Raw genomic sequence first — 72,089 nt, 5'->3', positions numbered from 1 at the left:
TGTCTCTGAATTTTAATGACAGCTTCAGGGTTTTCATGACCTGCCAGCTCTGGAAATAATACTACTGGTTTGTAAAAACTTTCAGTAAAAATCCTATGACAGTAATAATAGCGGGGTATCTGTAGAAAGAGAAAATTGATTAAAGACTTAGGAAATGTTAAGTGCTAACCTTGGTAAAACCAAGATCAAGATATTTGCAGTGATTCAAAGCAATAGCTGCTGGACAAATATAGTGTATTTTACAGCTGTAATTTGAAAACAGCATGTGGCAGATTGGTATAATTTATGCCAAAGTGTATTTTTATTGCATAACTCATTACTCTTTCCAGAGGAAGCCAAGAACATAACCTGCCATATGTACTACTGAAAATCTGAGTAGTTTCCTATCAATTATCTTACTTACATAAGTAGCTTTGAAACTCCAACTCATTAGATGTTTTTATCTTGTAATTTTTCTCTCTTGGAAGGTGAGTGTGTACGTGTATGTTAATGTCAAAAATGAAGGAGAAGGTTGGAGATTCTCATAGGAGATCGTTTCCAGACAGAAAAGTTCATGGCAGGGATTCGGGTGATTTCTGAGTGGTGTGTGGTTTTCCTGGTCATTGGTGGGTTTTGGTTTTGTTTTGTTTTTCTTTTTTTCCTTTTTTTTCTTTTTTATAAAGGACCAACAAAAAAAACTGGCCATTTTGAAAGATTTGACATGGCAGACAATGATTTTTGTGTATTTACTGTTAGGAAGGTGCTTGTCTTCAGGGAAATAACTGATGCCAAGAGTATTTTTTTAAGTCAGTCATAGATTCCTACTGGCTTTAGGTAAAAGTGCTCTGAAGCAACTAAAGTTGGTCAAGAATTGAGCTGAATAATGAATACGTTTTCTTTCCCAGTCACTGAAGTTCTTATATAGTAGACTAAATAAAACCACTCAAGGGTAAATATGTAACATTTCTTAGTAATCAAAAGGTATGAAAAAAGGACTTTGCTAATCAAAGACTTAACAGATAACCTTGTTGGATACTGTGTCAACAAGGAGCTGCAGCTCATTACATTGGTGTATTTGTTAATGCTCTGCAGCATGTTTTCAAAGTAATACCAGTAAATTACTGTAGGTAGATTTAGCATGAATATGTGAAGTATCCGGCAAAATTTTGTTTTGTCCAATGGATGAACAGACTTTAATTGAGACAAAAATCTGCCTTTTTGTCAGCAGAAAGGAATTTTTGTGGTACATTCCCTATGAAACATTATCTATTTAATTTCTTTTTTTTAGTAATTATAGAGTGGTTTTGTGAGCATAGTGATTTAAAAATTATGTTTGAGGTATTCAATGGGAACAAAATACAACCCTGATTTTATTACAGCAGTCATTTCTAGAAGCGTAATTTAGTGTTTCCAAAAATTGAACTTAATATGGTACTTTTAAAAGGACTAGGATCTACACAGGAACTGTCTCAGTGTGAATGAGCAGTGTGCTGCAGTAAAGAAGGCCAGCAGGTTGCATAAGCTTCAGGGCATCACCAGTAGAGCAACCTTGTCAGTGTTCAGTTTTGGTCCCTGCTCTACAAAAGATGATCAAAGGACTGCATGAGGAAAGGCAGAGAGAATTGGGTCTTCATCATAAAGAAGGCTCCGGGGAGACCTGATCACCATGTTCCAATATTTAAAGGGTGGCTACAAAGAAGATGGAGACTCCCTTTTTACAAGGAGTTGCATAGAAAAGACAAGGGGTAATGGGTACAAGTTACTTCTGGGGAGATTCCATTTGGGCAGTAGAAGAAAATTTTATACAATGAGAACAATCAGCTACTGGAATATTCTCCAGGGAAGTGATGGATTCACAACATTGGATACTTTTAAAATTTGGCTGGACAGGCCACTGGACTACCTTGTCTAGTTCATACTTTGCCAAGAAATGTTTGACCAGATGATCATTTTCCCTTCCAGCTGGTATTCTGGTATTCTATGATATGACTGATGTATAGTGGAAATCCACCTATGTGTATTTCTCTCTAGAGTAAGTGACGTAATTCACTCAGTCAAGAAAATAGGGGAACTTAATGGCACAGTTTAGAAATTAACCTAGATTCAGGCCAGTGTATTATTTAGTGACCCATTGGTTTCTCGAGTAAGTGACTAAGTCTCATTCTGTTCTAAGTATTCCAAGCTTTTAATGCTTGTTCCATGTCATTAATCGGTTAGCTTCCTCAAACTTGTCATAGAATCATAGAATGATTAGGGCTGGAAAGGACCTTAAGATCCTGAATTTCAGGATACAAGAGGTTTGATAATCATTCACAGGAAGTCAGTTTTTTCTCCTTTTACCAGGAGTACCGTTTAACACGTTTTAATAAGTGGAGTCTTCTACTTTGAAAATTAGTTGATTAGTGCAGTCTTATAGGTGTTTGCAAACCTGAAGAAGACAGGGAGAAAGGAACAGAAGACATATTTTATAGTTATATGGAATCAAAATAGAAGTGGGCTAGTCAAAGATGATTAAGGTTATGCTCCAGGCAGCATTTACTTGTTAAACTCATTCTTCTGACACATTATAAAATGCAGTGAAGGCAACAGAGAATTGGAGAGTTTAAGTAAATCTGAAGTTGAAGTTTATTGAAGCCTTAGAAATACCAATTTGTGTACATAAAGAATTTGAAACACAAATACAAACTTTCTTATTCCAGTACTGTGTTAACTTAAATAGGAATAATAAAATCGTAAACTAATTGAACTGTTGTTAATCAAACAAAGCCATTTTGGTTGTTTATATTCAAATTTGTATAATTCTTTCTTGTGTTTGGAGTTCATAATGTTCAAAATCTGCCTCAGATTTAAATAAATATATATGAACTCTCCTGTATTCCTGAAAAGTGAAATAAATAATTTATTGTCAAATGCTGGTGAAAAGAGTGGCATTTATATGGTGGCATTTTGCTGGTAGATCTGTTCCCATCATCCTTAGAGTTGGGCAAGCATCTTCTACTACACTATAGCAACTCTTCTCTCTGAAGCTCTAATAACAGTAGATTACTTAGTGATGGAAGAAATAGGTTGCTTATCAACAGAATGGGTAGTGTTGAAAAAAATGTGGTAAACATATTCATCAGAGAAGACATGGATGCCAGAGATAATATTAGATATTGGATAATAATACATACGTTATCTCATGTGTACTAAATGAATGAGTAATCCTAGGGCAAGGCTGAAAGATAACATTTTGGGAATTACCAGTCATTCAACATACCCCTATAGAAAAACTGCGTCATAACAATACAGATTTTCATGCTTTCTCTTTGTGATGTATTGTCTATGTTCTTTAGTTATTTGCCTTTCTTTCCAGAATTTTGCGTGTTTTTCTAAAAAAATAAAAAAATAAATACTTAATTATATCCTTCAAATATTCTTTTTTTCCTGGTTCTCACTTTGCTCTCTAGAATCTATGGAATTGTTCAGAGCAGTTAAGACTTAGTTTTCTGATTTTCTTTCTAATATTATTCATCTTTACAAGGCAGAGAGCTCTCATGCTGTGGTCTTAAGCTAAGTCTTATGTATACTGCATGTGAAAATCTATTGTAAGAACATTTTTAAGAACCTGACAGAATAAATGGGGAATCCATTGATCCCTTGATTTTGAGCCACTGTGTAGTATATCTTGTTTCCTACCACCAGTTAAAAAAACCCAGTTCTGTGGCGCCTGAGACTTGAGGAATGTTTATTCATTTTAGTTCTTCCCCACTTGGGGCTTCTCATTCCAAGCAGCTCTTCAGTATAGCAGCAACTTAATTGGACAAAACTGAAGCACAGTTTACGTGAAGTTGAGCATTCTTAGTGTTAAAGTTGTGTGAGCCTTTTTCTCTTCAGGTGCAGCAAAATCAATTAAGTATCACCATGTACAATTCACTGGTCAGCTTCGATATACTCCTGAAAGTGTATTTTCTCAGTCTCATTGCTGTGGGACCTGTCTAGCTGTAGGCATTTTTTATATTTTTTTCAATGGAATTGCATTAATCAATGATGCAAGATCAAGAAATCAATATATCAGTGCACAGCTGAGCTAAATAAGTTATCCATGAAGTTGTACCAATATCCATTTTAACAAAGACAAAAAGACATATTTGGACAAAAAATTAATTTTGTTTTTTTACCCAGTGTGCAACTGCATCTTCAGTGGAAAATCAGGCCAGAACAAAAACTGGAAAACTCTTCTTCCCCAGATATTAGGAGAAGTAATACTTTTCTCAGTCTACTTCAATTTGTTTGCTAATAGCCAACAGTGCAAATGGTTTGAACATTTTATTAATGGTCTCATGGTTTGAGAAATCTGTACCTGCCCTTTAATGTTTTTATAGTGTGTGACAAAATGTATCTACAGAATTTTTTTATATTTATGTATTAAGTATGGATGGATCTGATGCTCTATATTCCATTGAGTTGGGAAAAGGGATCTTGGGATATTCGTAACTTTCACTGGAAAGAGACACTATTTTCGTGGATTTTACTAGGAGTTTAGTAAAAATATTAGGCTTACTGTACTTTTAAATGTAGCTGTCCTGACATTTTTATTTCTGGGAGGTTAGCTATTCCTCAAGTGACCTATTTATTGTTAAAAAATTTATGAAAAGGTGCCTGCTTTCTAAGTGATTATCTAAAGTGATCTATCTCTGAGAAATTTGCTATACAAGGATTTTTATAGCTGTATCTGCAGTTGCAAGAATTAGGCTATCACAAACTCATCAGCTGATCAAGCTTATAGTGAATTTCTTAACTAGGAATTAAACCCTCATGCTAACTATACAAGTAAATAATAATCAGATCATTATCATGCAGAGCATGGACAAGGCAGGGCAAGCTGATAACCAAAACTGATCTCAGACTAAGTGCTTTGCAAGTTGTTTTTTAATAACTTTTGTGGTAGAGATATGGAGGATTTTGATGTAAAAATTCAGGTAAAATATTAAAATACTTCTGTGCACCATTGTTGGGGGTTTTCTGTTTGGGTTTTTTGTTTTGTTTTGTTGTATTTTTTGGAGGGGTGGGGGGGTTTGTGTTTGGTATTATTGTTTTGGTTTTGTTTTGTTTGGGGTTTTTGGGAGGGGTTGGTGAATGGGGTTTTTTTGTTGGGTTTTTTTGGGGGGTACGGGGGATGTTTCTTCAAAGAAAGCTTTAATAAAGACATTTCAAAAAATATTTTGACTTATTTTAGTAAGATTTCTTAATGTAAGATAATACCCTTGATTCCTATATGGGTTTTTTTCCCCTTTTTTGGTTTGTTTTTGTTTGGGTTTTTTTTTTGTTTATTTAGGGGTTAATTTATGCTTTTCATATAGACATTGCAGTCTTTTTCACATAATTCCTAATAAAATGGACTGCTACTTTAATGGAATTACTTTGATGAAAAAACACAGTATTGCCAGGAATTAAAAAAAAAAAAAAGAAAGCCAAAACGCCACCAACAACCCATTTGTTGATTGTTTGTTTTTGTTTTGAGGTTTTTTTTGAAGAGGAACTTAATTAACAAGTACCTAAACTAAGTGAAGGTTTACTCTTTTTTGTTAGAAACTGCTGACAACAGCAGTTGTCTGTAATATCAGTCTGTAATATCTTTGCTCTCAGCTGCCTGCCAGAGCTCTAGGTAAATAAGAACCCTAATTCCTTCTATGAAAAAAAGAATACTTAAGAGAGTATTTTACTTAGTAATTTCTTTAATTTGTCATTTAAAGTAACTTCTTGCTTGCTTTATATAGCTGTCCTATTTCAGATTCCAGGTATGTGTCTTCGCTTATTTCACAGCTCAAAATTTTGTTGCTAGTTTTCAAGGCCTTTTTTTTTGCTATGGAAATGAACAGGATGACATTTTTGTGAAGTACTCAATGCCATTAATTCATTAGGCTCATTTATTCAGGAAGTTTATTTGATACCACTAATCTGAAAGGAAAATGGCATACAGAATCCATCAAGCTTTAGAGACAACAGGAGAGAAAGATATTATTTATAATTATGCATACTTCCTCATACAACTAAGAATGAGTAAAATTTATGAGGAAGCATTTTATGGAGCTGAAAACAAAGGAATTTAAGTCTTTCAAGTAGCTTCTAAGAAAAGTGGCAAAATAATAAGATCAAGGATCACTTTAAAGGAAGATTGGCTAGGAAATTAGAGAAAAGAAAATCTCTATTTAGAACACAGTTTCAAGAAAGAGAGATAAAATTCTGGGGCTGAAGTTTCTGAAGTTTTAGCTGAAACCAAAAATACATTTCAGTAACTTTAATATATAAAATTGTATCTGGAAAATACATATTTTAATAGCCTATAAAAATACCAGTGATTATAGTATCATAGGTGTCCCAGGATTTTCACATGCCCTCAGGCAGTTTCAGAAAGCAGAATAAACATGAAGTAGCCTTGTTTCGGAGTCAGGAACTAGCCCCTGGTAAATTATATGTACATCAGCAAAAATACTCCAGATATTCAGGACGTTGAAATCTCATTAGAGAGATGTACATCCATTTCTTTTCATGAGATTTCAAGTCTCCTGTCGAAGAAAAGTCAACTTAGTGTGATGATCTTTTTGAGTAAATTTCTAGAAACTGTTCATGTGAATCATAGAATCATAGAATAGTTAGGGTTGGAAAGAACCTTAAGATCATCTAGTTCCAACCCCCCTTCCATGGGCAGGGAAACCTCACACTAAACCATGCTACCCAAGGCTTTGCCCAACCTGGCCTTGAACCCCACCAGGGATGGAGCAGAGATTTGCCACAAGATCTCTTTCTCAAGCAGTTTCTGATCAATGCAGAGCTTTTTTAACTGCATTTTTAGAGTAACCTACCCATCTGATTAGGAGGGTTCTTGAAAGGCACTAGTTTTGGCTGAGTGAGCAAAAGAAAGCCTTCTGAAAATAAATTATCAGGGTTTTAAAAGCTCAGTGAAATAGCAAAACTGAATAGAGTTCTTTAAGTGTTAAATAATACATAGAAATTATCTGTGTTCTAAGGTCTCAGCGTTTTCCGGTGTGATAATATATGCATCCGGAAGATCAGCAATTATGTGAAAAGAAATACCAGAATAATATTTGTTATTCCTTTGATGCCAGAGGATGCCAGCAGTGAAAGATATTGTCAAAGTAACTGAAGAAAACAAATGGAATTTATTAAAATTTCTAAGTATCAGTGACTGAAATATGTTTATCTTTCATTGCTTTCTAGGTAGTAAGAATGTAAAAATTTACACGGATTTCATGCAGAAATAATAGCTTGTATGTCATATTTACAAGACAAAATTACATGATAATGACAAAATGACAGAAATTCTGCAAAATCCAAGACCATCTGGCAGTAACTTAGGTTAGATTCTCAAACCAGTGAAAACAACAGACTGAAAACAACTGCAGGGGACAAAAATTGTCAAGCCACTAAATTCAGTTCCGTATAACTCAGCTACCTTCAGTCACACTGTTAACAGAATATTTCAGGTCATAGGGTAGATATATGGTAGAAATAATCAGGAAAAAGTGGTTTATTTTTTCTTTTTGTTTACCTTACCTCTGTAATTTAATCTTTCAAGTCACTGCAAAGATCAAGAAATGGGTTTTCGAATAGATGCATAATGATTAATGGGTGTCCAAAATATGGTGCAGTCAGAAAGTTAAGTTTTTCCTGTATGAAGGCTTCTTTCTGACTCATAGAATCATAGAATACCAGGTTGGAAGGGACCTCTAGAATCATTTGGTCAAAACTTTCTTGTCAAGTCATGAACTAGACAAGGTGGTCCAGAACCCTGTCCAGCTGAATCTTAAATATATCCAGTGTTGGGGAATCCACCACTTGCCTGCGGAGATTATTCTAATGGTTGATTGTTCTCATTGCATAAAATTTTCTTCTACCGTCTAATTGGAATCTCCCCAATAGTAGCTTGTATCCATTGCCCCTTACCTTTTCTATGTGACCCCTTGTAAAAAGGGAGTCTTCACCTTCTGATGTTTACTTTGTCTATTTAAAAAACTGCTGCGTCACATACTTGCCATCATCACTAGTAGCTACCCTTGCAAGCTGACTTGCAGCTTGCACCTTATTCCTCTACTGATGTCCATGGGTCCAGTTCTGCAGCGGAGGTGCACCATGCAGCTTTTGAAATAACATGACTCTTTGCAGAGCTCCTTAATAACTGCCAGGATTGTTGGCTTTTTCCTTTCCAGATTCTGTTTTTTGTTGTCTGAAAGCTGCTGTGCCATTGCTGTTTCCCGATCTTTTGTAAAATTAGTATCAACCTCCTGCCTCCATCTCTGTGTGGTTGGAGGATTAATTAACGTTCATTATTGGAGCACCGTGGCACTGCCTCTGCCAGCCCAACACTGTCCTCTAGTGAATAAAGTCTTACGTTGCAAGTTCAACATGAATCTCAAGACTTGGGGATAAGAGGTTGGCAGAAGAGGAAAAAAAGGGAAAGCTGCTAATAGTGTATCAGGTACCCAGTTCTGCCATCAGACTCTTGGAAACCTTTGCATTTGAATGTATAGGCTGTTCACCTTAAATTCATCAAGTGGATATAGTTTAGCTTTCTTTGTTGTTGCCCTTGACAGTTTCTGTATTTGCTCTTACCAACTTAATGGTTATAATAGAAACACAAAACTTTTTTTTCAGTTAATTAGTATCTTTTTTGCGAGCATATTAGTGCATTACCATACTTTCACTGCCTGTCTTTGAAAGTTTATGAACAGCAGGATGTTGAAGGAGTGTTTAAGATGCTTGTTCAGGGTCACATTAGAGCAGCGATTGCTCAGTTCTTGCTCCTTAATGTCAGTCTGTTCTTGTTCCTTTCTGAAAACATGGTAATGTTTGAGTAGTTGAAACTATAATGCAGACTTCTGTCCAAGGGGGCATGTACAGAGAACTTGAAATCAAATTCACATAAACTGATTAATATTATTAAGAATCTTAGCTAATAAATTTTACTTAACATTGAATATTAGCCCTAAAATTAGGTTTACTTACTGAGAGATTTTGTTAGAACCAAAAATCTATCCATTAAGGACCCAAATTTACATTAAATTAAAAGCAGTACTGCCGGCCACTTGCAATAACTCTATATTGCATTTTCTCCAAGAAGTGAGCTAGTAAAAACATGCATATTAGAATTGCAGCACTTTGTTTTAATCTGTCTACATTGTAAATTATGAAGAAATATATGTAGATAAAGAGGGTGCACAGATGCATTTCCTTCAGCAGATGCATGCCTCACTGTAAAGCATTTTTTCTGAATTTTTAAATATCCCTAGACCATAAAACAAAAGCAAAACTAAGAGATGCCCATTATGCATCAGATTTTCCTATCAAAGAACAAAGCCTGAGAACCTATCAACAGCTGTTCTGAGAGGGCTTTATTGTAACATTCCATCACTTTGATGGAATACATTTTTACAGGCTAAAATACTTTCCTTCTTATTATTGGGAAATGTATTTTGATTGGTAAACTTTGTTTAGAAAATCCTTTGTATATATAATGCTTTATGTTGTCATTGCTGTGGCTTTGGATATCTATTCCTTTTTTTTTTCTGATCTGTGCAAAATGAATAAAAGCCGAAGAGATTACAAATGCTTCCATTAAATGAATTTATTTTTCCTCTTACCGTGTGAATGCCAGCTGGTCACTGTATTTCTAAACAGACTGTTAAAGTCAGCAGAAAAGGAAGACAAACTGTCCTAGAGCTGACAATATCCAGACCATCAAAACAAATGAAGTATTTGTCCTGTTCTGATTAATATTGTATTCAGAACAGAACATTACTATTGGTGTTAAAATCACATCAGTGGCCTAATTCAGTCATCTCAGTCTTTGTAAATAACACATGTTCATAACATTAATTGGAATTTGAAGTCATTAACTGAAGGAGCAAATGCCTTCAGTCCCTACATCAGGCTTCACCTCCACCCACATTTCAGATTTAGCCTGGTTTCACCTGACTTACAGTCATTTTTCATGTGTCTTGTCTGTCAAAGTACAGTGGTCATAGATTGAAATGGGGAAAAATGTCCTCAAGGAAGATGGTGGTTCTAAGGTTTTGGGTTTGGTTTTTTTTTTTGTTTTTTTTTTTTTGTTTGTTTGTTTTTTTGTTGTTTTTTTTTTTTTTGTTTTGTTTTTTCTTTGTTTTGTTTTGTTTTGTCTTGAATTCAGCCTCCAGTGTAATTTCTGTCTGGTCCTAACCAACTGCTGTGAAAGTGAACATTTGGGTGTGAGCTTCATGAGTCATTCTAGCACCTACATTAATCAGCATTCATATCTCCAGTAGCTGGAAACTATATAAACCTATTCAGAAGGAGCATAATGAAATGCAGCTTAGTGGTCAAAGTTTTAAGGTACAATGTATTCGATTGACCAGGTCTTTTAGGTCTTCCACTGAAATATGCTTCACTTACCAACTCTTTAGATGTCAGATATCTTGAAAAATTTTGAAATCGCAAGCAAGAAGGTGTTTCAGTGGCAGGTGTTGAGGCATTTCTTCCAGCAATATCTAATCCCGTATAAATCTCTTAATGATTTCAGAGTGAGCTCTTACCTACTGGTTGAGAGAATAAGAACTGAGAGGCCAAACTCTGCCATAAACATTTCTAGTGTATCATAATGAGTGGACACTCCAATTTGTAGGCATCTAATTTCCTCTCATTGACCTGAGCATAGGTACACAACAAGGGACCATGGACAGCAACAGACAGCACGAGCACATATGCCCTTCCAAAGTCATAATTCCAGTAACCTTATTCTATTTTTTATATAGCTCTTTAGTGCCAAAACCTGTTTTCAAATGTAATGAAGACATTTAGGCACGTTGGCACTCAGTAGAATTTAGGTTAAGTAGCCGTGCAATTTTTAAAGTGCGCTTTGTCTTCTAATTTGCCAGGACGCTTGGTAGTATTACCTATTAACCTCTGCTATTTTGAAAATACCTTGCTTTTGAAAATATGTGCTATTTTGAAAATACCTTGCCTTGGTATCTCTAAGCTGTCTTGGATTTTGTGTTTGTGTCAGCTGAACTTTCTAATAACATATTAGTGATTATTTTATTTACTTTGTTTCAGGTATATGATAGGGTCAATTTAAACTAAGTTAAAAATGTCAATATAGTAGGTCAAGTCCTAGCTGTTGTGGCATACCTACATGAGAATCAGTGGCACTTTGCCAGCTTACATTTTTGGGGGGGCATCTGGGCAAGGTTGGTGAATTGATCTTCTTGATTGTCCCCTTAATCTTCTTATATTTTCATTTACAGATTTTATTTGCTACACAAGTACTTGTGTTTTCAGTGCTTACATAATAGTTTTTCTCAAACCCCTCCTCTCCCCTCTTATATAGTCTAGCTACTTTTAGCATCTTTGTTTCCGACATAAACCCTAATTCAGTCTTTGAAGAACTACCTTCTAGAAATGTAAGTTTATGGAAGCATGTAAATACAAATCTTGGCAAGTGCTTTTATTTTGTACTTCTGGCAGGCAGTAAGGTAACAGAAGGAAATGTGGTCACCTAGTTAGAAAAAGCTTTTCTTAGACCACCACCACAATGTAATAATATACGATTGCATTCTAAAAGTGACCTCAGTTGTGTTTTTTATGTAACACTCATTTTGGTGGGACAATCAAGCACTTTGATCACGTTTACTGTTCCTCATTCCTAAATGTACATGGAAAGTTTTTCATTAATGTGAAACATGCGGAAACACTGAAGTCTTTCCTCATGAGATGACTACAGGTTTGCAGTTCTGTCTGTGTACAAGGTCAGTATAAGTATTGGATATCTTTACTGGACAGGATCTTGCTTTAAAAAAGAGCCATTACAGAGAGGAAAATTAAAAAAAGTTTGACATTTTTAATTTTAATAGACTATTTTCAGAAAAGTTAAAATAATTATGGGTAAAGAGCAGCATTGTATAGTTTAAATCCTCCTAAAAGTGAAGGTCAACATGGAATTCTGAGATAAAAAGCCACCAGATTAAATATTTTGAGCAAAAAATGCACTTAATAATGAAATCTATATAATGGAAACCTCTTCTATGTTGTCTAATGCTAACACATGACATTTTGTTGTCCGTATAACCTTTAGCTTTTCTGTCAATATTATTGTGCTGCACCAATTTCAGAAAAGGCGTTAAATGCTGTCAGAATGAAAAGCATGATTTAATATTAAAGGAATTATTATCCTCTTATGATGCAGGAATATAATAGGCTTTTAATGTATTGAATCAAACACTTTCTGCTTCAGTAATTGTGTTGCTAAAACACAGTCTTTTCATAGATCTATAATTTAATGAGAATGAAAGAAAATTTTATCTCAGGAATAAACTAAGTGGTACAAATAAACATTTGTTGCAGAGAGGTGCAGATCTTCAGCAAGTTATGACTGAAGGGTCCCAGTATTGGCATCAACCCAAGGTCTGTTGTTTATTTTATTTTTGAGATGAAAGCAAGCGGAGCTTGTAGATTTATAAAAAATAAGGGGTCAAACAGCAGCAGCAGAAGCCTCATACTGGTGATTGCATAAGCATTATATAAGCGACATAGGATCATAGAAAGGTTAGGGTTGGAAAGGACCGTAAGTTCATCTACTTCCAACCCCCCTGCCATAAGCAGGGACACCTCACACTAGGCCATGTCACCTAAGGCTCTGCCTAACCTGGCCTTGAACATTGCCAGAGATGGAGCACCCTGACAGTAAAGAACTTCCTTATATCTAACCTGAACTTCCCCTGTTTAATTTTAAAACCATTACCCCTTGTCCTATTGCTACAGTCCCTGATGAGGAGTCCCTCTCCAGCATTCTTGTAGGCCCCCTTCAGATACTGGAAGGCTGCTACGAGTTCTCCACGCAGCCTTCTCTTCTCCAGGCTCAACAGTCTGGCTTCCTTAGTCTGTCTTTTTATGGGAGGTTCTTCAGCCCCTGATCATCCTCGTGGACTTCTTCTGGGCTCGCTCCAAATACCTCCATGTCGTTTTTATGTTGAGGACACCAGAACTGCACACAATACTCCAAGTGAGGTCTCACGAGAGCAGAGCAGAGGAGCAGGATCACCTCCTTCGACCTGCTGGTCATGCTCCTTTTGATGCAGCCCAGGATACGGTTGGCTTTCTGGACTGCAAGCGCACACTGAAGCCGGCTCATGTTCATTTTCTCATTGACCAGCACCCCCAAGTCTTTTTCCATAGGGCTGCTCAGAATCTCTTCTTGGCCCAACATGTAGCTCTGCCTGGGATTGTTTAGGATCTTGTACTTGGCTTCCCTGGGCTTCATGAGGTTGGCATTGGCCACCTCTCAAGCTTGTCAAGGTCCCTTTGGATGGTATTCCTTCCCTCCAGTGTAACAGCCAAACCACACAGCTTGGTGTAATCGGCAAACTTGCTGAGGGAGCACTTGATCCCATATTCCATGTCACTGACAAAGATGCTGAACATAATTGGTCCCAACACCTATCCCTGAGGGACACCACTCATTACTGGTCTCCAGCCGTACACTGAGCCATTACCCACAACTCTTTGTGTGCGGCCAGCCAGCCAGGTCTTTATCCACCGAGTGGTCCATCCATCAAATTGATGTCTCTCCAGTTTAGAGACAAGGATGTCATGCGGCACAGTGTCAAATGCTTTGCGCAAGCCCAGGTCAGCTGCTTTGCCCCTGTTCATCAGTTCCGTAGCCCCATCATAGAAGGCCACCAAACTGGTCAGGCAGGATTTCCCCTTAGTGAAGTCATGTTAGCTGTCACCAACCACCTTGTTTTTCACTTACAAAAGAACTTGTAGTATAATTTCCAATTACGAGGCATGATCTCTGTGTAATCAAACAAATTTTTCTCCAGATTCAGTCCTTCTGTCTCGTAGCTTTCCTTCTTTTTTTTTCTTTAATCTTTATCTTCACTTCCAATGTGTAATTTGTATGCCAATTTGTAGATGGAATACAGAATCATTTTTAAGCTGTAGGCTCAACTTTACCTAAACAAATGTTTGTAACAACAGTTTTTAATATTCAGAAGTACATGGCTGCTTATGCTTGTAACTGTGTATTGTGCTGCTTGTCTGATCTGTTTTTAAAGTTTTCTTTAAAACGGGATTTACAGCAACAGCAGCAAGAAAACTTTCTCTTCCAGTTTTAGATGCCTTTTAAATCTTGCTCTCCTCCTCTCTTTTGCTGGGTTTTCTGGTATCAGTGAGAATTTTGTAAAAAGTAGTGGAAGGAAATAGCTTCAAGGGTTTGCTCTCACTTTCAATGAGGGATGCTTTATTATACTGCAGTATAAAGCTACTGTGACCATTGTTAACTTCACCTCATATTCCTCCTGTTTATTTGAATGGAGTGGATAGCAAACAGAGTTTATGAAGACATGAGAATAAGTCCTGGTTTTGTCATCTATGCTGTGTAGATACAAGAATCTGCCAGAGCAGATCGTTTTGCAAAATGAACATATAAGCTATAACATCCCAGGTTATGTCTGCACTGTAATGTACTGGAGGAAAAAAAAACACAACAGCTAGTGTTAAATGAGTTTCTAACGAGCTATAGTCTGGCTGTGGCAGGATGGTAAATTATCCTCTCACAGAGCTGGGCTATTAGAAATAGGCTTTTACTATCAAAACCAAAAGTTGATTATCTCTACTGTGCAGATGGGCAGGAGACCTCAGTGCTACATCTGAGACAGGATGGCAACAGTAGATCTTGCACTGCCACCTGCCTCAGGGCAACCAGAAGGTCCAGAATTTTTGAGCCAGAGATTTAGATTTATCTAAAACATCCTGTACTTGGTCACTAAAGTAAACATCTTGCTGAAAGCTTAGTTCCTTCTGAGTTTATTTTACCTAGGTTTGGAAAGTGTCATTGTTTTGATTCAGCTATTTATAAAACTGATGCAACTAGCTGACTTGTGAAGCAGTTTGGAAGATTACTAAAGTACTTGAGAGGTTTTTCAGTGCTCATTAGGTCCCTAGGTCCCAGTTATTCACCCTTGTCATTAACTACCTTTTTGAAGAAACTGACCTTCCCTGCTTCTGAGACTTGGTTCTGAGAGCATTCTGATCCCACTAGCCATGAAGTAAATCATGTAACAATTCAAATGTGTGAAATTAATTTTCAAATGAAACTGGCAGCTACGGTTCAAATCCTCAAAAAGAGATACTGCAAGGGCAAAAAAAAATTAAAAGAAATTTTCTAGGATCATGTACCACAGGATTGGTTAAAACCTGTTTATTATCACTGAGTTGATTTCAGAAAGTCTATACTTTTTACTTCATCATGAAAGCTGTTTTGGGAATTTTAGTTTAATTAAGCATGTCAGAATTGACTGAACACAGAATATGCCTCAGACTGAAATAAGAAAACAAATCTATATACAAATACTAAACAGGAACATTTCAGAAGATGCACAAGTAATTTTCATAAACCTGTTAGTTACAATGTAAGTGGAATCAAAACCTATGTTAAAAATTGGTTATACTTATTTATTTTGCTGTTTCTAGGGGCACTTACTTTTTTAAATTGGGTAAGAGCATTTCCATTAAATTCCATTTTTGAAAGTTGCTGTGATAGCATCTGCAACAACACAGTATGTGCTGGCCTCATAGTAGCCATGAAATGTACTTGTCTTGTGCATGTACTGTCTTCAGTGCAGCAGACAGAGCTTCCTCTTAACCTGGACAAACACTGTTGCCTCTACTCTGCAAAGACGGCTTTGCTATGAATAATCTACAATAGCCAATTCAACTTTATGAACAATTTTTGTAATTGCCCTTGATTAATTTATATGCATCCTGATAAAAGGTTTCCCTAATCCCTGCAATAAGCCTTTAAAAACTCTGAGCATCATCTCGTCTAAAAAGGCTACCTAGGTCTCTTTGTCTTCTAATTGACTTTGTCTCTGGAACATCCCCTCTGGAAATTATAATGCCCTGAAAGTTCCCCTTCCTTGATAAAACACTGAAATGCAAAATGCTAGAAAGTGTAGCCTGAAATACCATGCTCTTCAGAGGAGGAAGGATTTACAGCCTCCTTATGAAGAGGCAGACAGCAGAGTTTCTAGCACCACAAAGTCCAAGGATTCACAGTAAAACCCTTCATAAACATGAATAGAGAAGATTCACATTCATATGATTAAATCATTAGAGGTGAGAAAAATGTTCCATAGGAAGGGGATTTAAAAGGTTGAAAGTGCTTACTTTTGAGAAAAAGTGTGGAGGATTAAAAAAAATAGTAATTGTTTACATTATATATGTATAGTAATGCTGTAAAGGTGATAATTATTTTTGTTCTGTCCCAGTGGTCTGTGTTTCCAGAACAGAAGAAGGATGTAATGAATTTTAGAAAGGGACAAGTTTAAAATGTAAATACTTGTCATTTAAAAAAAAAAATGTTTAAGAACTTAGAATAAGGTTTTAGGATTTAGGACTTCCTGAGTCCTAGGCATAATTTGGTGTCAAAAAGCACGGAGGGATGAACTCTGTCATTCAAAACCGATTCCATTTTTTTTGGTTTTGTTTTAATCTGGGATTGTTACCCTTAGATTTATAGTCAACCATTTGCTGGCACAGTTATTTGGGTTGAGTTTTTTTCTACTTAACTATTGGAGGCAAAGTCACAGCACATTGTTTTCTTCTGGAAAAATAACTGTTGTGTTCCATAGATATCCCTGTGGCATCTCTGCCAAGAAATTATTTCTCTGTGAGTATGCAGCTTGATTTTTTAGCACATAAAGGGAAAGATGCAAAGGGCATATCACAGCCACTTTTTCATCTTAAAATTTTCACTTGCTCATGTCCTTATGATCCAGGCAGCCTGACTGATTTTTCTCTCTTTATTGCTATTTACTGTGCACCTCTGATCAAAGCACGTGCACAATAAATCACTGGAGATGCTTGATGGAACATCAACTGAAGGTATCAGAGTGGGCTCTAACTGCACAATGTATGAGTTTTGGAGATAGCACATTCATATCTGTAATGCAGTCAAATTAAAAGCAGTATCTGTCAGAAGAAAAGCAAAGAAACTATTTCCAGGTTACAACTATTGCCATGATAAACTTGAACTTTAAACCGTTTACTGTTTCAGTTACAGTGTTGTTAAAAAAAAACCCCAAACCCACAAAAAAAAACAAACACAACCCAAACCAAAAAAACCCAAAACAACTAACCCCCACAAAACCCCCAGAAATAGAATATTATACTGTTATACAGAAGATGTGTATTTTCCCCAACTCTTAAGATGCTTTTATTTTTGATCAAGCTAGTAAGGTATTTGCCTTCAAGCTCAGACTTATCACAGAAAATATCATGCCTATTATTGGAAAGTTGAAGGAAAAGAAAATAAAAATAGTTCTGTAAACTTAACTGTAGTGCTTGCTGTTGCTCCCTTTTATCGTAAAATGCAGACCTTTGTCAGAAACACAGGAATCTGGTTGACAAAAAGAAGTCATATCAGTAAGAACAGAAGTGATGCAGGCTTTAAAGTAAGTGGATGTATTCAAATAAGAGATGAAATTTAATTAAAGCTGATGTTATTACTAGCTGCTATAATTCCATTTGTTAGCAGGAAAACATTAAGGAACTATATTTAGCCAGATTGAGCAAATGTTTTATATAATTACTCTACATGCACAGTTAGAGGGTATAATCAGAATCACACATTAGACATTGGACTGTTGTATTCTACTGCTGGAGACAAGTGTTTTGGGAGCACATGCTGCCTTCACCAGTGCTTGTGGGTGAATAACTAAGACTTCTTTAACAGGTGTCCGTTTCCCCTTGTGGGCAAATCTCTGTCTAATAAATCATTTTTTCCTCTGTCATTAGTGCAGTTGTGGTTAAAAAGAAAAACTTTAGACTTGAAATACCTCTGGTGTGCCTGCTAGGATCCAGTAGTGAATGGTCATTATACTAAGAAATACATTCCTTCCCTAATTTTAGGCTTTCTGCAGCCTAAGACAGACAAAAATCAGTCACTACACGTGTTTCATGGAAGACTGACATTTTGAATAAAGCGGTTGCTTTTCAGAACAAAATTATTTTTTTCCACAGAAAAAAAATAATTTTTGAAGGAAATAAATTTAAAATTGTTTTGAAAGTCTTTAAAGTAAGTGAATATAGGAATCCAAATTGCAAAGTTCCTGGTTTAGCCTAATGACCAGCTATCAGATCTAGAAAACTGATAAAATCAGCAAGATCTTGTAGTCATGGCTGAACATAAAGATTAATAGCTTGGGAAGATTCTCAGATGTGATACTGTAAAGCTGAGAACAAATCTTGTGAATCCTTGGTATGGCTGAGACCATGGGAGTTAATGAGTTCAACATCAGCTCAGCAGGGCTAGTGAATGTTAGGAATTCTCTCAGCTTTCCTTCTCTAAATCCATAAATGAAGTTTCTAGGGCTTCCAGGCAGCATGAAAAGTTTTGAAGCCTTGTAGTCCATCATCTGAAGGTTGGAACAGAAAGGGGAGTTATTTCATGCCATGGATCTTTGAAGAAGTGGTATCCCCAACTCAAATTCTGTCTTTTTGTCAGGAACACACAAGATCTCAGGTTTGTACCCAAATGCATCCCTGCCCCTAATGTAGGAGCATGAGAGACCAAACCACTGATCAGTCTTGCAAGCAGAATGCATGGTGGCAATGTTCAGTCACTTCTGCCTACTATTAATTGCTCTTTCATTACTGTGTCTGTCTTGCAAAAATGCTTCTTCTGGTGTTTGTTTTAGGTTTTAATCAATGTACATGAAAATAAGTTTTGAAATAGAAATTTCAAAGGTTACCAGCATGCTTCCAAGACTAACAGGCTAGAGACAGCCCATTTGAAACATATATAAAACTTGTTTTATTTTTGTCTTAGAAGTTTAAATGCCAGGCTTTGTAGGTTGCTAGAGAAGGCATTTAGGCTCTCAAGCTTCGAGGCAACATGAACTGAAAACGCTCTGCAGGGCTTAAAATGAATATTATTTCTGAAATCAATTATGGTACAATAACTGTAACAGGTTTTATTTTAGTATCTTTGAAGCCAGTAAGATTTGTATATAGATCTGTACTCTCAATGTGGGAACTGATTTTAGAACTAAAATCTTACTATGTGATAAAACCTTGTTGAAGTGTCTTCCGTATGTTGTGGGGATACTGTGAAAAATCTGAATCTAAACTTAGATCCATCAGTATCAAATGAAGCAAATACAATAAAAGTATCAATACATTATTGGCCCATATTTGGTACAGGTTTTATCTTTGAGGATGAAAGGTTTTTTCTTTCTTTCACATGTTGGGGCTTTTTTTTTTTTTAGAATCAGTGGAGTCAAATATTTCATTCTCAGTATCTGCTTTATACCCTAAGTTTTCACTCCTGAATTTACCAATCATGTCACCAAACGTTCTATCTCTGAGCTAAAGGGTAGCTACTATATTTGAAAGGTATTCCTGTCCACACAATCCACTTAATCCCCACCATAAATAGAGCTAGAGGCACTCCCTGGGCCTGTAATTACCTCAGGGGTGTGAAAGAGAGTCTAAGATCAATATAAAAATGTTCTAAGCTTCTAAGTAACAGTCCCAAACACCACAATTTAGTATTGCAAATGGGTTTATTCTGGGACATTACTTTCTCCCAGAAGGCATTGAACATGACAGAATTAAATGGGGATGGGAGCGCCAGCTAGAGTGGCTTTCTTCAAAGTATATCTGCAGTCATCTCATCAGCAGACTTTCTCAGTTGCTCCTTGTCTAAGTGGTGCAGGTGACTTTTCTGGAGCCACATATTTATCTGCAAATAAACCTTTGCTGTGTAGAGTCTGCAGCACCCAAAAAATAATATATGTTTTCTGCTCAATGTGGCTTCTTAATAAGTATTTGTTAATACTGTATTAAGTTGTATTTTCTTCAGATGCCAATTTTAAACATTCTCTGTTATGTCACTTTGCTATGTATTTTAGATCTTCACTGTAGCTTTCTATTTATAGATTAATTCCCTCAAGCTGTTAACTGTTTCAAAAGACCTTTTCATTCTAACACCATTCATACATTTAACAGAAATACATTTTAATTTGTATTTCTATTTGAAGAGTTCTGTGCAAAAATATAGAACAACCAAGAATATTAAAAAGCATCCATTCTGATGAATGATTTTCTAAATTGAAAAACAAGATGATACAAGATTTTGTATTATCTGCTTTCTGGTTTTGAATCATGTTCTTTTAGATGCATATTAAAAAAGTCCCCAAGGGCTCCTCAGTAGCCCTTTACCTGTTTTGCTGCCATTTTTAACTCTTGCTTGCTGGCAGCTCTTGCTTAAGAAGTTATCGCTAACATTCACTGTCATCAGTAAGGGACAACTTTAAACTGATTGGAATAATTATCAAATAGTATGCTAGCACTCTCAGCTGAACAATAAATCATCCTGACTTACACTTTGTCACCCTCTGAAGCCTGACCCTTACTTTATCAATCCACAGGAGAAAATATATTAGAGAGAAGTGGATAAAAAGAAAAATAATTAGCTGAATGGTCTTTAATAGACATAGCTCTCTTCAGAGAACAGGATCAATTTGAATAATAAAAAGTCAGAGAAGTTTTGTATATGGAAGCTAAGGAAGTCAATCTTTGAAATTATAATATGTTGTATCTTAAATTTTATTCCTTAATTTACATCATTATGTAGAGTAATGCGGGTTGTCCCCACCCAGTAATTGATCTGCTCATATTCCAAAATATACAAATTGTTTTTTTGCTGTTAGTTGTTCTATTGCAGGTAGGAAGATAGTTTTACATTCTTTCCCTGAGTCTGTGCTGCTGCTTAAAATAATATCCCTCATAACTATTGTACTGCTTGTCACATACACAAAAAAGCAAAACACCTAGACAAGCTTATTGGCAGAAATGTCTGATCTCAGAGAACTAATGAGTATAATTCAGTTTTAAAATGTAACAGCCTTTCTTGCTGTTTGTATTTTAAGACACCTGTCCTAATCCTCAATTCCTAAAACATAAAGGAAAGCTGGGTAGCTGTAATTAAAAGTCCAAGAAAAATTCCAGAGGCTCCTGGACTAACAACAGAAAGAACATCTACAAACAAACTGTCCAGCTTGCTATTTTCAGAGTCATTCATGGAAACAAATGGACATTGAAATGCAGGGAATTTAGGTTTTATCTTCCTAATGCTGTTAGTATCTTCCTGTGAAATAACTTATAAAACCAACTGTACAGCAACATTAAGGGTCGAAAGCAGACATTTCAGTGTATGCATGTATGTAACCAAAACCCCCCAGTCTGTTTTGAATATATGTACAAGAAAATACGTCATTTTATTAGCTGCAGAATTTTAACTGTTAATGGAGTAATTAAAAAAAAAGGCAAATAAACAAAAAAATACAGCCAAATAAACCGAAAACCCTAAAAATATTTTTCAGGATTGTTCTTATAAGTCAGATGTGTCAGGCTGTGAAGTATGCAGCAATTATTCTGAATTAAGCATATTTTGATGGACATACATTCACACAAATGCACAGGCTTCTTGGTTAAGAAGACACGGCTTGTCAATGACTACAACTAAGGCTCCCTATTGCCCAGCAGACATGAGGTCAACATGTATGTCACTTAGCTCATTGACTAGGGAATGGGAGAGGGATGAATTTGTAAATGTGCCTGCTGGTAGTTGGGAGAAAGGGAGTGTGAATACAAGCTGGAGATTTAAACTTGTTCCTTGCAATTAAGTTACTTGGTTCCTTTCAATTAAGTTAGAAACACATACAATCTGTTAGAACATCTCTGGTGAGAGCATAATGTCATAAAGTGCAGTAATTTGATCATTTGTGGTCCTCTGAACATACCTAAATTTATCCCTCAGGCAACTCATTGACTTCCCTGAAACTATTTCAGGGAGGAAGCCCTGTGCTCAAAGATATAATGAGCACCTTATATGTAGATTTGTTCAAATTGTCCTGATATCAGAGCATCTTAACTGTTGAAAAATCAAATTCTGAATTTTTCATCCAGGTTAAATTGGCAGCTATTTACTTATCTGATTTTTGGCCAGATATTGGAACAGAATAGTGCTGTCAACACTAGGCTTTGGTTTTAGTGTCCAATATCATGGGTTTTTTCTGTCCACAGTTTACATTGGAGAATCTGCTTCTTTCAGTGCTTAAATGGTCCTGTCTCATACTGGTTTCTGAAAAAGCTGTGTTTGTGCAAGCTCCTGCCCCTGCACAGGACGGAACTGAGACTCCATTGCAGGTTTTTTGCCCCATCTCCTTTTTTCCCCATGAAGAACAGGAACACTTACAATGCTTGGAGAGGAATGGCTCTCACCTCTTGGCTTATTCACATTCTTACTCTTAATCTGTGAGAGTTGTCCAGCAGTCATTTCTGTGAGTGATGTTGAACTGTGGAACATTTTTTATTCTTTTTGGTACAAAGTATGTCCAAGTTATTTTTCATGTAGCTGGAGAAAACTTGTACATTAAAATACTACACATATGTATATATACAATGGTTCCTCTTACCTAGAAACTGAAGATGTGGTGTAATTACAACAGCAAATGAGCACATGCAGAAGGACCATAGTTATTTGCCAGAAGTCATGTAATGAATCAGTTGCAGAGTTATAGAGCTACATTTGACTGCTGATGCTTCTTTTTTGCAGCCACAATAATCCTCTTGAGACTCTACAACCTGATGCATACTAAAATTGTGATTGTGAGTGATGATATACCATTGACCTCAAGTGTCACACATGATTACTCTCACTTTCTGAGATTCTTAATGGTCAATTTGTATTTATTCATATAAAAGATATATTTTCCACATTCCATTTTCATATTCTTTAATACTTTCCCAAGTTTCTAGAAACAACTTTTTATCATAGAAAATACAATTTCTGCGTTACTTTTAAAAGGAAAATTGGCTTTTCAAATAGATATTTATTTGGACTTCCATGGCAGGGGGGTGGCAACTAGGTGATCTTCAAGGGCTCTTCCAACCTTAAGCTTAATAAGTAGAATCATAGAGTCATTAAATGGTTATATGCACAATATTATTTCATTTTGTTAGTAATAAGTCTAAAAAAAAAGGACAAAGCTGAATTAAATTACTGTCCTTTACCCCTCTCCAGAATTTGTTTTTTGTTATCTTTTCCAGGATAACAAAAAGCACAGAAACAGTTTTTTCTGGTAAATCTTACAGTTTTGTTGACTTTATACCTTTTTTGTGAGCATCATAAAGAGAAATGAATTAGAAGGATGTTTTCCCTGTTGAAGAGATACAGTATAGTGCTTTTCACAGGTGCATTATTGTATGATACTATTCAAAATGTATTATTTTGTTTTATTCAGATTTATTGAGAACAATACACCATGTAATACAGAAGGTTTTACTAGATTGACACTACCATGTTAGATAAAAATCTGTATCTTGCTAGGATACAGATGTCTAGATTTCCTTGTATGTCAACACAATAAATAATATTATTCTGTTAGCTGTTTGAAATTAGTTTGATGTTCCTCCCTGAGTGAAAATGGGCAGTAAGATTGCGATCTTAGTCATGATATCTAGGTTTTTGTAGTGAAAACAGATTAATATTGAATTAGCAGAAAAAATGGTCAGTGAGTTCAATGTGTTGTACTCACCAGTGTTTTGCTTAAATTCACATGTCCCAAACCACTCGGGAACTTCAGGAAAGATTGCTTCTTTTGGAACATTTGGGCCACTCAGAAATCCTTATTCAGCTAACTGGAAAATTAGCCTCCTGTTGGCACAGGGAGCAGTTGCAAATTCAGCTATGAATGTGAAGCATTTTGCTTTGGAAATTACACTTCATAGCGTGTAAGTTGCCTTGAAAAAAATGGAGTTAACTGTAGTAATTTTTAAGATTAAAATAAGGTCATCTTAACCTTCTCTTACTGGAGAAGTCTAAATGATATGAGTTATCTTCTGCTTAGTTTCCAGATTCTGACAAGGAATCCACAGGATTGCTTTTTTGACCAGTCATCTGCTTTCTCTTGCTCACACAACTGGGTTGGAAAGTTGTAGAAAGCTACTAAAAAAAAAAAAACATAAAGATCCATCCAGTGAAGCGAACGGGTGAGGTCATTGTTTTATTACTTGTTCATGCTGTAAGCTTGAGTCAGGCTAACATTATTTACAGTGTTCACAGAAAACAGGCAGCTGGAGAAAAGGAGTGACACTGAGTAAGAAGTTGTAATGGCGAGAAGAGCAGGGAAGTAGGATATGTACACATTAGAAGCATTATGGAGATTGGAGACCATCAGAGGAAATTACAAAGTGGTATACTCAAAAGTAAACACTACTCTATTTTTTCAAGTAACTTTCTAAATAAGTTTTATCAACTAGTGTTGATAATCTCTTAACAGATTGTGACAGAGTATGAATAAATTACTTTTCTGTAGTACACGTATTCTAGCCTGTCCCATCCTGTTATGTGTTGACTGAGATAAGCAAGAGTCTCTTCAGGCTTCTGAAAGGCTACTAAATTAAGAATGAAAAGGTTGTTATATAATAATAATGTTTATAATAGGAATTAGGCAGCAAGGGTGAGCTTCTTAAAATATAGCTACACCAAAGCCTATGAAACTCTGATCATATAGCTGAGGTTTTAATTAAAACAAAAATAGTAAAACTGTCACGATGGCACAAAGTGCAGTGAGAGTAGGAAAGTAGTCGGTTGAATGGTTAAACTAAGCCTTTCAACCACCTGAATAAAATACTTTGGGTAAATACGCCAGCAGCCAGTGCAGCGTTTCCAGGGGGCAGCTTTGGGAATCTGCTGCATTAGGTCTAATTTAACAGATGGAACATGTGATGTGAAAACAGTGGGAATATTTACATTCTTTTAAAAGGAATGACATTTCAGTTTGGGAAATATAGTATAAATACTTCATAGATTGTATTCAGTTTAGTTTGTGCCCAAAACACTGGTTAGTGTAAACTTGGTGAGATGCTGGGCTGCAACTTAATTTCAATTATTCAATTCCTACCTTAACAAAAAAAAAAAATCCTGTTAAAAAGTGTCTCTTCCAAATAGACTTTGTAGGTAATGATAGTGGCTGAAACAATAGCCTCACTGCTTCAGGAAGGTGTTAATGCATCTTACAAAAATTCATCAGCCAGCCTTTGAGTAGACTGTGTAAATGCGAATTTTATTCAACTTATTAAAAATAATTCATAGAATCAAACAATAGTTAAGTTTCCCTTATGATTCCAAGGCACATTCAAAACAGCAGTATACCTACATGAATACTGGCTATGATTAAACATAAAATCAGGTTTTGAAAAACAAAGTCAATGTGCAGCATGCCTGTCAATGCTACAAGCAATGCAATAGTCCTGTTTCTCTGTCTCTTGGATTTCTATTCACTTAAATGGGACAGTTGTAGCTCACGCAGCAGGAAAACCAGATTGTAGTATAAATGGGACCAGATTTTTCTAAGAAGCTGACTGTAATAATCAGTCAAGCAAAGTTCCCATGGCACACTGAGAAAAAGGGAACCTGTGACTACAACTTGTTCAGTCCAGAACTTGGTTCTCGTATGTCCAACTAAAACCATGTTACTGTGGAAAGGAAATATATTTTGGAACTGATGAAGGTAATTCCAGTTCCTGGTTACTATATGGCAGGAATGATTCTGCCACTGACATTTGAAAGGCAAGGTGCTAATGGATGCATATGCAGTTGCAACCTCTAAGTGTGTGCTAAAGACCTGTTCTGTATTCATGAGAACAATGAATTCTTAAGAAGAGCAAAAGCAAGTACTGGTGTATATATTGAGATCAACTTCCAAAGCTGATTCTGCTAGGAGAGAAAAGAGCACGGTTTATCCATGGCAAAGGTGAAAATTGAGCAGTTAAATGTACTTATTATGCCTAAAAAAGAATTTTATTTTTTTTTTCCTAAAGGGGGCCAAGCATACTTGGATACATGGATATAACGAATACAGCAAAGAGGTCAGTAAATATGAAGATTAGTAATAGAGTAATTGCAGTCTACCTCAACAATTAAAAACGATTTGCAGAATGAAGTCTAGTACTTATATATACTGTACACTTATAAACAGCACTACAGCTACAAGTAAGTAGTGTGCAATTAGCTGTTGTATTAGGTATCAAAACTACTCTAACAGCTACTTGATGAAGTAAAATCAAACTGATTCCTGGTTCTGTATTGTAAGGAGTTGCCCTTGCAATTGTGAGTAGATGTGAGACAAAGTAGATCTGGATTGATGTGCTATATGGATCTACAAGGCAAACCTAGCATTTCCCAAAGAGATCCCTCCAAACAAGCAAATTGTATGGGCTCCTACAGGGTCAGCTCTAAAAAAATCATAACCCAGCAGTTGTGAAGTGATAAAGCAACATCATTTCTCTGCACAGTTCACTACCACTGTCTTCTCTGTAAGGTATGCTCTTAGAATTTATAATGCACCAGGCATAGTACTAAGTGATGGAATTTTTACTTGATATATTGATAAGCAGCAACATATTCAGCATCACATTATGGGGGAGCTGAGCAGGTATTTAATTCTGGTCCCTTTGGCAGTTGTAGTCACTGATGGACTGAATGCAAAACCTTTGGGTTTTTTAATTTGCATTTCTTGAATAAGCCAGTCATTTCTTGAAATATCAGTGCACCAAATACTTCACAATAGGAGGAAAATAATTTGTAAAAATGAAAGTGTGGTAGCTTCTCAGGCCCCGGTTTCCTACTAATCCTATTATTGGGAGTTCTGAGAAGGTCCTTATTCCTTATTGACGTTCTTAAATAATGAAAAATACTTAATATTTGCTTTTTGGCATCCACACAATGAGCAAATGCTAAGAGTCACAAACAGGACAATGAAATGGGGTGGGGATGGGGGGCTGGAAGTTTACAGGAAGGCTGGAAAAAGAAGCTTCAAGTCATTGATTTATTCCACTGAAGCCATATTTTTCCACTGACATTTCATCTGATCAATTATTGCAGGATATTTTTAAGCATTTCCTCTTATCTTTCATCTAATTCATGTAGGTCTTGAAGCTAATAGTAGGCAAAATAAGGCCACTTTCTTCTGTAAGGTGGTTGGGGCTGATCTGGCTGAGTTTTATGTAGTTGAACTGCTTTCATTAACAAGCTATAGGAAATTCTGTGGATTGTGAGAAATCTTTTTTCCAAAGTAAAGCCAAGAATGACTTTGAACTCTAGCGGTTAAATCGCTTCCCTGAGTTAGAGGAAACTGGATTTCCACCCCTGTGCCAATGAATATTTATACAAAGTGTAACAAAATCAGTAGGAGTAAATTTAATACTGTCCATTTTGGGATATGTTTGTCTGTGTGGTTTAAGATGACTACATTCTTATAACATCCAAAGGGAAAAGGAGAAATGTACGAGCTACTGGGGATCTAAGCTTTGACTTACATATCAACCACATATAGCTCTTTGTGAGTCTAAAATTAATTATTTAGAAATTGATGTCTCAAGTTGATAGTTGGAGACCTTGGAAGCCCAAATCCCACTTATCTGAAATGAAAATTTCAGATCCTAGGAGATCAGTTTTCTTGGAAATGGTACTTTAATATCTAAGTTACTTTATATTTGCACAGTACTCTCCTACCTTTATCATAACTTACCTTAAATATGTTGTCTAGGTGTGAGACTAGAAAACAGATGCAAAGACGGTGATTTAAAAGCCTTGAGAACTGACAGTATTTAAAGGTATTTTTTAAACTAAATTGTATATGTCACGAACTTAGATTTCTTTATTTTTTTTCAGAATTACAAATCACTGCTGGAGGATATTGAATCTATTCAATCAGTACTAACTCCCACAAAACATAATACACTGTGAGTACCTAGGTGTTTATTTAGAATAATTTTTCTTGGTGTCATGCTAAGAAAAGCTATAAGAAATAAAAAAATGGCAACACATGTACCTAACAGTTCAACAGGCAATGCTGTTGGCTATAAAGGAGGATAAAATGAAGTGTGATTTCGTATGAATCTTTACCACCACTTCAAGTGAAGGATATACTTACTCAGCAGTTCAGGAGTTCAGCCACAAAGTGGAAAATGGGTAATCAAAGTTCAGTAACATTCTGTATGATAAAGGAAATGTTAAAAAGTTATTCTACGTGGTATTTAAGACTGCTATTTGTACCTTGTCTTTCCCTTCCAAGGCTCAGCAGCTTCATGTCATCTGGAGTAGTGGCAGTATAGACTACTCTACTATGAAATAAATAAATTAAATCATAAGGGAATTTTTCACTGCATATGGTTTGCCAGAGGAAATTGTCTCAGTCAATGGCCCACAGTTTATTTCAGAATAATTTGACATGTTGTTAGGTCTAAATGCAGTGAAGTATGACAAAGTTTCTTCATTTCATGAAGCATCAAATGGTGCAGTAGAACATTTTTTTTTCAAACCATTAACCAGACAATCTCACTAACAATGCACTATCAGAAAAACTGCAATCTGTTTGAGTCTTTTTTTTTTTGTTTGGTTGGTTGCTTGCTTTCTGGGTTGGTTGGGGTTTTTTTCATTTTTTGTTTGTTGTTTTTTTTTCCTCCCACCCCTGTTTTGGAAAAAAGAATCATCTGCATGTCACAACAAAGGAATCAGTTATTAGTTTTTAAACAGACTGACAAGTCCTAAGCCTTCTGCTGTTACCTTAACAATGCTGTGGCTGACTTCAAGTAGTATTAACGTATTTACTGAGCTAGGTAGGGTTAGAAGCTTTTATGACCAGAGTCACAAACTACTGGCCTTCTTGCTAAAGCTCAGCCCTTTGTGGAGTCAGTGACAAAATTCTCACTTGCCTGGAGGAGAAGGGGTGGTTTACTTTCCTTTTCCCACTCATGTAGGTTAGAAAATCCTGAAGTGTTTTTAAATTCTGAGTAAAGTAAAGAGGAAGTGTAGCCAAGAGCAACAAGTATCATGAGTAAGTGTGTCAGACAAGTAATTTCTTACAAGGCTCTGAAGGGTTTGTTTTCTTACTTTTTCATTTGGCATTGCAGTTAAAAGCTATCACAATGACTAAACTAAATGAGGAGTAATATGCGTATTGAGAAAAATAGGGGTTTGGTGTCCTATAGGGAAAAATTGCACAATTGACAATCACAGTACCAATACTTGACTTACTTCATTACCACTGATTTAATATGTGGCTATTTGAATTAGTCATACAATAAATATTTTGACTTTTTATCTTATTCTTGGCATTACCTCATTAGATTGACTGGCAGCAAAGATTGGTTCTTAATGTGTGCACCACGTGGTGCATAGTACCATGACACCACAAAGAGCACATAATTATATAGTAAATAACAAGATAAAGATTGATACTCTAAGCTGTCCAAACATGCATGCAAGTTGTGAGGAAATTCTAATCAATCCACTTAGGGCTTTTTAGATTGTAAATTTGGTTGGGAAAAAATCGTGGGTGATTCTGGAAGAGCTGAGAAATTACTGAAGGCTTCTGAAAATGAGAAAATAAGCCTCACAGTGCGACCCATCATCAATGGCAAATAAATCTTTCAGGGCTATGATTTAAAAAGTGAAATTTTATTTTCTTTTCAGACCTTGCTTTTTAATCTCATTGTTTTGTTTTGTTTTGGAGGGTTTTAGTTTATTTGTGGTTGGATTTTCCCTTTTATTTTGCAATTGCGTGTGATGTGCATGACTCAGCAGTGAAAGAAAGAAGTCTGTTCATCAATTTTAGAACCTTGCAGGTGGAAGATTCTCATCTGGTCTAGTTTGTCATAACTATGTCAAAGTGTTTCAGCCCCTTGTATTTCAAAGGTAATGTTTTCTTGTGTATTAAGGGCTAGATTTTCTGAGGGAAAGTTTCATAGAGGCCAGCCCGCCCTCCCTTTCTATCAGTGTTGGCACGTCTGTTCCCCATTACACAATATAGCTTCACAGCTCTGCACAATCTCCTTTCTCCTCTGCCACCATACCTGTTATTCACATTGTGGCTGCATCTGTCTGATATTTTGAAATAGCTGAAAAGCTTAGCACATTATTAATAGCTTTTTGCTATGTGAGGGTTTTGACAATCATCTCAGTCTATCTGTATTCTGACAACAGATAACTCAGTCAAAGAACAGTGTCAGTTCTTTGGGGAGAACTATCACTGTCAAGTTCAGTGCTGGTGGTAGGGCCACCAAGGAGATGGTCTTAAATGACAGTGTCATGAACTTGCCAACTAATTCTTGCCAGCTTGCTAGGTTTCTGGCCAAAATCTTCTGTATGATGGACAGGACAAGTACAAGATGAAGCCTTTGCCCTATTTCAGCAAGAGAACGGCTGATGATGAATAGAAATGTATTACATTACATTTTATTAGCACAACTGAACTGTCTCCAGCTTACATGTGGGCCTGAATGACTTTCTTTTAAATAGATGTTTTTTAAGAGACCTTCATAGTGATGACTGTATATTTTGGGGGATATATTGGCTCCTGTTCACCAGACATGGAGATCTTGTGCTTGCCTTGATGATGTTTGTTTTGTTTTGTGGCTTTTTCTTTTTTCCTTGTTTTCTTTTCTTTTTCCCCCCATACATGTTACTTCATTATTTGTGGTGACTTCAGCTTTTGTGCATTTAATTCCATTAGTTTCATGGTGATTTTAACATGTATTCCTTTCTGCAGTTTGCGTATAGAAAAAATATTTCAGGATACACTTACTCAGGCCAAAAAGTTCTAAATTTGGATCACATATTTCAAAGTAAATTCTATTCGCTATTGTTGAGATAGTTCAAGTAAATAAAGAACAGAGCCCTTCTTTAGATAACATTTAAGAATTTGTAAAGAAAAAGTAATAATTTTATAGTACATCTTGAGCTCTGTTTAACTGAAGTAGTTCATTGGGAAACATTATGGACCATCATACTCAGGAGATTCATTTATCAAGAACTTAATTTAATACAATGCTTAAACTAAAGCTACCCTCTCTCTTAATCTGGCCATTAACATTAACATGAAAGAGTTGTGTGTGCATGAAGCAAAGATGACTGTATCCCTAAATTCTTAATGACTGCATTCAAAGGCGTTCTTTTCCTTAAAAAGGATTTAGCATTAGGATTGCTCAGACTTATATATGGCTTGACTTTAGCAAATCAGGTTGGATATTACTTGAATATATAAGAAAGGAAAGTTACAGGAAGTGGTTGAACAAATAAAAGCCATTGTAGATGTTGGATCCCTTTAGCTTCATTCCTTGCAGTATTCTGTAAACTTACACTAGTGTATGCTGTGGAATAATCAGTTTATCCATGGTTTGTGTGTTTTCTTCAGGAATTAGAGTTTTAAGGATTCATTATTATTCTCCACTACTGAAAAGTCGAAAGATAATTCAGGTTAGAAGGGACACTGGGAGGTTTCTTGTCCAAGCCCTTGCTCAAAGCAGGGTCAGCTGTGGGCTCAGACTAAGTTTCCTGGGACTTCATCGAGACAGAATTGGAAAGCTTCCAAGAATGGAGATTGTAACAGTGAACACATAAATGTCTAGATGACTGTAATTTCAGTATGACAAATATATGCTCTGACTGCTACAGCCTCCCCAGATTACCTGCAACTTTGGAGCCCCATCCTGCTCAAAGCAGGTTTGTTGGAAAATGGTTAGAATTTACATCAGTCACTATCCCCTTAGGTGCTGCAGGTTATCTGAGCAGTGTGAAAAACAGGCCACTTAGCTGGACCCTCTCAGCTAACGGTCAAGGATGTGCTTGTACTGAAATGGTAGAAATTAGACATCTCTATTCCCATTAACAATCAAGTCAATTATTAGCGTGTGGTTAGGCTTTTAAGTCAAGAAGTACATACGATTTAGCAAAGTGCCAAGTGATTGAATTGACTGGGTTTGGCACTTAAACTGCCAGGAGGAAGAGATGACTTTCTTATGTGCTTGATGAGGGCATATTATACTGGACAAGCAAATGTATTGTAACTGCCAAAACAATCCTTACACAGACGATGTTTATAAAATATATTTACATTAATGCTAATAACAGTAAAAATGAGGATAGTAATTAACACAAGCTCCATCTGCAACTGTAAAACAGTAGCTATATAGATTGGCACTAGTTCAGCTATCTTCAGAAATTTTAGTCCTTTCATTAAGGATGCCAGAAGCAGCCTCTCAGTAGAAATATTTATATTTTTATTTCAGAGCAAGATAACCTCACAGTGAAGATGCTTTTGTTCCCACTGAAATGTGATGAGCAGCAGAAATTATTTAAACTTGTTCATATCTAGAAATGAAATACATGATTATATTGGAGATATTTAAGGTCCTATTAGTTCCAAAGCTAAGCATTTCAGTACTCAGTTCTGCAAAACTGTGTATCTTCCTCCTCTTACTGCTTAATTTGAGATAGATTTGGGTCAAATATTTGTCTCAATTACAGTAATGGAGTTCATGACCGTTTGTTTCAAAGGAAACTAGCAAAACTGTATATAGCATCCAGAAGGAAAGTTAAATAGAAATAATAAAAAGAAATGAAAATGTCTATTATGTGCTGCATTGGAAAGATAAAGAGCAATGGTATAACATTTTGACTGGATTATGAATAGCAGACATTACAGGGCATTATTAGGCTGATCTTCAAAGCATATATGGATTTTTCAAGCTCCCTTTAGTTTGCTTTTTTGTAAGCTCAGGTTTAGCTTTTACATTTTCATAAAGGACACTGCAATCCACTTGAAAGTAAATAAAATTATGAAATAAGTTTTTTTTACTAGATAAAGAAAGCAGGCATGTAATCACCAGTAGCTGAAACCTATATACCCTGTTTCTCAGCAGACACGTTACTGAATAGAATGGCCAGACACTAGCATTTTTAATGTCTTCTAAAAGCATATGACAAATGTGTCATGAATAATTAGATATTACTAACTACTGAACAGTGCTTAATTCACTTACCTGCCAGTACATTTGCCCTTTCTATCTGACAGCTCAAGTTGAATAAATGCTATCTCTGGCTCTGCACCACCAGCTGTATAGGGCAGAAAGGTCAGTCTTTCACATCATAGAGTGAAAGCTCTTTACACTGAATTGTAATACAGCTCCTGAGTTTGTACTATTTAAATGAAACTGCCTGGATGGTTAGTGGTATGAACTGGTGCTGGACTTCGCTCTCTGATTAAATGGTGCACTAGCCTCATGGTTTTAAGGTGGGGGGTGGGGATGGGGGTAGAGCATGGATTGACTTCAGTGAACTAAGAAGGACTTGAGGGTGTTGGTCGACGAGAAAATGAACATGCTGCAGTGTGCGCTCGCAGCCCAGAAAGCCAACCATATCCTGGGCTGCATCAAAAGGAGCGTGACCAGCAGGTCGAAGGAGGTGATCCTGCTCCTCTGCTCTGCTCTTGTGAGACCTCACCTGGAGTATTGTGTGCAGTTCTGGTGTCCTCAACATAAAAAGGACATGGAACTGTTGGAACAAGTCCAGAGGAGGGCCATGAGGATGATCAGGGGACTGGAGCACCTCCCGTATGAAAATAGGCTGAGAAAGTTGGGACTGTTCAGCCCGGAGAAGAGAAGGCTGCGTGCCAACCTCATAGCAGCCTTCCAGTATCTGAAGGGGGCCTATAGGGGTGCTGGGGATGGACTCTTCATCAGGGATTGTAGTGACAGGGCAAGGGGTAATGGGTTAAAACTTAAACAGGGGAAGTTTGGATTGAATATAAGGAAGAAATTATTTTCTGTAAGGGTGGTGAGGCACTGGAATAGGTTGCCCAGGGGGGTTGTGAATGCTCCATCCCTGGCAGTGCTCAAGACCAGGTTGGACAGAACCTTGGGTGAGATGGTTTAGTGCAATGTGTCCCTGCCCATGGCAGGGGGGTTGGACCTAGATAATCTTAAGATCCTTTCCAACCCTAACTATTCTATGATTCTATTCTATGATTCTAAGAGTTTCTTGAGATAAACATCTGTATTTATAATTCTTACTATTTATAAGTAATAATTATTATAAGATTTCTTATTCTCATCTAAAACTTCATTGAAGAAACTTGTAGACAACTGCATTGCTTGGAAGTGTGTACTGAACTCAAATCTTTAGATATACTAAAGCCTATAAACTTTAAAAACAGTGGTGGGACTATAGTGGATGTGTGTGTGCGCTTTTAAATATTTTGGTGTATTTGTTTTAAATTTGTAAGGTCAGATTTACAGTACTATGCTGGCTTAGAACATTCTTCACACGTATCTGTAAGGCTACACTAGCCAATAAAATCAAATTTACAGCTGGAATAGAATTGATTACCTTAGCACCCTTTGCCAATATTGTCAACAATTTACATTTTATGAAGAAAATAAGGTCACACTAGGGGCCAAGACCTGATTCCAAATGCCACTGAAATCAATGGAAACTTTCACACTGACTGCAGAATACTTAAAGGTCAAGCTCTAAAGTCCAAATTCTCATGCTGGAAAGCTGCCCAGTACTCAGGGTTGGCCACTGAACAAATAGGCATGGAAAGAAACTCATATCCTGTAACACTCAGTAGTACTTTAACTGTAAGGATTATAAGGAGGTGTTTTGGTGTAAACAGTGGAAATAAAGGCAGAGAAAGTTGGGGGTTTTTTATTTAAAAAAATAAGATATTGCCATTAAAAAAACAAAACAAAACAAAACACAATGATGAAGTGTGTTTTCTGTGATTAAAGGAAAAACTGGAAGCAAGAAACATTTTAGGGAGGGGAATTAAAGTATAGATGATCTAAATTTGTACAAAGTCTCAGTTGAGTAGCTCAAATGATGCTGAATTCCATGAATGGAAATGGAGGCTGCTAAATAGCAGTAAAAGAAAAAGTGAGATGGCAGGGTCTTCTGCATGAAGATCACGATAGAGATTTTCTGATGTCTTGTCACTTCTTCCACATCTGTAAGAAAGCAATTTGTAATCGTTCCTTAAGTTAAACCTAATTTGAAGAGCAGTGAAGTTGATGGCGTTGTTAGAAAGTCACTTTTATGAAGCTGTCTGTTGAACTCTTCCTTTCTCAGCATGTGGTATCTAGTCTTCTTTCATTGTTTCTTAGCAAAACCACTTTGTGTATGTGCTTCCTAGATGCATTTTGGCAATAAGGTGGAATGAGAGCTTTTGCATCTAAGCTGAGGAAAAAGGAATCAAAGCAGCATTGAAATGCTCTTCTGTGCTATTCTTTCTGCTGTTGATTTGTGGTGCAACAGTTTCTCTTTAGAGAAGCAGGAACATAAGAGGAGAAAGCACAGTGCTGAAAAAAGTTGCCACTTTTTCATGGGAAGACATAACTATGGCAGAGGAATTGTTCTTTCACATCAAGAGAAATATTAAACAAATAAGATTACTTGTTTTCTGATTGCTGTGAATGAACTCAACACACATATAGAAATATATTTATTTTATACAGCATAATTCAAGCAACTGAAAGTTGTCTTGATCTTGATCCACAAAAGCGAAGTCCTGAGTTCTCCTTCACATCCATTTGGTGATTGACTGTCTCGGGAATATTTCAAAAATTGGGAAAAAAGACCTTTCCGTTTCCTCTTTCTAAGACAGTTTTAAAATTGCCTTTTGTGAATTTGTGTACGCATGTAATGGCATATTGATGATAAATCCATTCACCCATGTCACGAATTGTAAACTGCATGCTATAACTAAGCATAATAAAAAGGAGCAAACATAGGGAGTTTCTTTCAGCATCGCTCACGTACCTATTGGATTGGTAAACTCTCCAAGATTGAGATTATATCTACTGTGTTGGTTCAGTCCTATGTTTTTCAATGGTGAATGATACTTTTACAGTTAAATAATTTGTTACTTAATTTTTGCATATATTTACAGGACTCTGTAGATCCAAACTGTCATTACTGAGCATTTTCTTCATCATTATTATCTGGAACATAACTTTTAACATGCCTTTTAACCACATTTGACTTTTAAAAATGTGAAGTCAGTCCGGTGACTATTACATTGGGTAGTTTTTGTGTATTCGCTACTTCTGTTAGATATAGTACCTGATGGACTAATGTTTGGTGAACATTTCCTCTAGATGTTTCCTAGTGACACTGGATGTATAGGCTATTAGTGGGAGGGATTCAATTGAAGCAAAAGATTTATTGTCTGTGCTACTTACAGAACTTGTAACTGGAAAGAACTCTTGTTTCTTTGCAAAACAGAAGCTGCTCTTTTCTGCCAGTTAACTTGCTGTGTTGGTTTTCATATCCCTGAAGATTTTGTAGGTTTAATTATCATTAGAATTTCCAGAAGCCAATCTCCTGCAAGGAGCTAACAACTTTAATATTTTCTCTTCGCTGTGCAAAGGTAGTCTTCCTCTTCTGGTAATATGAAATGATGAAAAGGCTTTCAGGCAGTCTGTGTATTCAGTTTCATAAATTATTTAAGGAGATTTATGTGTTATTTTAACAGGCAAATACTGGGTTCTTACCATATTTATCTTTTTTTTCTTTTTTTCTGTTTTTTTTAATTTACTGATATCTTTTGTGGTACCATTAAAACTTTTCAGAAGGATTGAAGGCACTCATGCCTGTAGCTAAATGGAAAAGTAATGTGGTCATTTCTTTGCATTCACAATAAATTTTCCGTGCTGTTCACCCCAAGGCTCTCAGTATTGAGTGAAATGCGCTCCTTAATCAGACATGAGACCTCACTGTAATTGTAAATCTGAAGTCAAAAAAAGCCTTCAGCATATTTGCAATATCACTGTAGTATGTTCCAAGTTGAACAGTTATAGCTCACTTAGTTTAGTTTAATATGAAGTGCAAAGATTTGATCTACCAGCAGCATATGGAGACTTAAACTTGGCAGTTGGAATGGGATTATTACCGTAGATTGGTTTTACAATTTTGAAACTAACCATTCACTTTTATTTTGCTTACTTATATATTGCACATTATGCATATGGACAGTCATGCACATGAATTTAAGGTGGTTATTTCCTAGTTGTGTGGGATAAAATACATGGTTTAGGCTTCTAAAATTAATGTTGGTAAGGATTGAGAAGTTTGGGTAATCAAGTGACAAAGTGTGATGGTTTAACCCATCAAAACACTGAAGCTTCTCATCACAGGGAAACAATCTCTTCTGTAAAATAATCTGTGGAAACATGAGTGTGTCTGAAATTTGGAGGAGATGATGGCTGGCTGATAGTTCAGAAAACATTTCTTGTTTTCTGTTTTTGAGCACTGCACAAGGTGGTTTATTAGCATTCTGACATTCTGATGCAAGCACAGAATAGATTTTTTTTAAACTTAGATGAAGATTTGTTAGTAATTATTGCATTTTGTTAGTAGGAATGGTAAAGTTACCAATACCTTGTTGTTTGAGAACAACCTAGATCAAAACTACCACCCTCTGAGCATGGGAACTGCATTTGAAGGCAAGCTTCAGAAATAGGCAGTTTTCTAATTTATATTTTGCTGTAGGCATTCACAGTTGCACTTGGACATAAATTCAGATCATGAAATTTCTCATGAAGTTACTTGCTTTAATTCTCCTTTGGCCCCTTTTATTCTGCATAGTTGTTAACCTCTGTGCAAAGGGAACACAATCTATTTGCAAAGCAGCAACAAGAAAGAATGGTAGCATTGCACTACTAAGCCATTTTTCACACACTGAAAATACATATTATCATGAGAAAACTGGGCCTGAATAAGAAAGGAGGTTTCATGAGCTGTCATGTTTCTATGTCAGGTTAAAAACATCAGTATCAAATAGTTTAAAATCACAGACATTCCGCTGTTCACCAAATTGATGCTCCTCATTTGTTTCTATTTCTTATAAGCAACAGAGAGGTTTATGACTAGACAGATGTTGAAGTCTTGGTAACTATATACAATTTTACCAATGTCTTACATAGAAGCATGCATTACCTATGGGTATGAAATGTAAGAAAACAGGCCTTGAACTCAGCTCTAAAGCTCTGTTCATGGCTTTAATCAAACCTACTGTCAACAAAATTAGCATTCTCCATACATATTTATTTGGAGGAAAATCAGAATTCACAAGAACTATTTTGGTTTGTGTTCCTCATCTGTCTTTGATGTTTAGAGTGAACAGTTTCCAATTGAACAAAAGGATCAGTATCCTTTGAGAAAAAAAGCAGAGAAAGGGAAGAGGAAAATACAAGCAAACTAAAACTGTCAACAACACAGGGGAAGTATTTAATAAGAGTTAAGGCTGAGATCTCACTTGGAGTACAGTGTACAGTTCTGGTGTCCTCAACATAAAAAGGATATAGAACTGTTGGAACAAGTCCAGAGAAGGGCCACAAGAATGATCAGGGGACTGGAGCACCTCCCGTATGAAGATCGGCTGAGAAAGTTGGGACTGTTCAGCCTGGAGAAGAGAAGGCTGCGTGCCAACCTCATAGCAGCCTTCCAGTATCTGAAGGGGGCCTATAGGGGTGCTGGGGATGGACCCTTCATCAGGGATTGTAATGACAGGGCAAGGGGTAATGGGTTAAAACTTAAACAGGGGAAGTTTAGATTGGATATAACGAATAAATTGTTTCCTGTTAGGGTGGTGAGGCACTGGAGTGGGTTGCCCAGGGAGGTTGTGAATGCTCCATCCCTGGCAGTGTTCAAGGCCAGGTTGGATGAAGCCTTGGGTGATATGGTTTAGTGCAATGTGTCCCTGCCCATGGCAAGGGGGTTGGAACCTGATGATCTTAAAGTCCTTTCCAACCCTAACTATTCTGTAATTCTAAGGAAAAATAAAAGGAAAGTTAGAAAAAATAATTATTCAAATCTTGGCTCAATGATGTTTTCTGGATCAAAGGGTATTACAGAAATTCATGTCCTGTCATTAAAAGATTCTGCTATGATAAGGAGCATTTGGAATCACAGCTGCTGAATATTGCTGCCTAAATCTTTTCGCCCAGTAATGAGATCAGTAGGCACTAACGGTTTCCAAGAACTTGAAAAACAATCTTTTGTTCAACTACATGGAGAAAGTTCCTCAGTGAAGTTTTCTTGTTTGAGCTGAGCTTTTCCATGGAAGAACTAGCTACTCAGATCATTATCACCATTCACAACTATGAATGGTGATGATCTATACAGTCTTCAGCTTGTTGTGGTCAGGTAAGCACAGAAGGATGCAAGTGGGAAAACTCTGGAGGTTTCTAACCCAATTTTTTTTTGGGGGGGGGTATATTTTTCCTTATCCATAATTCTTCTTTTGTGAATATGTTTCAGATTTCCAGATGATGACAAAAAGATGGTGTGCCTGTAATGATAGTTTATAGGAGTAATATAGTTTTAAAATGCTTTATAGAAGTCTGGGTGATGCCACATGGTCTGACATCATTGAAATTGCTTGTAGTTCTTTTAAAACAATTCTGCCATATTTTTCCTGAATCACCTGCAGAAGTTAGTGATGCATTTGTGAAATTGCACTACTTTGCTTTGTATTTGTCATGAGTGCAGCAGAAAATGAACCAACCCTGAGTAATACGGTAGCATATTTGCTGGGGATTTTGTGTACTCCCAGTGAGATACTGATCTGCTGCTGCTGACCTGTTTCCTACACCTTCTATCTGTAGCCTTGTAGCATTTAGTGCAGGTTACTATGTGTTTACTAGTTGTTTATCTAGCAAATGTAGTGGTTAAGCTGCTTCTTCACACTCTTGTCTCCCAGTATTTCTGTTTTTCAATGGCACCATTTATACTGTTCACACTCCTGTACTCTCCTTGGTCATGTTAAAATGATTCAACAAAAAGCATTCACTGCACAAGCACAGAGTTCCCTCAGGCAATTATTATGTGTTTTATATTGATTTATGCCAGCTGAAGTTTTGGACTAATATTTTAAATGTACAAAATATGTGTATCAATATAATGGAGCAGATTGTAGCCAGACTGTGAAGGTTTATATATAGCACAGTGAATATCACTCAAAGAAATGTCTAAATCTGTCTTGCTGAGGACCAACAATGAGATTCAAAAGCCCCTAAATTCAGCAAGTGCTAATCTGTCACTGATTTTGAGGCACAGTGAGATATGCATTTTCAGTAAGTGTTCTGAATACTGGTAAAATAGTTTGAAAAAAGGAAATCTTCCTTAGTTTACAATGAGCCACGCAACAAACACTGCACTTAATACCTGGTTTAGAGGCAAAGAACAATCTGAGGACTAAAAATCATTTTTGATTTTGTAGAAATAGCTTTACAGAATCCCATCTTGTATGTGCTGTCTCTGCTGATCTACAGTGCCCTACAAGATCTCTAGCACAAGGCTAGTGTGGCTGCCAAGACTAAATCAGTCGTTTCAGTGGCAACATAATTATGTTGATATGAATCACTTAACAAGAGAAATCCAGACCCCATGTTTGCAGTAATAATAATCCAGTTCCACCACTTAGGAGCTCTCATTTCACATTGTTGTTAGAGTCTGTTACTATTACAAGAAAAATTAATCCAGTTTACAATCCACATATAAACACACATAAAGAATAAAACACATCTAAGATAGAACTAGATTTTAAGGACAAAATTTGGCTCTACTAAATGTATTTTGATGTGTATGTGCTGTGTTTTTTACCTGATAGCATATTCTGGTATGTGTTGTTTCACATGAGCATACAAGCAGACTGTGAATGCATAGTTGCATTAAGGTCTGAGGAATTGTCTGTAGGCTTGAAAAGTTTTCAAAATTTAAGGCAATATAATTCAAATTTTAATTGGTTTGCAATGAAGTAGTTGTTTCGAAATCTTCTTTCTTAATAAATCTGTAGCACAGCTCTCAGAGGCCTAAGGAAATGTACTTGGCCTTTTCCTTATCCTCAGTATCTTCATGCATAGATGTACGTCTGCATCAATTGTCTCAGACTAATTATCTCATTTACGTATTTCATGCTTTCTGCTTAGAATGCTCCATGGGATAGCCAAGATATAAATCGTGTGCTGTCAGACACAACATCTTAAGGGGGTGTACATTTTTATTTTATTAATATTATTATGAATTGCATGGTACATTTCATATGAACAGAATGATGTATTATGTAGTGCTTCATATAAAATATTATGTTAAAGAATTGTTGCAAGGCAGAGCTCCCAGAACCTAAAAAGTGCTAAACTAAAGGGGTTTGTGCAAACTTTCCTGGTTACTTCTTCTACCTTCTGGTATTATTCCCCATGCCTTTTGAGAGGCTTGAGTTAATGAACTCTTTTATCTTTCCCATTTTCATTTAAGGTAATAGAAAGACATGAGAAAATGTAGCTAGTTCCCAGCTGTAGATCAGTCCCACCTAAAGATATATCTTTGGCTTCTTTCATTATCTGGTGCTTAAGAAGAAAGTATAGTTGAAGATTGCCTAAACACATGAAATACTGTGGGAATTCGGGACCCTTGATATCACCTAAATGCTAATCAAAGTTTCTCCTTAAAAAATGGTGAGCCCTTGAGCTCTCCAGGGAAGCGGGCATGTTTCTATTGTATCCCTTTAAGATTAGGTGCCCTAAGACAAGAGTGCAGGTAGGCTGCATTCTCTCAGAGGTTCCTTCAGGTAATCATGTACTCCTAACTGCTGCAAAGTAGAAACCTTGGTAGTCTGCTTGGTGCAGGCTGTGTGACACTCATTCTGCTTTACAGGTTTCTGTTGAGTGAGTTATTTTAGATGCAGAGTGAAAAAATGTCACGGCTCACTGACTAATGGCTGCTAGCCCACTTCCTTGTATAGCAAGATTAATTTGCTATAGGATGAACCAAATAAGCACCCATGACGGGCAGGATGTGTGTCCTTTCAGTAGCTGAAATGAATAGTTATTCCATTAGTGTTGACCTTTCAGTTCTATTGAAAGGCAGCTTAGTATTGTTCCTTCTTTTGAGGATAGATACTGCTGCTTTTCCTCTGCTAAGTACTGCTGAAGAATAGCAAAATATGGCCTCTAATCCTGTATCTCCACAGAGATGGTCGGTGATCCTTTGTGGCCCCTTTCTCCCCTGAACTGTACAATCAGTCATTTTCTTAGATCTTTCTTTATACTTTACCACTGATCCATAAAAAGTAGTTTGATGATAAGTGAGAAATTTCTGAAGACTACCTGTCTGCAGACATCATGCATGGATTGCTGTCCTTAAAAAAAAAACCCCATCTGAACAGCTTCTAATAAGGAAATCTCAGATTCATAGAAAAGGCTGAGGTCTGTGTGTATAGCTATAAAATCAATAGGCCGTCTCTGAAGCCACCACACATAAAAGGCCAACTATTATAATGCATATTTGTCTACAGCCCTGGAAAAAGCATTCTGCTCCAAACAGCATCAGTCTGAATAACAGAGGTAATGAAAAAAAAACCCACAACACAACCTGAAACAACAGAACATCCTCCAGTTCCCCCAAACAAAACAGAACAACATTTTTCAACATTGTAGCTCATTGGATTTTCCAAAACCATTTTCCTTTACTCTTGTCAGCACTGTGTAATGCTTCGTATTGCCTCTGACAACAAAGAAGGCACTCAGCTGCACTTCAGAGCACTCTTAGATTCAAGGTATGTGGAATTTAAGTATATTTATGGTACCTTCACATACAGTGGCTTTTTCACATTAAAAAAAAAAATGTGTTGAAACACACTAAACATTTCACAACCATAAAATCCGTGAGTTGAAATCTGTACTGTTCATTCCTTTCTTCTTTCAGAAGAGCTTATACTTTGCTCATCCCCCATCAGTTGAAACTATAAATACATTAAACGCAGAATCAGCTAATTATAACCTAGGGTATACTTTAACATATGTAGGGCCTTAATAAATACAATATGCATTAGTTCTTGTATTCACTTCATTTCAGTAATTCTAACCAGCAGCGCTGTTTTCTCCATCTCCATTTTAACCTCACAGTTGTCTGATTCTGACTTCTTTTGTGTTCAGTAATTTCTGTCAAGAAAGAAACAGGAGTTGCCAGGGCCTAATGGCTTTAACTTTAACTGTCCTGTTTAATTTCCTAGACATTTATGCTTCTCCATATGTATATTTGGCAGCTCTAAGAAAAAGATATTCATCTAGTAATAGCACTGAAAAGTGTGTCTTATTTTTAGACTAGATTTTGTAGATTCCAGTATTTGAATCTGTGAAAGGCTGTCTGTGTCCTGATAAATTCCCATCTCTGTATTTTAGTTGTTACTTTTCAGTTTTAAAACTAATTCTACTTTCCACAGGGCATTTTACCCTTAAAGGACTATGTGGCTAATAGACAGATGATTTTAAATGTTATTATGTTCAAACCTTAAATGCTGATCTAGAACCATAGAATCGTAGAACAGTTTGGGTTGGTAGGGACCTTAGAGATCATCTAGTTCCAACCGCCCTGTCATGGGCAGAGACACCTCATACTAGACCAGATTTCTCAAGCCCCAGTCAACCTGGCCTTGAACACTGCCAGGAATGGTGCTTTTTTAGTTGTCTGACGTTTCTTTGGACACTTTGTGAAACATGGTAGGGTTCTCTCTGTAGTCCTAGGCATACTAGAAAATACATTGCTGAAACTGAAAGCTTCAAAGCAGCAAAGTAATACCTTTTCTTCGTTTTTTCTCAGTCAGGAGTTCATATCCACAGATCCTTATTTCACTGATTATATTCAGGTACAATTTCCACTTAAGTGGAAACTAAGTCTACACAAGGACGTTAAAATTTGGCCTGGCACTATCTGCCCTTCTGCCAAAGGAAGCAAACAGTAAATCCATGTTATTTCCGAAAAGACAAATTCAAAATTATTTACCACTAGTTTATCACTATCTTCTTAGAAGTCAATAGTAAACCTTGTGTTGATTTTAATATGAATAATTAGGCCAATTCTGAGAATCTAGAGTGACTGGCCTCTGTAATGCACTTTAGTAATTTCCAAAATAAACATAAAATGGATAGTGAGGTCTTCAAAAGGAGGCTGGATTCCTCTAGCTCCTGTTCAAGGTCAGTAATCCACAATTTTCTAATTGGTATGAACCTGGAGTTCCCTGTAGTGCATGTGAAGAATTTGATTTTAGATTAGGTCATGAGCTGCTATGCTCCGCTAGTTCAGAAGCAAATTATAATCATACCTATTTTAAAAAAGCATACTCTCATCATTCTGAGCAATTGAGTAAAATTACATTGCTTGTAAGAAGAGCTTTCTGAATAAATGCCAGAATACCATGGTAATAATGAGCTTAGTAAAAATGCTTAGACTGAGTGTGATCTCACAAAAGCAAAATGTGACATTAGGCTAATTTATAAAACTGTCTCGTTAACTGAAATTATTTGTAGCTTGTCAAACATTAAGTTGCTCAAATCAGTTCCTTGTAATTGAATTTCAGAGAAATTAACTTTGTTGTAGCAATGAATTTAGTAGATTGAATGTCTTATGTATTTTCTCCAAATTAAAAATAAGTAAATATGTGGCTAAGTCTTTTGACAAATTTTGCCTTTTTAATACCTAAAACATTTGAAAAGTTAAACTTCTCTCTTACTGCATTACACTTAATTTAAAGGTTACGTGAGCTTGAGAAAACCAGAAGTCATCAGAAACAAATTTTGTAGGATGGTGTGTATTGTGATATTCATTTTGAATATGAAATGACTCTGCCTGATAATGGTTTCTGCTATTTGCTTACAGTTTGCTTTCTATCGTATTTACTCTATTTTTCTAGCTAAAATGTATCCACACATTTAGTTTTACCTGACAAATAGAAATTCATAGTAGAAAACCCTGTTTTAGCACTGACCTACAAGACAATCTTCAGTAAATTTCATTATAAGTGTATGGCAAAAAAAGTGGAGGGACATGGGCCCGAGATTTGCCTTTGTGGTGCATAGGTGACTTTTTGAAAGTGTTTAGGATATGAATAATGAGTAATGTCCTAAGTTGCTATTAATCCACAAATACATCTTTGCCAATGATATCTATTCCTCAAGCATGCATAAAACGTTGCTTCTAGGCATGCATGTGAGCATTTTAACTTCTCTGTGATGCCTAAGAAAACTGTGTTTCAGATCCATTTTAAGATGTCCCTAGGGTTCCTGTAATGAGTTTCCCTCCCTCATATGTCTGCTGCAGAGCCAAGTATGGCAAAGAAATTTCAGACATCTGCTGTTAAAAGCACATCACATTGTCTGGATTAAGGAGCTTTATGCAGCATATGAAGTTGTGCTACAGTACAGCATCTTTTAAATAAAAGTAATCTAAAAGAAAAAGGTAGGAATTAAGGAATTTGCTTTCTTTTTCCCCAGTGTAACATGTCACTACCCTATAAAAGATATTTTGTTATCATGTGGCACATGACTACTGATATTTTTTGTTAGCAAGATTAATAATATTTTCAGATAGAATGTCCACTGTTATGTGGTTTATTATGTAATATGTGGCTTCAGTTATAAAATCTGATCTTGTTTGAATACAACTATATATAGACTAGCATCGATATGACTAGACAGAAAAAAAAAAAACAGCCCACCTCTAAATAAATAACTAATGTGAACTAAGAAAAGAAAAAAGGTAATTGAAAATGTTTAGTTGTCTGGGTGATGAAGTGGAACAAATTCCTCCTCAGTGCTATCACTGATAGGAACCATAGGCCTTTGTGGTTAACCAACCATCCTGGGCACACACCAGACACACTTAGCTCCTTCAGAGAGTCTCTAAGTGTATAGCAAGTATCACCCAGGACAATGTTCTGTTCCTATATGCATCATGAATGATGTTTGTGGTCTGGGATTGTTGAAAAAAAACCTTTATTTTATATCTCTATAAGTTTAAGTCACAATATGAAGATTGATATTAATGTTTTTGCAACAGTCAGTTCTTTACTGTTGAACAACATGGTGTAGGGTTCAGTTTTGGAGAATACTTTAATAGCGGTTGATCTTCTACCCAACAGATGCAGTTTGCTTGCTCACTCTATTAAAGCATTGTTGTTTTATGCAGAGTTGTGAGGCTTTGTAAGCATTTGATTAAAGCTGTAGCCCCATATTTTGAAGTAATGTTTTTCTAATTATGCTCTCCCCTAAGTGTCTGTGAAAGATGTAAATGTCTGTGGTTGTTTCTGCAAGTAAATAAAATAGACATAAATAATAACTATGAGCAGTGGAGGGGTGATGTTGTAACTGTTGTTTCTTTAATAATAGCTTTTTACTACAATGCAGAAGCAAAAGTATTTTTGCTGCTGGGTGAAACAGTTTAGTCAAGTTATGAGACTTTTCTGCATTGTAAGACAAAACTGAGAATTGTGTGGTGCTTATATCCCAGCAGTGAATGCAAGAGCTTGTGACACACACTGAAAAGGGAGGGGGCAGAGGTTTGGAGTCCTCAGACAGTATTAAAAAATCAGATAGGAAAGTTTTACTAAAGAAAAAAAAATAAAAGTCACTGTTGCTTTGAGGCTGTTTTGAAAAATTTTGCTGTCATCTCAATGAAATTCAAATAATGTGGAAATAGAATCTTTTGGAGTTTAATATTTCATGTGAAGTTTTCTCTGTACTTCATTGTGAAGCACAGACTATGGAATCATAGAAATAGTGGAAAATGTACATCTAGATTTAGTCTTCAAAGAAAAATATTTCAAAACCTATCAAAACTTTAGATCAGCTGAAATATTGTGTATGCATAAACGTATAGCATGACAACTTTATATCAACATTTTTTTTACTGTAGGTCTACTCTTCCTTCCTATATGTATGATTAAACATGTAATCAGTTATGTTTTTGCCAAGTGCATTTTTCACATGCATTCTTCCAGGCAATTTAGGCAGTAGGTAACATTTCTTTTTCACTTTCTGGCAGGAAAAATGGGCTAAATCACTGATCTAAAAACAGATATCACCATATTGGAATAAAATAAGATCCTTAAACAGATTATGTCATGAACTAGCAAGATTAGGTAGTAACAAAACATTTTTTGAAATGGTGGTGCTTTCTCGGGAGCTGTGGTAGCTGTTAGGTCACTGAGTGAATGTAGTAGTGTGTTAATGCAGTGCTATTACCATGTACCCACAGTAGCTCAATTCATTCTGCCTCTGAATGTCTTTTGCGTGCAAGAGTCTGATACTGCAGTTCAACAGGGAACTGTGGTTTGCAACGAAAAATAAAGGACTGAAACTTCAGTGGGAAAAACATTTGACAAACAGAAGCATTTATATTTATTGCTTCTAGTAGCAATAAATAAATAATAATGAAGAAATAAGATAGACAATAAAATAGGCAATAAAATGTAGTTCAGTATCATTTTTGTTTTGAGCAGGATGCTAGTGGCCATCCTGGCTGGACAGCCTGGCCAGTATGTCGTTGGTGTAGAGGGTACTACCTGTTTTCCATGCCACATTCAACAAGGGAGAATGCTTTTTGGAAATAAATGTTGCTATTCTGAATTCTGCAACCTGCCAGACTCTGCTAGCTATCTCTAAGTAATCTTCACAGTCCCACAGAGAACACATGGGATCTGTGATGCAGCAGTAGAAACAGGGAGATAACGATGTGCACTTGATTTGAGAGACTAACCTTTAAAGAGTTTCTAGGGGAAGGGTCAGACAGCTGTTTCTTTATAGATTGTCATATGACAACAAGTGCTGTAGCAATAACTTTTACATTTTTATCCTTTGCTTCTCATAGGACTGCTGGCAGAAAATTCTGGACAAACAGAACCTGACTGTTTCTTACTAGCTGTACATTTATTATAATATTTTATTGCACAGTGAGATTTACAATTATTGATCATGAGGTTTTTTTATCTGTTTTTCAGTTTTCTACATTAGATATTCTGGTGATATTACATGTCACAAGTGACTGAATTCACCGACAATTTACCACTGAAAACAAGATAATGGGAGTTTAAAAATGAAGTAAGCAATGACACTGTTAAAGAGAGGAAAAAGTATTTTATAACATCATTTGATTGAGACAAAAAAATCTGAAGCAGAAAGCATTACACTCTAAATTAAAAAACTGTTACCAGGGTAGGAACTGAGGTAATTTTGTTTGCCCCCCCCCCCCCTTTTTTTATTCCTTTGGAGAAAATAACTGAAACATATGATTTGAAGAAAGCTATTAAGCAGTTTCACTTACATTACAGAATGTCTAATCTTCAACTCAGAAGAATCCCAAAGGCATTTACTTACTGCAAATTTAATATAATAAAAAATAGTGATTAAAAGAAGGCAGTATGAGCTAATGTACAGTCATTGAGGTTTGTGAAAATTGAGGTAGATGGCTTCAGATTAGATGAATTCTATGTCATATAATGTTTTTTATACTTATTTTTACTGTGACAATTCAGCTGATATATCAGAACTCTGCAATCTGTCTGAAGAGAGAAATGCACAGATGGAACTAATATTGAGTTTCACCTGAGTGATATTCAGGTTTTACTGTGTCCTTCTGCTATCAAATATTATGTAAGGTAGTTTAAAAAAACTCCTGAATTTGCTGACTACTAATGACCCTCATTTCTGAGTTCCCATGTTAAAAAAACACAAAGCACACAAAACAAAACCTAACAAAAGAAGTAGCTCAGGTAATTTAATATTCCTCAGGAAACCTTTTCAATTGAAAGGTTTTACACAAGTAGATCTCTAAATGCCTAAAGATAGATGGACTGTATTAATATATTCCTTACTTGCTAGTATATTCTGTCACAGCGCACTGACCACCTGCTGTCTTGGGTCTGGCTTCCATTGGAGGCTTTAATAACCTTTATTGGTGAGAGTGTTTGTACTCCCATGAGGGTAGTTTTGTGGTCAGCATTTATAAGGAAAGACTGCTGAAGAAGGAATAAATTTTTTTCATCAAACCAACACTCTAGTGAGTATGAATAAATAGTGGCTCAACATTGTTCTACAGCTCATTAGGAGAAGGGGAAAATAAGAATTTGAGGATTCTGGACTGTAGAATGTGCAGTTTACTATTTTGTCTGCCTTTCAAAACTAGATGGAAAGTTCTTTCTGTCCATCTTGGGACTTCCTGCCAGTGCTGCGAAGAGTGCAGTCGCTAAAGTAAAACCATATATAATGTTTTTAATCTCTTCTGTGTGGAACTTCCCTTTAGACAGATTCTTATCAAAATATTTAAATCATACTCAGGGTGTTAATCCAGGTCCCTGATTAGGAAGAACCCTTTCTTTTCAAAGTAAATAGCTTTCCTAGCAGTGTTAGGGAAAACTGAATGTTTCACTAATTACTTACTAAAATGTGTTATGTCTCTTGTCACTTTCTCAGGACTATGAATCATGGGGCAATTCTTTAAAAAGGTTGACAGCATTTTATTTTTTTATTTTTTTTTTCATATCTATCCCTCTGTCAGATTTAGTGTCACAAATTCTGGTGTCACAAATGTTGATGATCCTTAGGAAACAGTAGAAAGATTATAATGAAACATTGCTCTGGGATAGCAAATGAGACTGAAATAATAAAAAATCATAGTTATAAGCAATCAAAGATTAACTACAAAAGAGTAAATTACAAAAAACATTTACATTTGATAGTGGAAACAATGCACTTTGCAGACTTGTATCAAATGGTGAGATATGAGTCTGTGCTCCCAAAAAGTAACAAATATGACCCACTGAAATGTAGCCCTCCTTACTGCCAGGGCTGAAATGCGGAATTTGTTACTGGAAGCATAGATCCTGACATACAAAGCAGAGGATTAATCATATTTTACACTGCACGTAGTTGACCAGTAAGGGTAGGAGTGTCTCACTCCTACAGCAAATTTCATCACACAAAATATGTACATCTTAATCTTATCACTTCTACGTCCTATACGCAAGACCTAAACCTAACCAAAGCAAGCCTACCATTTGTTGGGTTTTTTATTTTGGTTTCTTTTTCTTTCTAGTGCTTAAACCATAACTAATCTTGTTTCTTCTTCTAGATGAGCCCCTTTGCTGTATGAATATAATCTCTCAAATATGTTTCTTAGGAAAATCAGAAAACAGCCTGTTTGTTTATCTAATGTTATAAGTTCCCAAGGATATCGCTCTTGTCTTTGTCATTCTATTTTTTTCTAAACATAATGTTCACATGATTAATATTTCAACTTTGAGGTTAAATCTTATGTACACTGATTGCATACATGAACATGATCACCTGCAACTCATTGAGGAAAATCTTGAGTTTTTACTGAGATGACTATTCTTGAGAATATGATACTCTGTGTATTGAGTATCAATTAAGCTAATAGCGTAGAAGAATTCACTAATATAAGTGTTTCTTGTTGGGTTTGCCATGATCTTTAAAAATCAGAGCTAATATACGTTAGAAGAGACACAGAAATACTTTGTAATGAGTCATAGAGAAGCAATTAATGATTGCAGTAGAACACTGAAAAAAAAACCATGTTAATCATACAAATGCCACATATTATCAACATATTGCTGAATAGTTGCAGATAGTTAAAGCTATCAGATTTTACTGAATGGTGTTTGATCATTGAGCTAAATTCCATTCAATAATTCCCTGTGATAAAGTTTCTGCCTTTCAAGAAATAATGCGATTCCACATTGCTGAAGTTTTCAAAACCATGCCCATTTATTCAAATATTTTAGTGACTATAATTAATGATGATTTTGTTTATATTCAGGAACTTACAGAAGTTACTCTACAGTTAAGCTAATGAAGGACAGCATTAGAAATGAAGCAATAATTTCTATAGATTTGAAAGTACAAAGTTACAAAATGCTCGTCAATTAAAAACTCTGACAGCAGAAAATAAAGTGGCAAACATGCATATAATCCAAGAAAATTTAAAGTTTACTGCAATATCAAATACTTGAAACAAATAAACAGCTCCATAAAATAGCGAATCCTGATCAATGTGCAGTGAGAATCAGACTTTTTGTTTGTTTGCTTAAGCTGATTTTCAGTAATTTTAATAATACTTATTTCTGGCTTGGGAACAGAAGTTGTAAAGAGCAGTTGAAAGGCAATGTCTGTCATCTGAGTATGGAGGAACCTGGAGACTGGTCTGTTACTTTGAGAAAATAATACACCTCCACAAGAGAAAACCACAATTGTTTTAGATTCACCTATTTTATTCCCACAGCGGCAAACTGAGGTCTTCATGTGGAAAAACATGGAGAGTGTTTCATAGCCCACATCTAACAAGTACCTCTATTATTACTTTAATAATTTCAGTAACCACTTGTATATATGAATATGCATCAGAATTATTTTTACGGTTTCATTTAAGGGCAAAGTTGCATTATTCTCATGATTATTGGAAAGATATGCAGCACTTTGGGAACAGTGGAAATGGACTAAATTGCCTATATGTTAAACAAGAATTATAAAATAGTTTAGGCAAATGTGAATAATAAAATATGAAACAGAACTATTAATTCCTATATGCTGTGAAAACTTAACAGAGAATTATGACTTCTGTATTTTTTTCCCTGAGTTTGTTATCACATCGATACATAGTGCCAATAGCTGCAAAGTCTAATTCAGGAAAACACCTAAGAGTATTTTTGCATTTAATGACATCCTAAAGCATAGTGTTATGCCGAAGTGAAATAAAAAAATATTTTATGCCTTGTATACATGTTTTTTCCTATGGATATTTGGTAAGAAATGTACCTTGAAATCATATAGGCTGCAATAAAGTGGAGAAAAAGTTGTAATAGGGCACATGGAAACTTCATGGAGTTTCAATGCAATAGGCTAAAACCATGTGATCATTCCTGCTACCCATCTGAGGTCAGCAGTTCATAAAGCAATATAATCAGCTAAATGTCTGCTGGCCACCAGTGATTTATATGGCCTACTGACAAAGGAAGGGAGAAACATCTTTCTCCAAAAGTGCACTAATACTGGCTGTAGTGAGTTAGGTAAGTCAAAGAAGAAAAGGTTTCTCCAATGAGAGATAACTTAAATAGGCAGAATCTGAAGGAGAGTCATCCAGTTTGGGCAAGACCCAAAAAAAAGTGTAGCAAGTACATTCCCTGTGAAGATATTTATTTCTGTTGTCCAGCATGGTGAGCAAATTGCTTTTTCAAGCTCAAGCTCCTTCTTTATTTGCTATCATTAACTCAGGAATGGAAACAGCTGAAATATAATTCACCATACAAATTAAATAATGATTCTTTTTCTTGCAGTTTAATGCTTTTGTGTACTGAGATTTCAGCTTTGGTGTCCAGTGAACGAAAACTCAGTAAGAGTTATGTCCCTTTGTAAAAAACCTTTGTCAAGACAGCTTACCTAAGTAATAGACAATATACAGCATGGATAAGAATACTGTTTTTGTTGTGTTTAGTGGTATTCTTAAGTGTACTGTTCAGTTTAACTTTTTCCACTGTACTCACCACTGATATCACCCCAGATCTTTATAACACCTCCAAAATCTTCAGTTATGTAAAAAAAAATAGTTCATATCTAAACCCCAATAATACCTGTTTAAGTTAAAGAGAAAAAATGATCTTTCACTAATTTATAGAGCCTCCACAATGACAGTATATTGTTGAGGCAAGAAACGTATGTAATTAAATCATGGTACACAGAAAAACAAACTGATTCTGAAGCTAAGCTTGTTTGGCCAGGGGAAGTTTCCTTTTAAATTCAGACTTAGGAATTGCATGATCTTTAGGATACAAGCCAACTCCAGCCAGGTGGTGGTAGAATTTGGTGTGCAGCCTTAGCAATTCTTATATACTTAAAGCTTCTCACAGGAACACATAATTACATAGTTTAACTGTTCATGCTTGTGAAGAAAAGCTTGGTAATATAATCTTAGCCCTAAAGATAAATGAGAATGAAGTCTTACCTGTGCTATTTTAAAGGCAGTCTCATGGTAGAAATATTTGCAATTTTGGAAAGCTTTGGGAAAGCTGGCATGTCGCTTTTGACTGTCGCATGTTAGAAACACTTGTGATTTTCGTTGCTGTAAATACTCTCCAGGTCTCACTAATGTAACACTAATGTAACTCATGTACAACTTAGTTCAGTGTGTCAGTGAAGAGAGGAAGTCTTAATATTACAGGAATTTATTCAAGAATTTTTTACAAGGAACTGTTTTTTATTTAAGGGTTCAGATGTCTGGTTGCTTATTCTTAAGCCTAATGGATGCATGGGCCAAGAATCCAAGTATCTTAGACATGTCCTAATTATGTGGTAGTTGATGTTTCTTGTAACTGTTTTCCTATATAAAGCATATTTGTTTATTAAAATGGAACATGAATAAGACAAAAATAAGGACTTTAAAAATAAATTGTCTAAGACTGTATGGTACATGAAGGCCAATTTGTTAAAATCTGAAAGAAAATATTAACTTGTTTATTTAGGGAGCAATAAGAAACTCACTATCTAGTTACTACATTGATATGGTAGTGTGAATTCAAGACAGTTATTGTTTGCCTTCATCTGTTTTGAAGAAGGAGATTATAAAGGTAATTAAACAAATCCTAATGATAAATTCCAGCACAGTTTTTATTGTATTCTTATAGCAAAGTGCCCCCAAATGCTGATTTTGGTAATATAGAGAATCTGTCAATAACTGCAAAACATTTGAGTGTATACAGTTATAGGCAAACAAATTTCAAATTGCACTGTATTTGTAAGACAGATCAGGACAAAAGATCTGTGTGTGTGTATTTCTTTTTCTACTTGCTTATGTGTCCTTTCATTGGGAGTCAAAACATTATTGCAATTCATGCAGTATTAGCAGTTACAGCTTAGTCCTTGGGTCATATACTTTACTTTCATCCCTTTTAAAATGAGTGGGTTTAAATGATTTGAATAAGGAATACAAATTACTTCACAAATTAAGCGAAACAAATATGAAACATTGCCAGGTAATCAAAAAGCCATTTTGATGTAAAAAATGATGACAACTGCTTATCTGGAATGCTACTAGATCAGCTGTCTTTAAGACTTAGAGCTTTTAGAAATTAAATTATTTTAAATTAGTAATGATGTTTAATTATCTGCATTGCAGTCATGAAAATGAAGCAGCATTTTATTTCTCAAAACCCTCAATTTTTCAGCTACTCAGAGTCTTAATGCTCATATAATGCATTAAACCCCTGTTACCTTCATTTTATTATCTTGTGGAAACATTGAACTGGAACATCCAGTCATAATCATTTTTCATTCAAATTGATCACAGCTTTAAAACTTGGGCTGTGAAATAATCACATCATAAGAATGACAGACAAAAAATTAGGTCATTTGAATAAAAGGAAAATCATCATACAACTAGAACACATTCATATCTCTTTGCATACAGCCTTTCAAGCAAAGTTGCACATACAGCATTTTCATATTCACTTGAATGTTTTAAGTTTTAATGAATTATGAATGATATTATAGATGCTATATAGATGCCTTACACAGCACTTTGAAAAGTGTTTCTAATTATAGTGACCTGTGTCAGTTCTTACTAGTTTGTTGCTCTTGAGTGCAGTCTTTGAAGTTTGAATGTGACAGGGTTAAAATAAATATTAGTAAGTCATAATAGAAAGTATTTTGTTATAATGACATGAAATAATATTTTCTGAGTGTAAACTTATTTCTCATAAAGTCACAGGAAGATAGATTTTCTGAAAATCAAATTTCAAAAATAATGATATTTCAAAGCAATATTCTAATTTCTAATAATGAAAATGCTTAGGTCTACTCAGACTTCTTCTATAGCAGCCTGTAGGAGAATTGCAGAGAAGACTGATGTCAAAAGAACCTACATCCCTCATTCTGTGTGATACTTTCTCTTCAGAGCTGGTGCAAAGGGATGCTCATCTGTAGAGCCCCAGTTAAATCAGAGGTGCGATCGCCACAGCCATAGTAAAATGACATGACAAGATAATACCAAAGACAAAGTGCAGAGTAATTAATCTCAATTAAGATATGGTAAAAAGAGTACCTTTATTCCTAGAGAGATTTGAAAACTTTGCTTTTTGATACATGTATTTTGCAGGGTAAAGAATAGACATATGTTATTTTGATGCACTGTTTCACTGGGGAGTATCCTAGGTTGTGTATACTGTATTTGTGCAGGCTTGATGGTACATGTTGTCAAGGCTATGAAAAATAGGTGCTAAATTTTGACAGGTTTCCATCAAAACATTTACAGTTTTTTTTACAGCAACAAGTTATGTTAAGGCTCTCTAAAATACAAAAAAATACCATATCGTAACATAAAAGTAGCCAGCTAAAAAGAAACCCCTCAAAATGCAAAATATTACAATATTAGGATATTATTTTAAGCTGAAACCAGGACAGGTGTCTCTTTGGAAGAAAACCCAATCCAAGTATTCCCCATTGCAGGCTTGCTGAGCTGTCTGATAAGCGGACTGTCTAAAGGGAATGTGAGATCTTCAGTTAAGACAATACTGTGGAGAGCTATCATGAAGGGTAAAGGTAAACTTTAAATCTGGATAGATATGGCTTTTAAATAATGTTCATGTTCTCATACTGAAAAGTTAAGCCATTAATAAATCTCACTCATGTTTAAAGATATGTATTAACATATTATTTTAAGGTGCTTTGGTTTATCCTGTTGAAGGAATAAGACTCATGTCTGTAGAGCAGAATGACCTACCTCTTCTACTTAAGTGGACTTGACTGCCATGTTTTGAAGCCAAATAGGTCTTTTGTTCAGAGCACCATTTCCTCACTGCAGCAAAACTTAACTGGCATTCTCAGAATTATCCTTCTACTATATTTGTTGTTGCTTTTCATCTTAGCAGCTCTTCTGTTAATTAAGTGGTACCTGTACTGCCAAACAGAACAAGCTAGGAGCCAGTCAGTGGCTTTAAGACTTAGTGGCATGGACATACCTACATCCAGCTGGCCTACAGTCAGCTTCTTCAGAATCATAGAATAGTTAGGGTTGGAAAGGACCTTAAGATCATCAAGTTCCAACCCCCCTGCCATGGGCACGGACACCTCGCTCTAAACTATATCATCCAAGGCCTCGTCCAACCTGGTCTTGAACACTGCCAGGATGGAGCATTCACAACCTCCTTGGGCAACCTATTCCAGTGCCTCACCACCCTTACAGAAAACAATTTCCTCCTTATATCCAATCTAAACTTCCCCTGTTTAAGTTTTAACCCATTACCCCTTGTCCTACCACTACAGTCCCTAATGAAGAATCCATCCCCAGCATCCTTATAGGCCCCCTTCAGACACTGGAAGGCTGCTATGAGGTCTCCACGCAGCCTTCTTTTCTCCAGGCTGAACAGGCCCAACTTTCTCAGCCGATCTCCATATGGGAGGTGCTCCAGTCCCGTGATCATCCTTGTGGCCTTCCTCTGGACATGTTCCAACAGATCCATGTCCTTTTTATGTTGAGGACACCAGAACTACACACAATATACCAAGTGAGGCCTCACGAGAGCAAAGGGGCAGGATCACCTCCTTCAACCTGCTGGTCACACTCCTTTTGATGCAGCCCAGGATACGGTTGGCTTTCTGGGCTGCAAGCGCACACTGCTGGCTCATATTCATTTTCTCATTGACCAGCACCCCCAAGTCCTTCTCTGCAGGGCTGCTCTGAATTTCTTCTCTGCCCTACCTGTAGCTGTGTCTGGGATTGGCCCAACCCAGGTGTAGGACCTTGACTTGGCATAGTTAAACTTCATGAAGTTGGCATCAGCCCACCTCACAAGCGTGTCAAGGTCCCTCTGGATGGCATCCCTTCCCTCCAGTGTATCAACCGAACCACACAGCTTGGTGTCATCAGCAAAGTTGCTGAGGGCGCACTCAATCCCACTGTCCATGTCAGCGACCAAGATGTTAAACAAGACCGGTCCCAACACCGATCCCTGAGGGACACCATTCGTTACTGGTCTCCAGCCGGACATTGAGCCATTGACCACAACTCCTTGTGTGCAGCCATCTATCCAGTTCTTTATCCACCGAGTGGTCCATTCATCAAATTGATGTCTCTCCAATTTAGAGACAAGAATGTCGTGTGGGACAGTGTGAAACGCTTTACACAAATCCAGGTAGATGACATCAACTGCTCTACCACTGTCCATCACTTCTGTAGCCCCATCATAAAAGGCCACAAAATTGGTTCTCTTTGCAGTATTAGAATATGCTAAAACGGCTGAAAGGGCTGTCCTAGCTGCTTAGCAGTGCCACTAATAAATGGCCCAGAAACTGGACTGGTTTACTAGACTTCTTATATTTAACGGTGCTCATGTAGATTTAGTTACCCTTTTCCTCCCAGATTAGCTTATATTTGTTCCAGTAATCAGTTGGAAGCTTCTTATCTGTGTCAGCTTTTACTTTCCGTCGGATACGACCCCTTTCTTTAATAGAGCCTTGCCCAGAGCAAGACTGTTTATCAGAAAGACCTATCATTTTCCTAGGGATAAAAAATAGTATAAAGGGTTTTTCATGGTTTGGGAGTCCAGAGGTTGTTTTTTTTTTTTTTTATTTTCTTATTTTATGTACACTAACTTCTCATCATTTAAAAGTTTAATATATTTCAGAAATTGGGAGGTAAGAATTTGTTCCCTTGATGGGTAGTATTTATTCAGTAGTTCAGATGAATAGTATTTTTATCTGTTTGTTTTCCATTTCAGATTCTTACTATAAGAATATTTTGTATCTACAAACCTTAGAAGGGCCTTGGGTTTATTACATTTTTCCAAAGCAGAAGCCTAATGGTCTTATTCCATCTATCACTGCTGCCAAAATACACAAATTAAAAATCTTCCTGCTTGTCTCCCAGGACAGTGCCAGCTCAACATGATAAGAATTGGACTGTAGAAATAAGCCCTGCTGCCATCGTGTTTGAAGCAAGACTGTCATTGGCATTTGATTTTTTAGTCACTCTCTACTGTCCCATGTCTCACATCAAAATACCAGGAATATTAAGTCTGTACTAATTATGTGGAAAGTGAATAATGCCATGTAGCCTTTGTGTAACATACCTTTACTTTGAACTGTGCAGATATCTGCTACCTTTTCATATGGCCGTATGGTGCATCTGTTGCACAAAACAGCCATAGGCCTCTGTCTGTTTACTCTGCGGTCTCTGCATAAATGAAGAAATCCTTGCAATGTGGGAACATGTTGAGAGATCTCACCCTGAACATATTTCCACTATATAAATCATGTGCAACTTGGCTTGTGTTTGAGTTCAGCCATTTAGAAAATAACATCCTTTTATTTTTCACTCTTCCACTTCAACAAATGAAATGACAGAGAGACCAATGCACATGATTCTTAGCTTCCTTGTATGCCTTCATCTCAAAACCCAAGTATTTTTTCTTGCTTTCAGAATAAGGAAATATCTCTATTTTACTTAATCCCTTGTGTACTAAAAATGGCCAAGAGTAATACACATGAAAAAATATGAATGTGATATTTGCATTAAAAAAGAAACCAACAAGTTATCAGGGATATTTTGATTAAGTTCCTGATGAGGTCTGCTTTTAGAACTTTGTAGTCACAGGTGAAGGTACTCTGTACTGAAAAACGCTTCACTTGTGCAGTAGTGATGACTGCTTTTTACAGGACCAACCTGAGGACAGGGTGGCGTCTGTAACTCTGGGAACAGAAATTGCATATTGTTCTCACAATTAAGAAATTAGAATCTTCCTCGTATATTCCTACCTTTCTTGCACTTCATAACAAATATGCAGAAATCACCATTGGCAATTTAATCCAGTCATATGCTGCCTTTTGCTAGCAGCCTTTTAGAAATATAATAGGAAGGAAAATAAAAATAAAATGCCCGAGAACAGCATTTCTCATCTAGAAATGTAAATAAGAATCAGATCCCTGATATGAAGTCTGTGTCACAGGTTTTCCACTAAACAGATGGTGAATAAGCTTTTCCTAGCAGGAGACACTTTCATTGAGCCTTAGAGTAGGCATAAAATATTTCTTCATAGAATGAAAGATTTAACATAATAAAAAGATAGAAGCACTTTCTGTTTCATAATGATAAAGAATTAGTAAAAAAATATATTTGAAGAAATCTCTTAGTTGAATGTACATATTCTGTTGCAGTGTTATTAGTGTGTTTTCTACCTTTTTGCTTTACAGCAGGATGTCTGCCATTGGTTATTCCTGTTTCTTCACTATAAATCTGTTTATTCTATATCCTTATGAATAAGTGTGTACGTGTGTAGGGCGGAATTAATTTTTTCCCCTACTGGATCTTCCAGAACTACCAGTCTCTGTTCCATAAACCACTGTATTTGCAAATGTGCTTCCTGACAGGGGAACACATAGGGTATGGGCTCATAATCTGTTAGGTCAAAGCTACTTTCATAACTAGCTGTACAAGATCAACATACTAATAGTCTCCAGCTGTTTAATATTGTTTTTCTGCTTAAAATTGCTGATCCTAAATCTAAATTAGCAGAAAAACAAAATAACATGGGGATTTCCCATCTACTTCAGTGAAAAATGAAGCAGCCTGATCCACCAAAAAATACTATTTAAGGCTTTCTATCTCTGTGTGTCAAGAAACTAGTAAGAGAAAAGGAAATGTCACTTGTTGCTCTCCTAACAGGAGAATTAAAGATGACTAAAAGCAGGAGTTTTATTTTAAAAGAGTTGGTTTAGTTTGTTTTTCTGACCAGTTCTACGTAGTAACATTTCAGAGGGGTTGAACGCATAACAAATTTTAAGCGACCAAATTATGAATTTCCATGCCACTCATAGGTAATTGCAGTTTTGCTTTTTGACGTGTGATCAAGGATTAAAGTGTGACTGAAAATATATTTTCATTCTCTGAAGTATAATCAATGATCCTCAACTTTTTCTTCATATCAGAAAACCTGTGCAAATTCCTGCACGGTATGGGGAAGTGCTGGTCAGCATTTGCATTCTGTGAATTTGATAAACAAACACACATCAGTAAGAATGCGTAAAATCAATTAACTAAAGAAACCATGCGTGGCACTACGAGGATATAATTCTAAGTGCTGCAGATGCAGTCATCTACATCTCCAGTTATGTTTACTAAGATAAGTTATTTATGTGTTTTAACATGCAAGGTATTCGCCAAGAGTAAATTTAAGTTTCTGTTGAAATTAATAAGAAAATTCTGGTTCATAATAACTCGTGTATGTTTTGATTAGTGAGAAGTCCAACATTTCCTGTTACTAACATCTACAGTAATGCATAGTTCAAACCTTGGAATGCAATTGGAGAAATTTAATTAAGGAAACTATACCATTAATTGAATTTTCTACATGTATTATCTGGTTTCCATAAATAGAAATGGTAAAAGAGTCTGTTCAAAGAGCATATTGAGTTTTTTGCATACATTTAATAGCAATATCTATTCAAAACCCATACAAATGTAGGGAAAGAAAAGTAAAACATAGGAAGGTTTGCAAACCAGCAAATACTTCATTGTGGGTTTTTTGTTTGCTGAAAAGAGCAGGCATGAGATGTTGATTTCACAGCATGATACCCTCTGACTGTACTTAATGGCATTCTTTAGATTTTATTCACCATTGTCCTGCATCTTACTTCACACCTCTTTTAATACAAATTATTAGAAAAAAAAATGGTTAAGCACAGATTGCAGATACTCAGTCTGGAGTTGAGGACGTTACAAGATGATCATCTTTTGTCTTAGGCAGTGGAGTTGCTGGCGATAGTGACAGATGCTTTCAATGACCTCAAAGGGTAAAAGTGAAGTGTCTGTCTCACCTGGCTTCAAATCCCAGTGACATTCTTTCATTTGATCCTGCCTTTGTGAGCTGGTGAAGTAAATACTGTGAGAAAGCAGTTGTCTGTGTGTGTGTCTTCCATGCATACCTGCAACAGAAATTACCCAGCAGCTGAGGCAGGGCCTAGGCTAGCCATGCTTCAGGGTAATGGTGGCATCACACCACAGCTGAGGTTGCCCACCAGTGTGTTGCAGTATCATGGTGCTGACCAGCAGCCAAAAAGAGAGGAGTGCCCCCAGGCTGCCTCACAGCTCATTGTCTGCTGCAAGGCAAGCAGAGAGAAGCTGCAGTCCTGGGTAGAATCTGAGAATCCCAGCTGAGGAAGCCTGCCAGCCTGCCCTCAGGAGGTCTGAGACTCATGGCACTGCATGAAAATAAAATGGCAAGCATTTGGGCTTGTCAAACCTAGGAAGAAAATTAGCTCTATTCCAGTTGTAACCAATACACTCCTTTTTGAAGATTCTTGTCTGTAGTTTATGACAGTGTCACAAAATGAATGATGTCTCAGAGAGTTTCACTGAACCCTCAATGCATACCCAAGCTATAATTTAGCTTAGGTCTTTCAGAGGTAAAGATGAGAGCCTATGGAGATTCAAATTATAATTTTAGCATTTCAAAAAGGAAGTTACTGTCAACAAGATAAAGACATTATTATAGTTCAACTTATATATAAGTTATATATATGTAAGATATATAATGATATATATCATTAATATAGTTCAATAGCATCTCTAAAATGTTAACTTTTTTCTTCCCTTAAAAATTTAGAATTTGTTATAAGAAAAAAAGTTATTATATTAGGACTTCTTGAATCTTCGTGTTTTCCTTATTGACCATTCACTGTCTACCAGGGACTGGACACAAGTAGTTGCTATAAAGAATACCTATACTTTTTAAGTATTGAAAGTATGCAAGGTTGTAGGGACAGGAAGAACTCTGTTCTATAGATGATTCGGTATATTTTAGTACCACTTCATTGTTAATGTCATTTTCAGCCAGTATTTTCAAAAATTTTTTGGTATTATTCTTTCTTTCCTCAAAACTGGTCTAATTATGTTTACATCAAAAGTTTGTGCAGGTTGAGATGTGAGAAATAGTTTAAATATGCTTCTTAAATCTTTCAAAACCAAATCTCTAAGAGTCTAATAGTCTTATGTTGATGAAGCAGTATACAGGGGATGTGAACCTTCTTTAACTCAATAATGATCAGAATGACCATTTAATTAGGAAGGTGACCCAGCATATTTCCCAAATAATAGCTGTATAAATATTCAAACTTACGGGAGCAGCACAGCAATCTATGTGTCAATGCAATCTTAATTTCCCTAGACATCAGGATTTAAAATAATTTAGAACCTACAGTAAAAATCGATTTTGAGAATTATCTGAGAATCCTTCTTATGTGCGTTCCAACCAATATTGCTTTGATTGAAACTTTTATTTATAGGTACCCTGAAAAATTCATTGTTTCAATGATGCTGTGTTTTACAGGGGATGAAGTTAGGCCAAACCAAGTAGAAAATAGAAAGGTCTTAATGTGTACAAATTAAGCAACTTGACATAAAATATTTCAACAAAAGTGGTTATGGTTAATAGGTTTTGAGATTGGAAAGGTACATCTCCAACGTCTTAACACTCCCCAGTACTGGTCTGGGTAAAATTTCTTGTCCACATGTATGTCAGGATCCTTAAGTATGCACTTGTTTGTTTGGGGCTTTTTGTTTGTTGGTCTGTTTGGGGGGGTATTTTGTTTGTTTGTATATTTTTTGTTTTAAATTATAATTATCATGCCCATAACGGAGTAATGTTTCAGAATAGCGTAGGTAGATGTATAAGAAAATACTCATTCAGTGATTTTTGTTAGGTTTTGTTTTTTTAAAAAAATAATCTGTTGTAAACTAGGGTCCAGCATTAGCATTATGGTCTCTGCTGGTTTGACTTGCATTTGGCAATCTGAGTAAGGATAATTTTAATTAGCGTAGTAGTCTTTACTTAAATATAGTAATTGCTGTTGTTAGCCTTCATTATAGCCCTTGTGACAGTGCAGGCAAAGCCTGTGAAACAGAAATTAATATCATCATCTTCTTGACAGTTGAGTATCTTCTGTATTAGAAATAAAGGACCTTTCAGTAACTGGTAAGGAATCAGTGTTGGGGAAAGTAGACAAGAAAAATATTTTTTTTTCATTTTCTTTTTTGTTTTCATGGGGTTATTAAATGTTTACATCTACTTTTCTATAATCTGTGCTTTGTTCATACTCCCCTCAGAAGGAAGTTAACAGTGTGCCACACTTGCTTCATCAAGGAATGTTTTCAAAACAGGTTTCAAATACATTTAGAACATTTCACTGAGCTTTGCAAGGAGTTGGTTTGAGAGAGGGCTTGGAGGGGCTGTGGTTTGTTTGGAAGTGGGTGTTGCAAACAGTTCACTTTAAAGTATTAAGTGGTTTTTACTTTGAGTCACTAGGCACTTTTCCTTAATAAGAAAAGGATTTCTAAGGGATTGATTTTTATCAATCTAGGACATTGATTAAAAAAAAGGATGTGTTTTTTTTTATTGGAGGGGTAATGGAGGCTGGACAGTGAAAATTAAAATATGCTAAAAGCAAATAAAATAGGTCTCCAGTCAACATAGTACAAATGAAACAGCAAAACAAATTACATATATGAAAAAATCATGTGGAGGTCATCGTTGTCTTTTGGTTTTTTTGCCAGTGCCTTTTAAAAGGACAAAGTCATGTTCTTATGGGCTGGTTTTACCATTGCTTTGAATAATTTTAATCACATGCTTTGATGAAAACCATGTATAAACCACAACTTTTTTGTTTTGGCTTATGTGGACTCTCCAATACTGACGCTTGTTGGAAGTTATTTTGAACATTTTCTTGAACTGTTTATTTTTTACTTATCAGGCATCCTGCTGCTCCCTATCACGCATCACTTCTCAATTTTAGATAAATAACTCCATGACAGAATAAAGCATGTCCAATTTGATCAGGCATTGCCGTTCTCTTGCTCCGTATTGTCTATAATTGTATGGAGTCTGTTGCTTCATATCTAAAGCACAGTGTGCTGTTAGCATTAATCAGCCATAGTGTTAGATCATTATTAATAAATCACTGTATATCAGTAAATAATGACTTCAGTCATAAAGAGCTGAATCAATTAGTGTTTTTCCATGTATTTATTAAAAAAACCAAAAAATCTTACTCTTTCATAAATGGGAACTTTGTTGATCAAGTTTGCTTACTTGATTACTGTATCTAAGTGGTTTAGGTGGTTAATTCAAAAGCACTGTAAATGCCAAGTGTGCTGTCCTTAATCTGTGGACTTAACCCTCATAAATCTAGAATCTTATTAAAGTCTTGATCTTGAAAAGACCCCAGTCAGACAGGCTACTTGTGTCTCAAATCTGAGCAAGCTATGTAATATGTTTTCCCATTTCATTCCCATTTTGTTGATTTAGACAGAGATGAGCAAGCCTACAGGTCTGAAGTATTTACACCCCTGATGTAGCAAACAGTTTGAACCACTCCTTATGCTTATTGTTATTATCCATGGGGCATGAGATAATGAAGTGGTTTGTATCCTCTTTCTGCACAGCTCTGAAGATATGACCGAGAAGGTTTGCAACAATTTTAATCTTTTACTTCCCACACTAAATTAGGAGAAGGTGTTGAACGTTTTATGTATTAAAATTGCTCTTTTGTACTCAATAATCCAATTCAGGAAAATTCTTTAACCATAAGGAATCTATCAGAGGTGTGATATAGGTTTGTTCTTCCCCCCTTCTTTCAACTTGCTGTATGCGTCAGGTCTGTATTATTTCTGGAATTACGCAAGCATCTCATATGACTGTTGGGGGCCATCAGTATTAAAGTCCTCATATTACAGAAAGAACACAGTCTGTTGATTGCGTCTAGCCCTCTGCTTAAGAGGCCTGAAACAATCATCCCGTAATTGCTCAGCTAATGCCAGTTAGAATCATGGTTCTCCGTCTCATATATTTATCACATGATTACAATACACAACGAATGTTCATAATTTGCCAGCAGTAGCAATGTAGTCAAGCCAGATACCCTGTATGAATGTGCTGCGTCTTGAAAATGGTGAATACCATTGTATTCCTTTGTCTTCATTAACATTCTTTATTAAAAAAATAATAATCTACCCTACTGTTTCAAATTGTCTAACACTAATTCAGGAAGTAAAATTGGCCTGAATAATGCATGAATTTATTAGCTGCAAATGGTAAAAGATACAGCATGCATGGTTACGGTTTACCAGGAATACGTTGAACTTAAGGTAATATAGAAATGATGTTGCTTAGTTTGCTTGGATTCTGGCATCAAAAATTCATTTATTATTGAGCTTTGTTTGAAATTCCTTTAGGTTCAAGCTTCTTGGGATTCTGAATATAATCACAGCAGATATGTGTACATCTCTTATTGCTTAGCTGAGCACAGAAGATTTAGAAGCAACCCTAGAGGAAGAAATCCACTCCCTTGATGCATTCTCTAAAATCATTAATGCTTTCTGGCTGCAGCATGGAAGTGGGTCATGCTAGCAGAGCAATGTAATTAACCTTCTTTATAAATTAAATGTGCTAATGTGTTATGTAGTGCACAGAATTTGGATAGAATTATTTCTACTTCGGTGTAGGTTTAGTTTGGAAGAAATAATTTTCAAACAGCTGCTCTGGGGCTTGGGAATTTGAAACAGCTTTTGCTCTCCTTAAACCAGCTATCAAGTACCTGGGGCTAAGAACGGCTAAATGTGAAATGTAGTCATATATTATTATACATAGGATCAATATTTCAAAAAGCCATCTAAGCTCTTTGAGAAAAGAAGGATTTGCCATTTTTTCTGTAAACCACAAAAGAAGCATAGCTGGAAATACTTCTTTTTCTCATCACTTAGAGTTTAGCAGACAGGCTTCTGTGTAATGCAAAGATGGCAAAAGAATAAATAAATTATTCATGTAGCCATCATTAATTGGGAAGGCTCTTCAGCAATTGTGGAAGGGGAAAAAATCTTGCATAATCCATAAACGTAAAATATGCCATAAAAAATTAATACCTTATATGAAAGGTGAGTATTTGCTAACCATTTGTGCATAAATTTGTGAAATGCATTCCCTTTTCTTCTTTTCCTTAAGGACAAGGGTAAGCACACTCCATAACTTTCTCTTCAAAAGATATTTCCTTTAAGGAAATGTGGTAGTCCTTTTGTCTTACCTATTTAAAGCACAGGAAAATGATGAAAAGGCAACAGATTGAAATTCTAGGAGCTTTACGAAAGAAATAATGCACAGTGCTAGCTATAGCTGCCATTAGACTGCTGGTGTACCAGGAAACGGCTGCATGTCCTGAAGGCATGCTAAAACTCTCAAAGCAATGAGCTCTGGAAAGAAACTACAGCTTCTGTAGGTGGTTTTACCTGAAGGGATAGTTATGACCCAAGAGATGGGAAGAAGTTTCTGAGAAAGAGAAGCTCATTTATAACATGCCAAAAATAACTCCAAAATAACTGGATGTGCTTATTTTCAGTTGTCCTGAGGTGGGGGCTGGGCAGGCTCCCATATGGGTTCATTTGTAGCTCAGCCTGCTTGCAAGTTGCATGGTAGCTACCTTGTTTGCAAAGACAAAAAGAAGTAATTTGAGGAGTTTTATAAAAGAAACAAGCAAAGTGCATACTTAAAGGATAATTGTATAAATACTTCAATCATTGAATGTAGAGGTATAAATTTCCTCTAAAAGGGTCATGCATTATTTTTTTACTTAAAGGGACATGCTGAAAATGGGTAGGTTTGCAGGAGACAAAGTACTAAGTGTTAGGTATCGTATCAGTCTATAAGATAGTTTTGCATTTTTCTTCCCTTGGTGCTAAACACCTAAAACTTTCCATATTTTTTTCTTTTCACTTTTCTTTCTTTTCCTTCCTGTCTGCAGTGTGCATGTTGATTTTTAGAAGTCAGTGATTTTTCTCATCCATATTTGTATACATTTTACACTCTCATTACCTATATTGTGGGACATGGAATTTACTGTTTCTTGCGTGAATGACTAACATTAGAAAACATACCTAGCTTATGAAAACAGAGAATGAATTGAAAGTTATGTCACAAATCTAAAGTTGATTGATACTGACAGCAAATTTAGCAATGAATACTCGGGTTGGTTTTGTTTGCACAACAACAGTCTTAGCTTTTTTCTTAAAACTACATTAACTGAAAACCAATTCCATTGGCTACAGAAACTGGCTTGCTTAAACATTGCCTCACTATCCCAATAATGATTTTCTCATTATATGGTGAACAGCATTGCAAATGAAGAATGACGTTGTGGTCACTGTATGTGTGTGTGAGCAGGATGTTTCACTGTTGAGTATTACAGGCAACAGATAGATCAAGAAAAATCAAGGGACCACAAGTTTATTGCTTTTATCCTTGCAAGGAAGCAAGTCATACCTAATAAATTATATTTGGCTTCTCAGAAGGGCTATTTAACCTAGGCAAAAACACCTATGTCTAGTTGCATATGCTACCTCTGACACGTATATCCCTATTCAGCTATGTGCATTTGTGACACTGTTGAGCTAGCTACGGTATCTTGAGCAACACTTCATCATGTCATCAGGATAGGAAATACACCTGAACTAACCCTGATTAAGATGTGCCAATATTTGAATGATAAATGTCATAGGAATTGCAAATCATTACCCCCTGAGGTATTCATCTACGGTCTCAGCATGATTTCATGGAGCTCTCAGCCTCTGTTATGCTGTCTTTTGGATCAGCTAGTCTATATCAATTCAAAAGGTCTATATCAACTGTGTTCCCATGATACCTTTTGTAAATAGGATCGCTAACCCCAATATGCCGCCCAAATAGCAAGTTCTAGTTAACAGTCAGTCAAGTAAAATTCCTCCTGTATTCCAGTGTCAGGTAAAACATTCCTCACTTCCTCCTGTGCTGTTTTCCTCTTAAACCTCATGAAAATTAATGCATTCAGGGCTCTAGGAAATCAGAACTTATTGCAAGCATAGTTTTTCCTACTTTCGCCTGTTCTTCCAAGAGATGTTGCAGAAGCTAACTTGAAGCTCACTGCAGACTGATTTCCTATATGGCTAGACTGAGATTTCAAAGTCATTAAGTTATTTAGCCCTCTTATCCATCACAATTAGAGTTAGACAAATATCTTCATGTCTAGACTTACTGATGGAAGTTATAGTTGCTATTCTCTCAAGGAAGATTATAGATAATAATTAGGATTAAAGTATTGGCATGCATATTAGAAATCACTGCAGCCACAGAACTCCTTTATCTGAATCTGCAGTACATGCAGGGAAAACTTATCAGTATTTGCTTATTAAACTGCTTTATGTGGGACACAGCAGCTAATACCAAATGTCACTTTCACAGCAGAGCAGCAGAGATTCATTCCAGTTCTGACTGTAAAGTTGAAAAAGCAGCTGAAAACAGCAGCTTAGTCAGGCTAAACAGAAAATTAGCAGGTGCCAGTTCTGAGTTTTGAGCATATCTGGATGTTGTAATACTCTAATTCTGTGTTTCTGCAATACTATGTGTATTAGCATAAGTGTGCCTCATTCCAGACACATTACTTCCTATCTATATTACTCTCTCTTTATGACTTTGCATCGTAGATTTGAATAAAATTACACACTTGAAGGGCCAAGGCCCAGATCAGTTCCTGCTCATTTGGAAAGAAGGTAATCTAAGATCATTTAGAAACCTGTCACAGGACAAATATTCTCCTTTGAAAAGCAAGAACTGAGACTTAGCTTCATGAGCTTCTCTGGAGGCAGAAAATCTGTGAGTTGACAAGAAAAAAGAATGGGGCAGTTTAGATGTTGCATGGCTTCCATCACTCTAGAAACTGTTTAGATCAGCCTGGGGACTGGAGGCAAGGACAAGAGTATGAGAAAAATGGTCGGTGATATAAGCCGATCAGGAGCCACCTAGTAGAGAACAGATGTCAACATACTCTTAGAATGAGCATGACTCTTAGTTGCAAAATGTAATGTAAGAAATGAACCTGTGCGTGTGTGATATGAAGCAGGCTATGGGGTGATTAAAATAGTAATCAGGTCTCATAAGCAGGAATGAAAAACTCTTTAAAAAACAAAATCAATTTACAGTGAGTTTTTAGAATTTTCAGTGTTTTTAATGTTTGTTAAAAACGTTTTAATTATAGTGTGTTTTTTTTATCAGGATCTTGTAGTATCTCTGGAGCACTCTACTCCTCCCTGAGTTAAATATATGTTAAATTTTCAGTGTCTGCTGCCAGAGCATAGTATAACAACCACTTTCAAAGGTATCATTACAGGACTTGACAGTCCTGGGGTAAAGGTTGGACTTGACGAGCTAAAAGGTCTTTTCCAACCTTGTTGATTCTATGATTCTCTATACAGTCTGAACATCTGTACATGAATGTATATGTAAAAAAAAAAAAAAAGCCTCTCACTGTTGTTGGGAATTTCTTAGCCTTTCCAGCCAGGGCCAGGTGTTTGGTATGTCTAGCTTTGTGGTTTTTGCATGTACTGTAGATCATGTTTAATTCATTCCTCTGTGAAAGTTGTTCAGTAATTGTGGTGCTTCGTGACTTGCTTGTCCTTCATATTTTTCAGGGTGACACTTTCTTATTTTGTTTTGTCTTCAACAGTGCTGTGATTCTAAATTAGTCTGTGGCCTGATTTAGAAGTGTCCCTTCCTGAGTTCTTCAGTTTTTATTTAATGCACACTGTATAAAATGCTAAACTATAATAGGAAGAGTATAACAGTATATTGCTGGCTTTTCTTAAGCCTCACGCAGTTGCGTCTTATAGCTGTACTTTCTCTGTAAAAAGAAGCTGAACTGTAGTAGAACATGTTATACAAAAGTTCATCAGCAGTTTTGCTCTTTCAACATTTCTTTTATTGTGCATTTTAATCACCATATTTCATGTTCTTGGTTTGATTACCACAAAAAAACGAAAACATTTTTGAAACTGTCCTATCTGTAGAGGCAACTGGCATTTTTTTGAATAAATATTCATAAAATATATGATCTTTAAGTTCCCTTCCAACCTAAACCATTCTGTGATCCTATGATTCTAAAACGTTTGTTGCATAAAATATACTGAATATAAACAAAACGTAGTGGCAGTCTGAAGTGTCCAGGAATGAACTACACAAAGGGATTGCACTTTGAGAAGAAATCCCTGCCATTCATCGATTTAACATCTCCAACAGTAAACAAGCAGTACCATGTTTCTTTCTAAAATTTCAGAATTCAACAGATTAAAAACTGGTGTTGTCTGTGAAATACTGAAACATTTACCAAAACACTGTCTTTACGGATCCTGCACATTTGTGTTAAAAAAGAAAGCAAACATTGATCTCATCATAACAGAATAGGTAATTGGAAAATAAAAACACCAAACAGTACTCTCTTTTTAACTGTGAACTTATTTACAGTTACAAAAAGTAGCTGCCTAAAAAAGGTTGTAATCATAACAATACCCTAAACACATTTGTTATACTCCATCAGTTTCTCCTAGAAAAAGCTGTTATATTCCACCTATAAAAGAAGATCTTCAGGCATAATAGAGGCAAAATAAAATTGAATAGAAGTATATCATACAAACACAAATCATGAAAAAATTATTAGCTTTGTTTATATTTGGGCACCTTGAGATGTTAAAATCATGTGTATTTTAGATACATAACTTTTTAAAATACCACAGAGGGCATTTAGGAGGAAAACATGGTATCATTAGCTGTTCTTGAAAGAATATTCTTTTAGGTGTATGGTTCGTATCAATGAGTACCTTGAAATCAGAGGGAGGTGGGAATATTCATTAGGGTGACAATGAAACTCTTGCTATTCTTTGTTGCTTTGAAGAACCAGAGTGATATGGTAATAGGGAATACAAAGTTTTTATTTCATGCTTGTTTGCCACTACAGCTCTTTTGTGAGATATAATGAGGTAGAATAAAAAGGAAAACAACTGCTGATACTTTAATAACCTGTCCTGTAGGACAGCTGGAATTTCAGAGCTTTATGTCTGCATATTATGCAGAGTGTGAAATTTATGAAGAATATGCCTTTCTGCCCTATTCTTTTATTCCTGTATCTTTTTCTTACATTATCTTCCTGCACCTTTCCATCAGGCACAGTCAATGTAAAAGACTGGAAATTATCCTCCCTCTCTTAAATGGAATATTACATAGTATGCTGTTGTGCTAGTCATAAAGTTCTTTGCTTAGATTGTCACCTGCAGAGGTTTGTGTAGCTTTTGAAGTTCTCTTACATGTGGAAATGCTTCACATATCTTGCATACTTAAGGTGAAAACATTGGATATCCACTTGCATCTCAGCATTTATTATCAGTTCATACTTGCAGAGTAAATATCTCCACAATCTACAAGGCAAGCTGTAGCAGCAGGTATGTCAGTCAAAACCTAAAAAATAAAAACTATAATAGCAAAAGTTTATGGCCAAAACATCATCAACGGAAATGGCTTTTGAGTGCATACTGCATTTTCTTTCTGAATGTGATATGGGTGTGAATGTGACACAGGTCTGAGATCCTTACAGCAACAAGGGGGGTGCAAGGCAAACTCACCACCCTGGACTTTAGGAGAGTAGACTTTGGCCTCTTCAGGGATCTGCTTGGTAGGGTACCACAAATACAGGCTGGGTAGAGACTAGACTGGGGGCTGCTGTGAGAAGAAAGAGGTGTTGGTTGACGAGAAGCACAGTCTGCGCCAGCAGTGTGCATTTGCAACCCAGAAACCCAACTGTATCCTGGGCTGCATCCAGAGAATGGTGCCCAGCAGGCTGAAGGAGATGATTCTCCCCCTCTGCTCTTGTGAGACCTCACCTGGAGTACTGTGTTTGTCTCTGAGGGCCCCAACTCACAAGGGATATGGACCTGCTTGAGTGAGTCCAGAGGAGGGCCACAGAAATGATCAGAGGGCTAGAGCACCTCTCCTGTGAAGACAGGCTGAGAGACCTGGGCTTCTCAGATGATGGCTTAGGGAGACCTTGTAGCAGCTGTCCCATATCTAAACGGGGCTGATAAGAAGTCTGGAGAGGGACTTGTTACAGGAGCATGTAGGAATAGGACAAGAAGAATAGTTTTAAATTGAAAGAGTGTAAAATTAGTTTAGAAATTAGGAAGTTCCTTACTCTGAGGGTGCTGAGGCCTTGGCACAGGTTGCCCAGAGAAGCTGTGCCTGCCCCATCCCTGGAAACGTTCAAGGCCAGGTTGGGGCTTTGAGCAACCTGGTCAGTGGAAGGTGCCCCTGCCCATGGCAGGGGGTTGGAACTGGATGAGCTTTAAGGTCCCTTTAAACCCAACCTCTTCTATGATTCCATATAATTTGATAAGTGTACTCAAATTAGTGAAACAATTCTATATTCTTATATTTCTACAAGAAGTAAAATCAATCTAATGACAAACTAAAAGGCAAGGGAATCATTGCAAATGGCTT

This window comes from Neopsephotus bourkii, unplaced genomic scaffold (genome assembly GCF_033783945.1).
Source record: "Neopsephotus bourkii isolate Nb327-2 ecotype Australia unplaced genomic scaffold, CSIRO-AGI_Nbou_v1 NB_739, whole genome shotgun sequence".
Taxonomy (NCBI): domain Eukaryota; kingdom Metazoa; phylum Chordata; class Aves; order Psittaciformes; family Psittacidae; genus Neopsephotus; species Neopsephotus bourkii.
This window is presented reverse-complemented; position numbering follows the sequence as displayed.